The following is a 72,089-nucleotide window of genomic DNA, read 5'->3' on the forward strand; positions in this document are numbered from 1 at the left end:
GTATCAGTCTGGCATTTTATAGTAAAAGGATTTCAGTTGAAAAATGAATATGATCGAGGAAATAATAAAATTAGTTTTCCATTTATACAATATATTATGATTATAACGGAGGGATTGTAGTTGGATATTAAACAAAAGACGTATTTATATAACAGTATGTATCATCAAACACATTAAAATTAACTACTGGATAAATGTCATCGTTGTACGAATAATACTATTCAATTCAATTAATGTTATGATTTACTTATTTCAAAAGACTGCATAACGCGACAATGTTTATAATATTTTCAACATGGCGACTACATTTAAATCGGATTATTGACAAGTCTAAACTTGATTATGACACAGACAAGTTAACGAACGCTTTCAGTGATTTAGCAATTATATTACGAATACTTTAAAAAAAAAAGTCACACCATTAATATTAAGATTTATTATTCTAATAAGTGTCAATAATATAACGATTTAATGATTTTAAAAGACAACAAGAAATTTTGTACACTAATTCAATATGGCGGATTTGATTATTGCAAAAAAACATGAAACCCTGACGGGTTCAAATGCAAACAGAGTACAATGTATACACAAGTGACAAGAAACATAACTATACATGATAAATGTTTTTAAAAAGTGAAGTTGATATTAATAACATATATCTATATATAGATGTATATAATAATTGACCAATGTGGACCTTATTTTCGCAATTCCATAGATTGCTTTATATAGTCTACAACACTAGACAAAATATCTTTATTGGGATCTAGAATAGTTTTAAGTTTAGAGTTTGAGTCAAGCTGGTTAAAATTAGGATAATGGGTTTTAATTGCATTTATAAGGGAATGTCTTACATTACTGTTAATTTGGCAATGAAGGAAAAAGTGTTCCTCATCATCTAAAATTTTACAAACTTTGCACAGTCTGTGTTCTCTTTGAATTTTTTTGTAACGTCCTAATTCAATTTCCAAATTATGATCACTTACACGTAATTTTGTTAAAAGCTGACGACTATTAAAATTGTTTAGATTGTGCAGGTAGTCCTCAAATTTAATTTCATTTTTAAGTTTACTATAAAGGTAAAGTTTTGAACTGTTATCAATATTTGAAAGTTTTTGAAGAGTGATGTTATTATACTTTTCCTTCACTATACATTTAAAAGTTTTTTTGAGTGAATTTTTTATAAGTTTAAAAGGTTTATCAGAATCAACATATTGTTCTTCATCAATATTAAATTCTTTAAAAATATGCTTGGCAAAAGTGTACCAAGTATATATTCCATCTTCAGACATAGACTTATTTACTGCAAAAGCTTCTTTAACAAGAGGGTTTATTTCATGGCAGTTTATTCGACAAAAATATAATAAAACTTGAGTTTTAATAAAAGAGTCAAGTGGAAATCGTCCTAACTCAGACTTTGCAGCTATATTACATGAGGTTTTTTTAATTCCAAGAACAGTTTTACAAAACTTATGATGCACTTTCTCAAAGCTGAATCTATCTGTCAATGATAAAATATCACAGTTAGTTCCATGCAAAGTGGCTCTATTTATGGCGCTATAAATTGAGTAATAATCTTCCATAAACCAGATCTCGCTATTATATAAAATTATGGGTTTAATAAGTGAATCAAATAATTTACATGATAAATCAACAGGGACATGATGAAAATTAGACATATATTTTTTTAGTGAAAATAACGCTTTAAGCGCTTTTTTGGATAGTTCATGTGTAGATCTCTTAAATTTTCCTTTATTATCAATAATGTTCCCAAGAAAATTATACTCTTTAACTTCAGTTAACTGATTTTGTTTATAAAAAAATTTTGACTCAAAAGAATTTCTAGAATGAAAAATCATAACTTTTGTTTTATTTGTATTTACAGTCAGCTGCCATTTGTAGCAATATTTTTCCAGTTTATTCAAAGCAGATTTATTGACACGTATCAAAATGTTACAGGTCACTACGTACAATACTGGACAAGTTTAAACACGCATTCAATATTGATTTAATAATCAGAGATAAATAGCCGTAGGTGAATAAATAATACTAAGAGTCATATAATACAATAATGATCTGTAAATACACACTTAGATGGGTTTTTCCTGTGTATCTATTTATAGGTTGGGAATTTTCATCAACTATAAAGAAAATATATATATATAATTATTCAATAACGCCAATTAATTAGCCGTAATTAATTACACTTAATAATGACCTTATCCAAAGTAATTAATTTAATTAATTAGTGTCATAAAACTTAAATTGACGTCATAAAAATTAGCCTCACATCGGGAGGCTACCTCTTAGGAGGCTACCTTTTCCCCATAGGGTTAACATTAGACAAAAGTCGCCAGAACCCCCACTTCCCCCACTACTACACTACTTTGGAAGATTGAATTAAAAAAAAACTTACCAGAGTTAAGTAAAAATTATTCGGATACTCTAGTAGTATTTTGTGTTAAAAAAATATTGGTTCCTGTATATAAAAAAAAAAGATGTGGTATGATTACCAATTTTAACAAAAAACAATTAGTGTTTATCTTTTATGACAAAAAAGTTATATCTGTCTTATGAAAAAGAAATTATGGCCACAAATCTGAATTTTGAGCAAATATGTAAAATTTCTACCTCATTTTACTCAAAAAGTAGCACATGAAGGTATATTTTTTATTACATATTTGGTTTAATCAGGTAAAAAATAGCCTACATGCAAATTTTCATCAACTTGTAAATACAGGTTCAAAACTGTATCGTATGCCCTTAAAGACCGTACTTTGACCAATTTTGATTTACTTTTACAAAGTGTGACTTGGAGGGAGCGTTGTTTCATTGGCACCCATACCACATCTTCTTATATCTAGCCGAATGATGTTATATAATTGTGAGTGGATCGCACAAATAGAAAAGATGAGCACAAGAACATGTGTGAGGCAAACAAATAATATTGATAAACAAAACAAACTTTTATTTACAAAAAACAATAAAATAAAAAATACCCATATATGACAGGCGTAACTATGATTCACATTATATATATTATGCACAGATAATCCAAACAGTAATTGCATTTTAAATCACTAAACTCATATCTTTTTCCCCAGCCAGTAATAACTGTTTCCTTATTCACTATACCAGCACTAGGAGGATTCGTTATAATCCGGGTTGTAAATTCTGATGTGTCTTTATAAGGCGCGGGTGTTTCGACATTTAGTAAAGTAGTAGAAGCCGGGGTTTCAACATTTGGCAAAACTGTCATCGCTGGTGTTTCAACGTTTGGAAAAACTGTCGGCGCTGGTGTTTCAACGTTTGGCAAAACTGTCGGTGCTGGTGTGTCAATCTTTGCTAACGTAGTCGCAGTTGATGTTTGTGTCTTAGCCATAGTTGTTGGCACCGGTGTTTCAACGTTCGTTCCGGTTGTAGAAGATGTCAACATTTTAGGCATTTCTGAAACATACAATGATTTATTCAACTATGTATTCACCTTACAAAAGCTGTCTAGATAAACCGTATTAAAACGAATTTATTTTGTATTTACCTTTAGTTAATGTCAATTTCAAGGTGATGAAATATGATGTAAACACTATTGCCTTTATGGTATTCATTCTCTCTTCCAAACAATGCAGGAATCTAATGTTCAGTAGTTTGTTGACGTGGTTCATAAGTGTTTCTCGTTTTCCGTTTATACATAGGTTATAACTAGACCGTTGTTTTTCCCGTTTGAATGATTTTACACTTAGTCTAGTAATTTTTAGGCCCTTTACAGCTTGCTTTTCATTAAGACTTAGATGGGAAGTTGTATAATTGGCACTCACACTTTCTTATATCTTTATTATGCATTAATGTATTCATTTAAGAAAGTGTCGTTGTCTTCTATATTCAAGGGTAGTACATGTATTGAAGATGTTATGACGTGTCAAAACACACAATTGTCATTCAACAGAAATTTGTTTTTTTTAATGTATCAACACTTGCATATAGGTATTCATTCTTTTGGAATCTATCTATTACTATGATTACTCACTATATTCACAAATACTGGAATAGTGATAAGCAGGTCCACCACTACATGGGAAATCATACCATGTATAACCGTCATTAACACGGATCTGAGCACAATCTTCAAAAGTCCCTTTGCAAACAGGAATCCAGTTTGAGTCACTCATTGACCATGTTGCCAGTAACCCCATGTCATCTTTTCTCCTTATTAAATAAAATGATTGTTTCGTTCATATTTGATACTAGTATTATAGACATACATTGTATTTTAAAATATGTAGAATTTAATAATTCTCTTTAAAGATTTGTTTTACAAATTGTTTATTGGATGGAGAGTTGTCGCATTGGCACTCATACCGCATCTTCTTATAAAATGTATCTATATCTTTTAAAATTAGTTTAATATTTAACTGATCTGTCTTTAACCAATTATGTTTTGAGTACTAGTTAACAACAATTTAGTGTTTGGTTTACTTAATTCAAACAGAGAATATTTCTAATGATTTCTATGACCGTGTCGTCAGTAAAGGGGAATAGTTGTAATGACGCTTGATATTTACCTGTGACCCATTTCCATTCGCCTTCGTTATCTCCGTCCGTTCCGCCGACCTAGACAACCTTTTTGTCCCAACGAAGGTATTTCAAAGCATTCAATACAAACTGTGGCTTTATTAGGTCTTTGATGACAACCCAATCGCCGCCATGTTGTTGACAGTGTCGTCTTGCATCGTTCCAGGGATGTTCGTCGTGAACAATTTCAAAACACGTGTCGACTGAGGTTATGAGTTCGAACCCAGCTTGTGCTGGTGCACTCTAATTTAATCTTGATAGACTAGGATTGTTAAACTTGCTAATACCGTCACACCAAGTCAATAGCATACACCTATTGACTGGGTGTGAGGGTAATAGCAAGTTTGTTGTCCCTGAGATACCAACTATTGCTCGAGGCAAAGCCGAGGTGTTTTATTATACTAAACAAAACAGCATTTAAGTGTTTTTATATACCAAATAACTACTTTTTTAAAAGGGGAATATATCATCTGAAAGAAAAGAAAAATGTCACATAACTTTTATACATGCACATGGTGAACTATACTTTTTTTATAATTCGTTTTGTATTTATAAATATTTCAATAATTTCAATCAAGACTAAACTTTCCGTGCTTATAATAAATCCTAGCTAAATTACGACAAACGCAAATTTAATTCACTTTTAATATACGGTGAGTGAACCCATATTATAAATAAGGGACTATATTTTAGATCTTTTAAAAACATTTCATTGAAGATTTTCTTTCTCTTTTATGATTGCTTCTTGTAAGTGAAATTACAATCAACACAAACAAATTCCACCGTTTACAATATAAAGGTGAGTTTGACGTTGCAAATCATACGTAACCAAGCAGAGAGTAGTCAATGCCATCCTTATCGTCCAATGAAAAATCAGCATGAAAAAGTACTGGAAAGATAATTATGCAACTATTAACCGGGGCAAAAGTCTTTGAAACTATTGACTGGCAAATGGTTCTGTGGAATGAAATAGCACAACTATTTGTCTACTATTTATATAGAAAAACACATACTGAGGTATAATAAGTGTATAATATCACTCACAACACTTGTTAGAGTCAACAACTTGAAAGGTTGAAAGACTTGATAATCTTTCGTTTGATACACAAGAGCCGAATGTTGTTCACAATCTTTTTAACTTTGAGATATGATTGTTTACTCGAGGATAAAAGGAAGATTATGAAGTGTAAGATAGTTCAAATACAAGAGTCAACAGGTATCCAACCCTTAGTCTTTCTAACCGTTGTCTTTTTAAGTTCAGTTGAATGATGATTCTAGTTTTTGTGTCTTTTCTTTGTGGTTTCGTACAGCAAGCAGTTTACAGTGCCGGTATGTATATTTTTGTTGATATATAGGGAAATAGAAACATTGAATGATAAACTAAAACAGGAATAAAAAAAAAAACGTAATAAGTAAAACCTATATTGGAAAAATATATATCAATATGGAAACCGATAAATAAGATGAAAACAAAACACCTTCATCATTTTTGTATTGTTCAAGCCAATAGTTATCAAAGGTATCAGGATTTTAATTTAGTACGCTAGACGCGCGTTTCGTCTACATATGACTCATCAGTGACGCTCATATCAAAATATTTATAAAGCCAAACAAGTACAAAATTGAAGAGCATTGAGGATCCAAAATTCCAAAAAGTTGTGCCAAATACGGCTATTGTAATCTATGCCTTGGATAAGAGAATCCTTAGTTTTTCGAAAATTTTTGTAAACGGCAAATTTATAAAAATGACCACATTGATTTTCATTTGCAAATGGTCATCTTCTGTCAGAAACAGCTCATATATTTTACATGTTGTAGCTATTATAATATAATGCAATTTTCCAGATCTCTCACACTGTCCGTCCAGAATACGGTCTCTAAGGTATGTCCATGAATATCTCGACAGTTGTATACTTTTTGTCCGTGACAAACAATCATGGACAGATGGTCGAGCTAATTGTAGAAGACTTGGAGGAGATTTGGTAATGGTTAAGGATGCCAGTAAACAAGCTGTTCTACTGAATTACCTTCGTCTTGACCACTGGGATACTGATAATATATGGATAGGTGCCACTGATCAACAGAGAGAAGGGGACTGGCGCTGGGTTGATGGTATGTATAATTTCAATCATAGATGCATATAACGTTTGACTATTTACTGTAAAAGTATAGCTTAACGTGTATAAGTACAAACAGAAATATAGAGCTAACTATTGAGTTACAGTACGGGTATAAGACCAATTCATAGGAAGAATATTCCATGATAATATATATTGTGTCAGTATAAACATGATAAAGATTCGTTCTAGGTCTTTTATAGCTGAATGTGCGGTAAAGGTTTTACTCATTGTTAAATGCTGTACGGTGATATACTAGTATAGTTGTTAATTTCTGTATCACGTCTCTTGTGGAGAGTTGTCTCATTGACAATCATACCACATGTTCTTATATTTATATCTATAGCATATATTTTCTTGAATATAGTCATTTTGAAATTATAATACTCTCGACTATACATCCATATTCTGACCATTCTTTTAATAAATTTAATTTACCAATTATAGAGTACGAAATACTTAACAGCATAACAGGAACAATTTTACTGAACAAATTTATACACTTCGAGAATTAATATTTCATCAGTGATGATCATCATGCCAAAAGGATTTGAAAATCCCAAAAACTTATAAAACCGTTGACTAGCTGACAAACGAGTTAATCTTGAAAGTAATTTGGTATTTAAAATCTTTTTTATATTCTCCCGGTATTTCTTGAATATATATCAGGATGTGGATCGGAGAAATTTCATTTCATGGGGTTTTAAAAACAAATTTATGCCATTTTTCTTATTTTTTTTTATTTATGTTGTCCATTATTCTCTTCTTCTTTGTACTCACCCTTTTTATTTTGCTTTATTATTTAGGACTATTTTTTTTTTATCTTTTCTTCATTTTGTTGACCTTTTCTTGTAGGTTTATTTCTCTATATATTCTGAAAACTCCATTCAAAGTTTCATATATTCATTTCGCATTCCCGATCAAGTTATTTCAAATGTAAACATTATCTGTAAAAACTAGGTACATACAAACTAAACTTGCGTCTAAATATCAACAGGGAAATGAAACAAAATGGTGTTGTAATTCGTGACACATCACTCAGGAATGTCAATGGCAAGATAACTCGGACCGTGTCAACTCTTACCTCTCAAACTTGTACTGCCAACAACTCGAAAATAAAAAGTGCCTTATGTCCTGAATTATCTTTAATTTGGAGATAATATTCCATTAATTTTATTATAATGTGTATCAAAATGAGGCAGCTAATATCATTAAAGAAAATTTGAAAAAAACCCAAGTAAAAACACTTCATTTATCAGAGTTTGCAATTAATTTATCCATCTTTTTTATTTATGTAGGAAGCAAGATTTCTTACAGCCGATTCGCAGATGGACAAGGATATACCAACTCAGGATTTCTGTTTGCAAATGGTGGCAATGAGGATTGCGCACTGATACGACGTGATGATGGAGGTCAATGGCACGATTATCCATGTCAGCCAATATTTGGAACTTTTGGCTATACCTATTCGTATGCCTGTGAATTCCGTAAGATATAAATATAGTATATTCACTCTGATAAAAAAAATCCTGTGTGTGCACTCCTTTGTAATTTTTCTGTATGTATAAAGGGAGGAATGAAAGACACCAGAGGGAGAGTCAAACTTTGAGATAGAACATAAACTGAGAACGCTATTTTTAAAAATGAAATTACAAACAGACCAATAATAGTACAGAAGGCACCACATAGAAAACTAAAGAATAAGCAACACGAACCCCACCAAAAAAACTTGTGGTGATCTCAGATTCTGCCCCACATGTGGCATCCGTCGTGTTGCTTCTGTTACTACCAATCCGGTAAATAGTCTAACTCGGTAGGTAACATTTATGAAAAGGGAAAGGGTATTGTAGTTATGACATATGGAAAATATCTGATATTATCTGTGAAACGGTTATACCATAACGGTCAACCAACTCGTGGTGGCGTCCGTGAAATTACGAAGGGATGATTTCAAATTCAACATTTGGAACTCTTGGTTTAATAGATTCCTTGTGAGTAGCAATCCTCTATCAAGGAAATCATGATAAGAAATACAAGCGCGGGAATATCGTATCAATTGTTTGGGAGAGACATACTCCGTATGCAGGCGCTGCTGAAATGTTGCTATATAGAAATGGAAAGTTCATAATTTTATTAACTTGGTCAACAAATGGATGTACTTTTTAAAGAATGAAGCTGTATACCATAACGTCAAAACCCAAGAACCCCAAAACGGTATTGAAAACAGAAGAGAGCATTCCCAATTCATTGTAAGCGATGCCAGTTCACATGATCTACCTTTAATTCAAATTAGTCGTGTGTTCATTTGAAAAATAGACTGTAATACATTGATATCTAAACATTGAAATGTATTAACATTTTTTTTTTTCATAAATAAGGCCGTTAGTTTTCTTGCTTGAATTGTTATACATTATCTTATCGGGGCCTTTTATAGCTGACTATATGCGGTATGGGCTTTGCTCATTGTTGAAAGCCGTACAGGGACCTATAATTGTTAATGTTTGTGTCATTTTGGTCTTTTGTGGATAGTTGTCTCATTGGCAATCATACCACATCTTCTTTTTTTTATATATAAGCAAAGATTTGGTTCTTGAATTACTGACATCTGCATATGACAATTTTGTAGTAGTACTGATTTTTAATGAAATGCTTATCGTTGAATATTTTCTTATTAATAGTTAAGCACGCACTATCTCTGTATGTCTAGTTGGGGCATGCACAGTATGACCTTCAACATAGAGCAATACTATAGTGTTATTAACTGGCTGTTTCTGTATTGGCACTGGTATAGATTCAAGGTTTGCTGTATTGGCCTCGAGACCCGTAGGGTCGAAGGCCAATACAGCTGACCGAGAATCTATACCAGTGCCAATACAGAAACAGCCAGTTCATAACTCTTTTATTAAATGATTATAAGAGAATTAAAAACCGGAAGTGAACTTCCCGTATTAGCCCATGGGCCATTACAGCTTTTCCCGTTTTTTTTCTGTATTGGCCCTGTTTTTTCCGTTTCATAACTTTAAGACGTTACAAAACATTGCACATCATTTAACCTGTTTATTTTATGACTTTAATTTAAAAAATATTATACAAATGTTTTTATGCATAACGATACTTCCAAAGTAAAGTAATGGCGTAAGAAAATTGAAAACCGGAAGTGAACGTCCTGTATTAGCCCTAGGGCTAATACGGCTTTTCCCCCGCTTTTTTCTGTATCGGCCCTGTTTTTTCCGTATTGGACCTGTTCGAAGAGCAATATTTAATCTTGATTTATATCGACAGTGGAACGTTTTTAGTATTGCACATGCTGATTTATCCGTATTAGGGCTTTTTTGCTCATATCATTTAATAAACATATATATATATATATATATATATATATATATATATATATCAATTATGGACTTTTGACGAGGTTAATACGTTACATATGGACCTGTCAAGATTCTACTGACCGTGGACGAAGTATCCGGATATCAAATTGGTTGATCTAAAACAAATTATGCTTCAGTTGGATCTGCTTGTTTTTTTCCCGTTCTAACCAATATGTATGCGTCATAGCTTGGAAGCAAAAAAACAAACGGTTAAAAATAAATTGTTTAATTCGGATCTTTATGTTTAAGATTTTCAGTTATGGCACTTTTTATGTGTTACAGTTATTACAGTAAACATTTAAGTTGTGTAATACTTATGCCGCATACACAAGATGTAATATTAATACTTTTAGCACACATTTTTTTATATTAAAGATAGAACTGACAACATTGACACTATGTATACTAATGATTACAACCAAAGCGAGTGCTTTCAGTTGTATATTTTATAGCACACAGTATTTGTATTCTACATAGTGCTGCAGTAGTACTTTGTGATTAAGAATCGCATAACAGATATTCAAATTACTAAACATACTTAAAACAGCCTTTTTTTTGCCATGTCATATTATCACCATCTCATTGAATGTTTAAAACATTAGATTTAACAACCGAATTGTTCAATTTTTCTTTTGTAGCAAAAATTGAAATGGCTACAACACTTGCGCCTATGACCACCATGTCATCATCAACAATGAAGACGATGTCATCATTCAAAACAGTGCCAACAACTACATGGTCTAGTGTTGAAACTCCAGCGCCAACAACAATGTCAAAAGCTCAAACGCTAGTCCCTACTTTACCAAATGTTGAAACACCGACACCGCTCCCTACTTTACCATACGTCAAAACATTGGCCCCCACTTTACCAAATGTTGAAACTCCCGCGCATAATAAAGGTACAGCGGCATTGCCAATCAGGATGACTGCGAATCCTCCTGATGCTGGTATAGTAAACAAGGAAACTGTCGTCATTGGCTGAGGAAAAATATTCGAGTTTAGTGATTTTGATTACAATTACTGTTTGAGTTATATGTGCATAATATATAAAATGTTAATCATAGTTACAATGTACGCCAACTAAGCAATAGACCATTGAACCAATGAACCTATTAGCAATCTTATATATAAAGTCCTATGATACAGTTATCGTCCTTTGAGTGTTAACAGTGTACATGTATACGTTGCCATTTTTTTCATACTCTTTTCCACTATAAGAATATTTTTGAGACAGATTTTTTGCGATTTCTTAATTTGAATTTAATGAAGAATTGCAATACGAAGAAATTGTGTTCTCAGGCAATATATGAGAGCTTTGTGTTTTAATCGACCACTGAAAGATAAGACTTGTAATGCAACTATTCTACATAAATAGTACGTGACACACATGCTCGAAATGTAATTATAGCGATGAAATAAATGTCAATGTCATCTTGATAAAAGTGCATTGTTGTTCAAGTTAACTTACTAGGTACCAGATTTACATGATAAATTAGAAATATATAAAAATGAAATGAGGTGTATTAATTTATTGTTATTATAATCTGTGTGTAATATAAACGGTACTCTATCAATTGCTATTAAGTGATTAAGTAAACGCTATATTTTTTTTATTATATTTTGCAAAATATATGCGTCGACATATTTTAAAAGTATTCAATACTGTTAGGTTTCAGTTTGTTTTCCTCTAGATGAATCGTTTATTGTTTTCCATTAAATCAGTTGTAAACATGTGCAAAATGTTAAGTTCGAATATATTGTGATTGTTACTTTCCTTTTCTTAACTGTTGACCCATGTTATGCGCGTACTTGCCCGATTATACATGTTTTAAACAATGCTGTATTCATTTTTAAAGGCGAATATTTTGCCGTCAAGCCCTTCTTGTGGTGTTCTCTGTTCCACTGATACTAACGATGATCTTATTTTTAGATTGTCTTTTTCGAGATGCAGATTTTCGGAGATTGAATTTAACAAAACCTTGCTAGAGTTATATTTAAAAAAGAAGATGTGGTATGATTGCTAATGAGACAACTGTCCACAAGAGACCAAAATGACACAGACCGTGATTAACAACTATAGGCCACCGTACGGCCTTCAACAATTATAACAGCACATACCGCATAGTCAACTATAAAAGGCCCCGATAAGACAATGTAAAAAAATTCAAACGAGTAAACAAACGACCTTATTTTAAATAAAAAAATGAACGAAAAACAAATATGTACAACACAAAAACAAACAACAACCACTGTATGGCTTTTCTTAACGTAATATGTACTTTTCTCCCATGCCTATCAATGTTGGGTTTAAAACACGTGTCTCATCCTAGCGTTGAAAAGACATCTGTGTTCCGTTAGGGCTAAGGAAAATGATATATTTTGCCTTTGGTATAGTCTCTCATGATGAAAAATAACGGCCGCACATATCGACAAATCAGGTTTAGCCGTACTCGACAAGTCGTAATTCTGAATGCTATGTTACCTTCATATAAAAATAGCTGCGCCATTAAAATCGGATGATTTATTGTAACCTTATTATAATAAGCTCTACATCTTGCGTTTGTCATCTGGTATTAACGTTGGAATGTCTAAACTATTTCCTTATACATGTTATAGACAGCTGTGTCTCTATGTTGATCGACATACATGTGTTGAATACCGTACTTTGACCTATAATGGTTTACTTTTACAAAGATTGACTTGAAGGGAGCGTTGTTTCATTGGCACTCATACCACATCTTCTTTTACATGTACCGGTATCTAGGCGTAAGATGTTCTATGATTGTGAGTGGGTCGCATAAATAGAAAAGATGAGCACAAAGACATTTGTCTGAATTCGTTTAGATTAGAAAGAAAGGAGGAGACTACATCTATTACAAAGATTACATTTCTTATGTTCCTTTTCTACATATACCGTGCGAATTCACCACGTCTATTCATTCCGATTGAGTAGTATTCGCTTGTGAAGGAAAAGACTTCACCGCCAAGCCCTTTTTGTTGTGTTCTCTGTTTCAGAGACATTTAACGCTTATCTTGTCTTAGTTTATACCCCTTGTTTTTGCCCTCTTGTATGGATGAATGATAGATAATTGTCTTTGTTTGGTTTTAAATGGTCTATACTATATCTAGATAGCAGCTATACACTTTGTCGTATATTGACCCATAAATGTACATAATGTATTTGTTTTATTACTATTATTTTGTTATTGAACGGACGGTAGTATTACGTATACTTCACATCTTAGTCGGTCATATTCTTATTAATCAACCCATAGCACAGCTGTATACCTCTAGAGGACATCATGTTAAATGTCTCAAATTCAACAGAAACGAAAGGCTTAAACTAGAACGTAGTGTACAAGGCAGTTTGTGTTATATAACAGTGAGTGAGTCGTATAAAAAGAAAAGAAAAGCACAATGACATTTGTGAGGCAAACAAATAATATTGATATACAAAACAAACTTTTATTTACAAATAATAACAAAGTATAAAATACCCATATAGTACAGGCGTAACTATGATTCACATTATATATATTATGCGCAGATAATTCAAACAGTAATTGCATTTTAAATCACAAAACTCATATCCTTTTCCTCAGCCAATAATAACTGTTTCCTTATTTACTACACCAGCTCCAGGAGGATTCGTTATAATCCGGGTTGTAAATGCTGATGTGGGTTTATAAGGCGCGGGTGTTTCGACATTTGTTAAAGTAGGGGCCGGGGTTTCAACATTTGGCAAAACTGTCGGCGCTGGTGTTTCAACGTTTGGCAAAACTGTCGGCGCTGGTGTTTCAACGTTTGGCAAAACTGTCGGTGCTGGTGTTTCAATCTTTGCTAACGTAGTCGCAGTTGATGTTTGTGTCTTAGCCATAGTTGTTGGCACCGGTGTTTCAACGTTCGTTCCGGTTGTAGAAGATGTCAACATTTTAGGCATTTCTGAAACATACAATGATTTATTCAACTATGTATTCACCTTACAAAAGCTGTCTTGATGAACCGTATTAAAACGAACTTATTTTGTATTTACCTTAATGTCAATTTCAAGGTGATGAAATATGATGTAAACACTATTGCCTTTATGGTATTTATTCTCTCTTCCAAACAATGCAGGAATCTAATGTTCAGTAGTTTGTTGACGTGGTTCATAAGTGTTTCTCGTTTTCCGTTTTTACATAGACTATAACTAGACCGTTGTTTTTCCCGTTTGATTGATTTTACACTTAGTCTAGTAATTTTTAGGCCCTTTACAGCTTGCTTTTCATTGTGAGCTAAAGTTTGTGTGAAAGACCGTACTTTGACCCATAATGGTATACTTTTACAAATTGTTACTTAGATGGGAAGGTGTATAATTGGCACTCACACTTTCTTATATCTTTATTATGCATTAATGTATTCATTTAAGAAAGTGTCGTTGTCTACTATATTCAAGGGTACATGTATTGAAGATTTTATGACGTGTCAAAACACACAATTGTCATTCAACAGAGATTTGGTTTTTTTAATGTATCAACACTTGCATATAAAATGTAGGTATTCATTCTTTTGGAATCTATTCATTACTGTAATTACTCACTATATTCACAAATACTGGAATAATGATAAGCAGGTCCACCACTGCATGGGAAATCATGCCATTTATAACCGTCATTAACACGGATCTGAGCACAGTCTTCAAAAGTTCCCTTTGCAAACAGGAATCCAGTTTGAGTCACTCCTTGACCATGTTGCCAGTAACCCCAGGTCATCTTTTCTCCTTATTAAATAAAATGATTGTTTCGTTCATATTTGATATAAGAGACATATCTAAAAAACATGTACATGTAAATAGAAATTCTTTTTTTCGTATGTTATATTTTAATTTTCGAATTTAATAATTCTCTTTAAAGATTTACTTTTACCAATTGTTTCTTGGATGGAGAGTTGTCGCATTGGCACTCATACCGCATCTGCTTATATATTGTACTAGTATCTATATCTTTAAAAATTAGCTTAATATTTAACTGGTCTGTCTTTAACCAATTATGTTTTGAGTATTTTACTAGTTAACAACAATTTAGTGTTTGGTTTACTTAAATCAAAACAGAGAATATTACTAAGGATTTCTATGACCGTGTCGTCAGTAAAGGGGAATAATTGTTATGACGCTTGATATTTACCTGTGACCCATTTCCACTCGCCTTCCTTGTCTGCGTCCGTTCCGCCGATCCAGACACCTTTTTTGTCCCAACGAAGATATTTCAAAGCATTCATTACAAACTGTTGCTTTGTTAGGTCTTTTATGACTACCAAGTCGCCGCCATGTTGTTGACAGTGTCCTCTTGCATCGTTCCAGGAATGTTCGTCGTGAACGATTTCAAAACACGTGTCTATGTAGGCAAACAAGTTTGAATTCCGAGGAAGAATTGGAGGACAACGAGTTAAATCATCTGTAAAAAGTTAATATGAATAAAGTAAACATGAGGGACAAAGACCTATAATATACTAAGCCATAAATATACAACCAATTGGGGGAGAATAAGTATTGTAGCAGACTTTTTATATTTAAACAAAATAGCGGTACACATCCATAAATACAAGAACACACTTGACAACCGAATAGTTATCAAAAGTACCAGGATTATAATTTTATACGCCAGACGCGGTTTCGTCTACATAAGACTCATCAGTGACGCTCAGATCAAAATAGTTAAAAAGCCAAATAAATACAAAGTTGAAGAGCATTGAGGATCCAAAATTCCAAAAAGTTGTGCCAAATACGGCTAAGGTAACCGAAAATATGCAAACTGCTTGCAATGAATAAAACAACGTTAACTTTGTTAACCAATAAAGAAGTCTTTTCATATTGTGCTTAAGAACCATTAATTTATAGTTTTGTATGCTTGGCAACGTTTATTCCTGCAATGATAATAATAAAAAAAAGTGATCGTCACGAAGAAGCACAATATTGCTGAAAGATGTTTTAAACATCAATCAATCAATCAATTTATTATGTACACCATACAAGCTTACCTTTGTTAAAAATAACATTTGCCTCTAAAAGTACGACTAAAAAGCTTAAGAATAAAAGTACTGTTTCCATGTTTGAGTTATTATAATTTTTCACAATGAAATAAGAGGTCGCATTCACTTTATATACATTTAGGTGTATACCTTATCAACATAGACATGTAGACAAACAATGACCGAGAGAATAACGGCATTTATAGATAACACCAAAACGAACCATGTATACAATGAAATTCGGTAAGGATGACTGTGGTGTCCAAATTTTGTTAAATTGTACAATAACAACATTCGATCTCTTGATCACTCGTACGTGGTCTTATCGGTCATCGAATGTCCGAACATTGAACACAGTGAATGTAAATAAATCGTAGATAACATGATTTTTTTAGAAATATTAATAGCGGTTATTTCCACCATAAATCTTGGTAAGATCCCATTTGTGGTTTTGTCTTCCAAACGAAATGTATTTAATTTCGTGTCATTTCGTTTTGTTATATTTGTTTATTAGTTAATTTGATTTTATTTGTTTATTTGTTTTTTTGTTAATTTGATTTTATTTGTTTATTTGTTAATTTAATTTTATTTGTTTACTTTTTTGTCGTATGTCTTTCTGGAAAGTATAAAAACCTAGTCTACTACAAATTAATCAATGTTAACATTTAAACATGATACCTAACTCGGGCCGTGTTCACATTGACCTAAATTCGGTGTTGTGTTAGTGTAACTCACACGTAAACTAAACACAATTGCGTTCCCATTGATAAAACTCAATGTTTACATGTAGTTTAAATCATGTTTTACCTACATACAGTCGATAGTCTAATGTAGGCCTTGTGTAGGTTAAGTGTACACAAAACTAGGCATTTAGGACATTAGTTTTATCATATATATATTTAAGAAGGAAACTATTTTTGAGTAAAATTTATATTTTTGATAATTATTAGTTGTCTAAATTTTACAGATTTTTTTTTGTTAAAAAAATTAACGTATTTTATTAACCCCTAATCAAGACTCAAAGCAGCATCATTGCCGAACCCATAAGGCAGCAAACAATTGATTTTCGGGGGGGGGGGGGGGGGGTGCTATTACAGTTGAGTATAAAACATAAATGCAAGGGGTTGGGGGTGGTGAGCTATGGATTTTGTTTTGGAAAAATGTTTCCAATTTTGGCCCTGAAAAAAAATTTGTTTGTTTCACCCTCAGCTGCCACTATATATAATGCTAAAATTGATTTAGACTTGTCACCAAAATTTGTCCTGAAAAAAATCAATAGCTCACGCTCCCCTCCCCCTCAACCAAAAAAATGAAGTAAATAGTTGCTGCCTAATTCATTTGAAAAGGTCTTCCCGAATCACCTTGACGTACACAGAAATATTCGCCACTGGTCTTTACTAAAAAAAACGATTCACGCATAAATGCATGACTAAAAATAGTTTGAGGTAAATGATATGTTTGTCTAGTATCTCATATCCGTTTAATAACACGTAAAATAAATTTAAAAAAACGTTACCCTATTCCTTTACTAAATACTCCTTGGCGAAGAAATACCATTTGAAACGAACAGAAAAGATAAAAATGTAGTGAACCCTAATATCTCAATCATTTTTTTTCGGCTGTAAGCACGCTGTTGCAGCTAACGTTTTCTAATGCGTTATCGAGACATCTCTAGTATATTCAAACTACTGCAAATTATAAAAATGGCTTTCATAAAGTAGCAACCACTTAACTTAAAAAAAGGGGGAGGGTTATTTTTTTATCTGAGTCAGATTTTTTCGCGCGTACGTTTTTATTCCTTTTTTTTCGATGCTGGTGATCAAATACTTTTTTTCAATATTTAACATTATTATGTATGGGTAAACTCTTGATTCAGAATAATTTTTTTTATCATCTGTATGACCATTTTTTATTTTATCAAATAGGGGATCGGAATATTTTCATTCCCATCCCCCACCCCCTTTTGAAGTCAAATGGTTGTTCCCTTACCGCTAATTAAAATTTTCCAAATTCCAAATTCAGTTCTACGTAATAAACATTTAAATGAAATATAGTTTACAAGTGGGAACAAATCTTATGTACAGGTAGCTAAACAAGGTGTATAGATGTGAACAAATGTAATGTGAAACCAGTGTACACTACACTAAACTAATTGTAAACATGTTTACTCTACACGGCGTTTGGTGTGAACACGGCCTCATACTACATCTGCGTATACATGTATCTACTAAATATATAATTGATGCATGTATACATGTATCTGTGCAGGAAATAGTATATTCATGACCGTACATCTTCTAGATACTGTTTACTTATATTTTGGAATTGCTCAATGTCATGCATTGGTTAGACTCTTGATGACGAGTTTACAAAAAATCCGTTGGATGTGTACCGATAAATACTTAATTCTGAGGGACCATGACTTATTTATTATAAGTTGATATTTGCGTTGAACTAGCATTCAATAAGCGCGAATACTTCGTTCTGGGGTGCTTTGTGGGACATGTTTATTGTGTATCGGGGAAGAGCTTTGTAGTTAAGACTTTTGCAATTTATAGTTTGTCCTTGTATTGTGTTATTTATGTGCCTGTCCTAAATAAGCTAACAGCCTTTTATCAACTGATTTCTGTTGATTTTAATATCTATAATATTTGAATTTCAAGTATTGTTATAAATTAGACTTTTTACCGGGTTTGTACTAAAAATGAGCAAAATGATTGGTGCCACATGAGCAACTGAGATCACCCCTAACTTTTTTGCGGGGTTAGTGTTGCTCTAAAAATAGAAAATGTACATTATGTAATGAGGGAATAAGGGATGAGTTTTATATATTGTTTACCTTTAATAATGCTGATGTTTCTACTCTTAGATCAAAGTTTATACCAAATTACTATGTAATGAATCCAAGCAAGAACAAATTCACTGGCTTGTTGTCTATATGTAACGTACCAGCTCAAAGGAAATTATCAATTTTTGTGAAGAAAATCATAAAATAATTAATCTGATTTAAACCAATTGTCTTTTATAGTATACTATGTATCTGGTTTCGTTTGTCCTGTCTCGCTATGTATTATCTTATAAAAAAGAAGATGTGGTATTATTGCCAATGAGACAATTATAATATTTAAATGCAGTCAACTTTAGCTATATAGCGTTTGATAGTTCATTGATAACAATGAGACAGCTATCCACAAAAGACCAAAACGACACAGACATTAACAACTATAGGTCACCGTACGGCCTTCAACAATGAGCAAAGCCCATACCGCATAGTCAGCTCTACAAGGGCCCGATAAGACAATGTAAAACAATTCAAACGAGAAAAACTTAGTTTGTATATATTGTCCTCTTGTACTCAAGTATGTCTCTGAGGTTATGAATAAAATCTTGAAATCCTGTTGTTGTTTTGCTTGTCTGTTTGTATTTGTTATCCCTGCCGCGCCGTTGTCACTTTATTTTCGACTTTTGTGAGTTTTCATACCCCTGGTATCTTTCACCTTACAATACGGTATTAAATTTTCTTATTGTTATAAATGCACACATTCACGTGATTTGAACTCTAGCGAATAGTTGTAAAATAAAGTCAAATTTGTCCCTAAAACGTGTAACCGATTTTTAATGTGTCAAATAAAAACTGCAGTTTTTTTTAGTAAGAATACTATCCTCGTGACTCTCCTCTACATCTATAAATATTCGTCTTCGTATTGCTTTATAAAAAACCTCTACTGAACTTGATTGATTCCTTAATAGTATAATATAAAAATATAGAATGTATGTTAAAATCCTAGATATGAGTGATGAGAACGACATACACCAATTAAAATGTTGCTGTCTGTCAGTCTAGTTTTATATTTCAAAAGAATGCTGTCCACAGGGACATTTCAAGAAGACGCATTTTTCTTTTGACATCATTTATATTCAAACGACTATATATACTTTTTATAGATAAGTAAGGTGATGAACAACACAGGCAATAATGAGATTGTCTAATGACATATTTGTTGGTTACAGCTATAGGGTTATCCTTGGTCTTCAATACAACATTAATATGTTGTTTAAATTGAAATACTTCGAGACTTGGGAATAGAATTATGGTACTTTTAAACATTTCACAGAAGACAGTAAAAAGTAAAAGGTCAAATAGATAAAAAGAAGTCCCTGAGCAAATGGCAAAATCTCAAACAGATCAAACAATTTTTTGTCAACCTAGGGTGTCCGTTTGATTGCGGGATGTATAAATACACAGCCATGTGCGATTAGAACTCGTTCATTAACTCTTTGAGGAGCCTGATTACAAGCTAATTTTCGGTTCCTATCTTATTGAGTACCTTCATTAATTGTTTGTTTTCGGCAGTCAACAATCAACGACTATTGATCAGGACGATTTTCGTTCGTTCGTAAGATGTTGAGAAACCTCTAATAGGCCGTTACATTATACATGTAGTTTTCTGGTTTGAAATGTTATTTTCTTTTCATGGTAGAACCTTTAATGGCTGACTGTACCGTATGGGTTTAGTCATTGTTGAATACTGTACGGTGTGTTTAGTTGTAAGTAATGCATAAAATCTCAGCAGTGCCCAGTCAGAATGGGGATGCTTAATATTATGCTTGATAAAGAGAGAGATCCACGATCCATGCATGTGATGAACTACTGCAGCAACTCTTTAGGGCGTCCATAGTTGTTCTATTGCAAGGTACATTTGTAGTGAAGTATTTTCATAGCCTTCATAATTCCCGTAAACTTACTATCATATTGGTTAGGCCTTATTACAAGATCTACTAGACTTACGTATTGTATGCACTGTGAATTTGTTCCCGTTCTAAACATGCCTGAAATGTTTGCCACTGGACGTATGAAAAATATCAATCAATCTGATTGGAAGCGAAAGGAAATGATATATGGTACATTGTACGATATTGATGACCTTATTATCTCCTGCCATTTCTGACATGCTTACGTGTACTGTATGATTATAAATATGAAATGTAAATAAACAATCCGTTTATTATCAGTGATTGTACTATACATTAAGGTCACCGATTACGGTCGCGGTTTTATGTGTCAGGGTGTAATATCCCACAGGAAAGGATGAAAACACTTGAACAAGTTACAAATTGTCAGAAAGTCAGCTATGAATGCAATTGGCATTTCTAACAGCATATCATTTCGAAACAGCTAAGCCAGCTTTGTAAACAAGTAACAAGGAGTGATGGTAATGACAAAAAGGGGGTTTAATTCCTACATTAATATTATTTATCGCTATTTTGTGCATTTTTCGTTTGATCTTTTTTTGTGATAATTTTCATATCATGCTTCTCGCTTGAGATGGAATAATTATCACTAGAAACTAAGGAGGCCACGTGGCGTTGCTAACGAAATTGACATGAACATGATGAAATTGACAACGTCGTCATAGGTAAAATAGCGATAAATAGATTATCATTGGTCATCTCAACTCGATTGCTTTTCTCACTTTCGCTGTACCAGCTCAAGCGAGAAAATCAATCTCGTTGAGATGATCAACGATAATCTATAAATACTTCAATTTCTTTAATTATGTAATTTTTGCAAACGAAATATATATTTCTGTATTTTCAGAAGAATTTCTTTGCTGAATTTCAAAACAATTTTTTTTCAAACATGTTAAAAATTTGACCTTGACATTTGAACACATATCAGTGTGAAATCCGTAATCGAATTTTGTCCACAAACAAGATTACAACTACATGTAGATTATACATTTCATACACTATTTGTTTTCAAACAGAAAACATAAAAAAGGCTTTATTTTGTTCACATTTACAACCAGTTACTATACTGACCGGCTTTAGAAACGCAACACTTGATTATTTTTGTGTGATTTTTGAAAGAATGTGTCCTCGTCAAAAGCGATGACTGCATGTTACAAACGCCAAAATAATTGTCAGAAAGATCAACAAATTCTGTCTGATATGTTTTGGGTTATTTTTTGCACCTTCTGGTTTTGCATTTGTTCAACCCATTAATTGGTTTTGGCAATTATGCGGTTGGAACTTGAGGGCTTTTAAGGTTTTCCTTCAGTCGATTCTTTGTCAATTCAGTTATTTGGAAACATTTATGGCATGAATCTGTACTCAATGGCACTCGGCAATTTGATTAGCAGTTGACGTTACGGCCGTAAACCTGTCTGGCAAATGACGTTGCGTAATCAAATTCTGTTGACGTTTCATTGTTATAGATAATGCATATTTTAAGGTTTTTCTTGTCGTAGAACACACCGAGGGGTGACAGGATTGATCAAATGAAAGACCGACCGGAGGGAGGTGACAGGATTGATCAAATGAAAGACCGACCGGAGGGAGGTCTTTCTTTGAACAATCCTGTCACCCCGAGGTGTGTTCTACGACAAGAAAAACCTTAAAATATGCATTATCTGACTTATATACCGTCAAACAATATTAATCTTATAAAGATTTGTAATTAAGTATCCTTTTTCACCGACAACACTAAAGTGGGATATTCCTTTCTAATGCGTTCGGGTTAATACATCCTGCGGCTCATTTAAAATGTGAAATAAAACTCACTAAATAATTTAGATATAAACCTTTTAAAAATTGTTATCCATACACAATAAAAATATAACTGTAACTGCATGAAGTTAGACACAAATGTATTGTTACCATCCGATAACGGTGTATGACAAATACAAGACACATTGTAAGTTATTTATTATATCACTTAGCTTAGTGAAAAGGTGGAGGGGTATGTGTTTTTTTTAGTTTTGTTATGTTATTTCTATCGCGGAAAAGTTGTTATTTATTTAACCATTTTACTTGAATCGAATGAAAAATTCAGAAAGATTGTCTTTCGAACAGCAATAAATGTTATTAAAAGATAATCAGGATAAAATTATATATTACCCTCCGCACCGACCCTTTCGTGTTATTCAATAGAATATAAGATTATTTTATTAGTTGATCATTTGATAGAGTAAAAGATATACATAAATTTTTAAAAGTTACGAACTGACACGAAGACGAATATAAATACATGTAGGTCACAGTATGATTTCCTATTCAGTGTATATCGTTCTGAACATGCATGCAATATTTGCAACTGGACGTTAAGCAATCAACCTATTCAGTTTGACTCAATAAGATTTTCTAAATCTTACACACGAATTTGTTAAATCTTTATTTATTTTATGAAAGTCTACTTTAAAATTCATCTGACCTATATGATAATGTTTCTTTATTATAGCGATAAATCAACAAAACTTCACGTTATTTGTTTCTTAAATTAAATTGCGGGTCTACAATGACGGTTTCTTTTACATCTATCATCGGTTGAACTTTAGAAAATAAATATCCAAATCGGCACCAAAAAACTATTAGACGAATAAAATTTTGAAGTAAATCATAGATTGCATGTTAATCAAGGAAAATAATGTTATTTTATGCCTTGGAGCATATACCATTGAAACATGGTATCGTCCGGGTTGATTCTGAAAAAGAATGACCTGACGTTCTGAAAGAAAATAACTCCATATAGGTATATAAGAAGTCATACAGTATGGTTGCAGAACGTTTATGTTTTAATGTTTGCAGTATTCTGAAAGGGTAATTCAGTTTTTTTGTTTCTCAGTCTTGGTCAAATGGAGATGCAACATTTTTAAATTGGTTTAAGTGATGCAAAGGATTGAAAGAACTGTTTCACAAAGCAAGACAACCGAAACAATCTTTCATGGGTCCAAAATTTCGCTTTAAGAAATTCGTGCGACTTCAAAAATTCTGTATGTTCAATAACCTCAGGTTAGTCAGATTTTGATTTTTTGTACGGAGAAAGAAGTATGATAAGCATGCAAAGTAGTTGTAAGAAAATCAAACAAGATTTAGTTAAAAAAAATCAACAAAATGAGTGTTGCGTTTCTAAAGTCGTTCAGTATAGTTATATTAATGTACTATTTAAATGTAAAATGTACATTGCATGTACGATCCGATCCTACTTTTGTATGATTTCGTTCCCTTTATATATGATTGTTTTCATCTTATATCTTCTATTCAAGTCAGAAGTATATAACGCGTAGTTGTCGTTTTTTTTCTGTTTGTTATATTTATTTATCGTTTACAAGTTTGATCGTTTATATCAATATACAATGTTATTTCCATTGTTTTATGCAATGAAGGTCTACTTATAATAGTAATGCTGCAGCTGATTTAATAAGTTTATGTAAATAAATCGAAAAAAACCTTCGGTTTCTTTATAGTACAATCTGAATAAAATTTGGATCTATTATAATTTTCATTCGTATAGTTCTGGACAAAATATTCAATTTCATGATGTTTGATGTATAGGGAAAACGGTAGTATTACATTTTCCCAGCATTAGGTTGGCCTAGCTTTTGTTTACCCAAGACAGGGCGTAGGAAGTCAACTTAAGAACGCTGTGATTGGATGCATTAAAGGGTACAAGTTATTTTTGTATTTATCTATAAATAACTGTAGTGTGTATATTTACAATATAAATTTTAGAACCTATTGAACTATTTTCTAGAGAATTATTCGAAAATGTTGCATAATTAGTAAAGGTTGAATCAAGTGCATTTGTTTGCAGTAGCACTATTTTGCGGGGTGCGGGTTGCGAGCTGCGGGTTGCGGGCTGCTGTTGCGGGCTACTCATTTTTCTCTATCTTGAATTTTCTCAACAAACATACTCATTTTCAATCAGACAATGAATAAATCCATAGCTTAGTATACTAACTTTTTATAACAGTTTTGTTAATAATGATAAATTGACTTTATTCAGCTTAACGAAAACTTTAATTTTACTTTGCTGTATGTTCTATAGTTTCTCTTTCATTAAGTTTTGGTACTTTATAAAATTATTACATTTTTATTTTAAGGATGAAAGGTCTTTTTTATATATGCAAAGGGATGCTGGATTGTACATAACTTTTACATCTCCTTTACTTTTATTTAATTAGATTGGACAGAAGGACATAAATCCTTCATTTGAAACAATTACTCTAGTTATATAAAATTTTGTCTAAAGGAATCTGTCACTCAAACCAATAAATCTATCCTAAAGTTAGATAGTTCACACAATAAATTTCTGACCTTTAAAATTGGTAAATCTGGCTAATCACCTAAAATTATTCAATTAAAATCATGTGTAAAGAAAAGGAGAAAAACAAATAGGAAGTAAAATAAATATATGTATATATATTTTATATAACTATGTACAATAAAACAAATCAATGTTTTTTTGCACATAACTATAGTTTAAGGTCTGAATGCAAAATGCACATAACAAATATGAGATGATCTAGAATCATAAGAAGATAAAAATCATAGCAATCTTTGCACACTTTTTAATTACTCAGATTACCAAAAAAATCTGTTCAAATACTATCACTTTTTTAGCTCACCTGGCCCGAAGGGCCAAGTGAGCTTATGCTATCACTTGGTGTCCGTCGTCGTCCGTCGTCGTAAACTATTTCAAGAATCTTCTCCTCTGAAACTACTGGGCCAAATACTTCTAAACTTTAACTGAATGTTCCTTAGGGTATCTAGTTTATAAATTGTATCCGAGGTTTTGATCTGTCAACAAACATGGTCGCCATTGCTAAAAATAGAACATAGGGGTCAAATGCAGTTTTTGGCTTATAACTCAAAAACCAAAGCATTTAGAGCAAATCTGACATGGGGTATAATTGTTTATCAGGTCAAGATCTATCTGCCCTGAAATTTTCAGATGAATCAGACAACCTGTTGTTGGGTTGCTGCCCCTGAATTGATAATTTTAAGGAAATTTTGCTGTTTTTGGTTATTATCTTGAATATTATTATAGACAGAGATAAACTTTAAAGTGAGCAATAATGTTCAGCAAAGTAAGTTCTACAAATAAGTCTATCTGACCAAAATTGTCAATTGACCCCTAAAGGAGTTATTGCCCTATAAAGATTTTTTTCACAATTTGTTCATCATGTTGACTTACTTTAAAAAATCTTCTCCTTTGAAACTGCTGTATCAATTTCAGCCAAACTTACTAGGCTAAATGAGTTTCATAGTATCTAGTATAAATTTTATATTTTATTTCCTTGTATGTCAAGAAACATAGCTTCTATGGCTAAAATAGAACATCGGAGAAAATGATTTTTTTTGCTTTTGAAGAAAATAGGACGATCCAAAAAACATTTAAATAAATTGAAAAGCCAAAATAATCATTGATGAGAGATTTAACCAAAAGAATTAAGGTGAGCGAATCAGGCTCTTGAGAACCTCTTGTTTATTATCCTCTTAATTCAGGGAAATGTTAAGAAATCATGCAATTTTAATTTTCTTCCTGAAAATTTTCCTTTTGTACACTTGCGTTGCATGATTTTTCTAGAGCTACTAGTCTATCTGGTTAACAATCTCTTTGATTTTGATATTTTGTTTTTATTTTCTGATATAATGACCAGTAATAAATCACCGAAATATAAAAAAGAAGATGTGGTATGAATGCCAATGAGACAACTCTCAACAAGAGACCAAATGACACAGAAATTAACAACCATAGGTCACTGTACGACCTTCAACAATGAGCAAAGCCAATACCGCATAGTCAGCTAGTAAAAGGTCCCGAAATGACAAAACAATGTAAAACAATTCAAACACAAAAACTTATGTACAAAAAATGAACGAAAAACAAATATGTAATTGAAACATAAAAAAAAACGGAAAAAAAATGAATTACAGGCTCCTTACTTGGGACAGCCAAATACATACAATCTCTTATACATATACAGCCATATACATTTTTGCGCCTGTCTCAAGTCAGGAGCCTCTGGCCTTTGTTAGTCTTGTATTATTTTAATTTTTGTTTCTTGTGTACAATTTGGAAATTAGTAGGGCGTTCATTATTACTGAACTAGTATATATTTGTTTTGGGGCCAGCTGAAGGACGCCCCCGGGTGCGGTAATTTCTCGCTACATTGAAGACCTGTTGGTGACCTTCTGCTGTTGTATTTTTATTTGGTCAGGTTGTTGTCTCTTTGACACATTCCCCATTTCCATTCTCAATTTTTTACAGAATGTGGCAGGGTTTAACATATTAGCGGGATCCAAACCCTCCCCCTTACCTGAGAAAGTTTGTTTGTAATAACTTATACACATTCTCACACTATATATATAATATACTAATAATTTGGTGATTTATTTTCTTCTCTCTTTATTGTTCAACTGACTATTCATCGCAACCCACAACCCGCAGCCCGCAACCCGCAGCCCGCAACCAGCAAAATATACACACTCCTATGCAATTATTCTAAAAATAGTAAAATCACGTGAAGGCCGCGTGGAGTCTGCATGCACAAAGCGTGATAGATATTGTTCGGAACCAAATTGCGTTCTGAAATTCTCTTGACTTTTTATTACTTTAACGTATTCCCAATCATTTATTTATTTAGTATATTGATATATAATAAAGCCTGACGAAAGTTCATTCGGTTGTTTCAGAATTGTTCTTAAATGATCGGATACATCGGGATTTTTCAATCTCAAAATTCTGAAAATCAAGTAAAGGCTGCTTGGAGTTTGCATGCAGCAAAAAAAGTGAAACCTTTGGAGAAACAACGTAAAAGTAGCATGTTCTGACAGAATATTAGACTTAAGTGAAATGTTTTTGACATCTCTTTTGAAAAAGGTCAAAATGACTGCCGTTGATAGGGACACAGCAAAATTTTAAAGTGAAGCATTTACGGCCTTCAACAATGAGCGAAACCAAATGCATTATATTTAGAAGTTGCTTTAAAAATATTATGTAAAATGAAGCATTTTCGACCTTCACCAATGAGCTAATAGCAACTGTTACTTAAAGAGTGTTTCGTTGGAAGTCGCGAATTTCTGTATTCTTCCCATTATCATTTCATTGGTCTGTATTCTTTATTTTTGTTTAATTATTTTGTTTAAATTTCTTTATACTTTACCACCCTATTAGCCTCTTTTTTTTGGGGGGGGGGGGGGGGGGTATATCAGCGTAAAGTATGCATTTACAGTTTAAGATGCCACAAATAAATTAATATAACTTCTGACATTACAAATTCTGTAATAAGATATTTATTTAGGCGCTCCATATAAATAACATAAGAATCAATCAAGTTCATATGGACAGGTTACTCTAACATTTTTCTATCAATAGAGAATCAGGAAGCTGCATGGGTTCTTATTAGAGGACATTAATCACGACCAGGTCAAAAATGTTGCATAATTAGTAAAGGTTCAATCAAGTGCATTTGGTTACTATGCAATTATTCTAAAAATAGTAAAATCACGTGAAGGCCGCGTGGAGTCTGCATGCACAAAGCGTGATAGATATTGTTCGGAACCAAATTGCGTTCTGAAATTCTCTTGACTTTTTATTACTTTAACGTATTCCCAATCATTTATTTATTTAGTATATTGATATATAATTATTTTGTTAGACTAACAACTTGTTCTTGTGTTGAGGTGTTAAACCATCATCCCAGGTTAGGGGAGGATTAGTTTCTTCAAACATGTTAACCCTGCAGCATTTTTGTATGTGCTTGTCTCAAGCCAGGAGCTTGTAGTTCAGTAGTTGTCGTTGGGTCATGTCTATGATATCAATTTTTCGTAAATTGTTTTGTGATAGAAAATGCCTTTATGTTTCATGTCGGGTCTTTTATTGTCAAATTATCGTCATGTTTTTGCTGTTGTTGATATTGAACGGTTCATCCACTTTATCCGAACTTTGGTAGATAATTGGTTCATTGGCATGCAAACCAAATTTCCTTATTTTTATAAAATTTTCTATTGTAACGGAGGGGGTCGGTGACGACACCTTCCGGGACGTGTAGCGGCCAGTACTTCGCCCCTATTCGACCATTGGGATACCTGATATCAGATTATGGCTGAACAATAGACAATGAATCAAACGAAACTATATTTTATTCACAAATGTACAATAATTGCATGTAACAAAGTCGGATATAAACAGGAGTCAGAAAACTTTCTAAAATGAAGTTGAAAAATAGAGTAATTTCGAAGGTAAAATGAAAATGAATTGTTCCCAGAGCTAGTCTTAAAAGTAAAGTAAATTTGCTTCGCGTTGTGTTTAAAAGTAGTGAAATTTGCACCCTAAAGGGGTGAAGAACTCTGGCGAACTGCACCAAAATGGTGGCTAACTCTAAACTCAAGTGAACTGATACAGTCCGGCGAGTATCTGGAGGCCTGTGCAAGGCCGACTCCGACTGAATATCAAATGATATTCTGAACTTGTCATTAACCAGGGTAACTGTAACTGAAACGGTACTGAAGAAAAGTTGAATAAATAAATATTCATAAAACATTATAAAAACATTGAAAGTTAAATACTAAAACGGTTAAATTAACAATCCTTACTTTTATCTTACTGTGTCTAAATAAAATTAAACTTAAAATAACCATTTAAATACTAAATAATTAATCTGTCCAAATTAAGGGGAATTAACCTAGGCAAATCAAGGCACATCTATTACATCTATATTTTGTGTAGCCGAAACGACTGAATCAGTTGCACTGCATCACGTACGCTTAAACCCAAACATGTCAAAGCCAAAGCTGAAAAACAAACTAAAATTGGTATTCTCGATTCTATTGAATACAAGACGCGCAATAACCCCAAAAAAGGCATCTCATCTCTTGACATATATCACGACAGCACATAAACACTGATTATACTGAGCCGCATTTGCAGTTCGTTAGCATCGGTGTATTACGTATTTATTTATCTAAAATCATGCAGTAATAAACAGATGGGGCATTTCGACCGCGATAGATATTACGCTAATCTTTTTAGTTCAGATGGTTATATTTTCAATAAAAAAATAATAAAGCTAATTTAAGTACAATCCAGCTCGATCTGAGTGATGAAGCTTCTGTACAAACTTCTTATCACGGCCAATCTCGCGACAAGACGAATAATACAATTAATAATAACAATGTAAGGGCTTGTCAGCCAACAAATCATCCCTTTTCATTATCAATGTTATGTAAATAATGACTTTTATTTTGGTTATTGATATAAATATATAATTATCTCTCATCGTACGATGCTGGACCGTCTACATGTTAGTTTGGACAAGCTGATATCATAATGATTGTAAACATATAACTTAAATCTACCTTAAACTGCATAATCATTTCATTTGTTGTCAAACATGGATAGATTACTTTCTTTTATTATATTTGTCTCACTTTTGTCTTATTGTGAACCATGGTTTTTTGACGGGGTTTTAAATCACGGTAAGTAATTAAATTAAATGTGATATGTGGTCTAATGTGTGAGGTACATTTTTGTACAAGCGTTTTGACTAACAAGGTTGTCTACATACTGCTTGTCAATTGACGTCTCACGTTAAAAGTCTAATTTTTATTGTATGTGTACAAAAGTCATGTTTTTGTGTGAGATGTGACCTTATATTTTAAAGTTTTAGCTGAGAATGGCCATTACTGTCATAAACAATCAAATAATAAGTATGTAATTGACAGTGTATGCTTTACATTGAAATTTTGTATTTGCATCTAATAAAATTCTTAATTATGAAAAAAAAAACATTTGGCTGAGAAAAATACCAGAATATGATCAATCGAATTTAAAAAAATAGATAATCTGTACACACTTGATAACATTTTACATGCAACAATACTTTTACATTTGTCATTGTTTGAATTATTTACCCATTAGGAAATGTTCAGCGGTGCCCTCAGAGCATTCCAAGAGATAACTTCTTGTTTGCCCTCAATGATACATGTATTGAGCTGATACGTAACGAACACTCCTGGTATGATGCTAGACGACATTGTACACAGCATCACGGCGACTTGGTGGTGATACAAGACATGGCAAAACAACAAATTATCATGAATGCCTTAAAAACATCTGGGTGGGTTAAACATGGTATCTGGATTGGTGGCACTGATAGCGAAAGGGAAGGACACTGGAAGTGGGTCAATGGTATGTTTGCTCACTAACATGCTTTTTAACCAAATTGATACCAATGCAATATTTGTTTCCATACTCGTTATTTTACATATCTTTAAGTGAAAGTTACAAATGTATCGAGTAAATGTTAAAAAAACCACAAAAAAACCAGCGAAAGACGCCAGATATTATAATTTAATGCATGAGATCGTTGATAAGGCAGTTTTCAACTTATATCAAGGTTTTGTAATTTTCAATGTAGTTAATCTGAAAGGACGGTTTTGTAAACAAAGTTAGTTGGGACGTTTCCAATGCCTTGTAGAAAGACTTCGGCATACACATCATGAATCATCGACAAGAATATATATGTGTCAGGGTGCTTACAAATTGCAAAGTTCAACCTAAATTATCTTTCAAAATGACATAACGCCTGTCAAAATAGTAGGTTAGTGCTGAATTTAGAATTCACCAAGACATTTCGCACATAAACCTATTAAAAATGTATATACATTTGATGATAGTTTTACAAAATATACAAGAGTGTAACAAAGGGCATACATCTTTTCAAACAAAAAAAAATTATTGGTATTTTACCTAACGTGTTTTAGACACTGCTGAAACACTTCTGGTTATTTAAATCTTGCAAAAAAGTGACTACGCAAACATTATGCTGTTGAAAAGTTTAAAAATTTGTTTAATTCATACAATTCTATGATTCAAAATATAAAATATGTAAGTTTTATCTAATTAAAGCAAATAAAAAGTAAACATTTTTTACAATGTCTTGAATGAATTTTGATAAATGTATGTAAAATTTTTTAAAAATTGGTGAAAACGCCTACATCAGTTATTGGTTTATTTAAAACTATAGGACAAACAATGACCTGGGGTAACTGGAAGAGAGGTCAAGGACCAGGAAACAGAGGGTTTCTTTTCTCAAGTGGAACATTGGAAGATTGTGCTGTGATTCGCAAAGATGATGGATATAAATGGCATGACTACGCCTGCAACCTTCCACAATATCATTACGGCAGTATATGCGAATACAGTAAGCATAAGTTATTACTTAAACATACAATGAGTATATTTGTCACTACAACAGCTTAAATAGAGATTATGCCGTTTTTATATTACGAATTACGATTACGAAATAAATATTATTCTGTCTTCGGCTGACATTGTTTCTTTCTGATTCAATCTTTGGAAATGTGATTCAAACAATGAATGCAGCATGGATTTTTTTATTGAAAGAAAATATCAGAAAACGCATCTTAAACCATACAAAAAATTTGCCACTGTTTTCTTTATACAGTTGCATCTCCCGTAACCTACATTCTATTGATCATCATAACTTATTAGTGTATGCAGTAGTTATTTTTAATGAAAGACATATACAAATTTGAGGAGAATTGTTTGAGTCTAAACAGAGAAAAAACAATTTCGTTTACACAAAAACTATTTGTGCTACAAATTTTATATCAATTGAAAACACTTTGATTTATTTAACAGATTTTATACCATCAACTTATAGACCAACTACTCAAATATCGACAACACCTGCATCAACAACTCAGTCATCGACAACAACGTTGGCAACTTCACAGACATCGACAACACCTGCTCCAACTACTCGAATATCGACAACACCTTCACCAACTACTCATACATCGACAACACCTTCACCAACTACTCACACATCGACAACACCTGCACCAACTACTCATACATCGACAACACCTTCACCAACTACACACACATCGACAACACCTGTACCAACTACTCATACATCGACAACACCTTCACCAACTACTCACACATCGACAACACCTGCACCAACTACTCACACATCGACAACACCTGCACCAACTACTCACACATCGACAACACCTTCACCAACTACTCACACATCGACAACACCCCCACAAACTACTCAGAAATCATCAACAGAATTAACAACTACTTACACATCGACAAAACCTGCACCAACATCTCAAACATCGACAACACCTGCACCATCTACCAAGACATCGACAACACATGCATCAACTACTCAGACATTGAGAACACCTGTACCAACTCCTCAGACATCGAGAACAACATATACACCTACTCAGACATCGACAACACCTGCTCAAACTACTACCTCAGTAACGACCTCATCAACAACATTAAAAACTACAACCCCTGTTCAAGCAACGTATGTGCCTTCGACGTTAACTGCAAAAGTTATTTCAGCTGCACCATCAACAACTAAGTCTCATGTTACGTCAACTCTAGAAACGCCTCATTCGGCAAAACCTTTCCACACATTGCGAACAACGAAAACTAAGTCGACTTTGTTATCGACACCTATTCCAATAATGAGACAGACGAAGACTGCTGCCACAACTACTAAAGAAATGAAGAAAACGACGACTAGGCCAACTATTCAACTAACTACACAACTAGTCAACAATCAAGGCGGTCTCTTAAGACGCAGTAAGACATATTATAAATATAGAAAATAAATCAATATCAATCATTATTAAAATTTCTTTTCCTTACTCTCTTGACATTTACCATAAATATCTATGGTATAATTAATTTCTTCTATTAATAAAATCGGTTATTCCCTTTTCTTCAATTATTGTAGTTTTGTGTATTGGTTGCATTTTAAATTAGACGAAGAAGGAAAGAACCGAACAAATAACGGTATAATGATTTGAATTTAAAGTCAAGAACACTTATACAGTTTTCTGCATTAGTACCTTTTAAAACACGCAAAAGTATTTGACGGTTAGAAATTTGCAGAATGATAATAATTCAATTGTTTTACCAAATTATTGCAGGTGATACTGATCAGAAACCAACAAACAAGTCAAATAAAGGTACTTCGTTTATGATTTAAATCTAACACTCTTTTGAAATCTAAAATGAACCACTTTCTGTATATTATGAAACGGGTTTTTTTTTGCCCTGATATTAAAATGATTAATAGAGACCTTCCCGATGTTATAAATGCATAGCCTAAGCAACTTCTGATGATCAAGTTCATCTGTTGTTTTATAAAAAAAAATTGATTCCAGGAATTGCCACAATACTGTAGAGTACAACAAATCACAAACACCTGATCCCATGTACATCTCAAAACAGACAAACAAAGACTTGAAAAAACTTTTATCAAAATTGGATATATATATCATTTCCCTCAACATGCTCAATACCATCAAATAGTTCTGTAAAAAACATTTTGATAACTACGTTGTTTGATTTTCATCATGTCTTTAAACTTTTAAAAGTACACACTCAGTCTTACTTTTAGTATTACTACTAAAGTCTAAACCCATCCAAATGTGTAGCTAGTTATGTACAATCACCAACCTATGGACACTTACGACAATATGTACTGCATAAGTGCACTGCAGGAAAAGACTCCGTTTCAATCCGCCCCTCAGACGTTCAAAATTTATGAATAAAAATGTATAATTGCCACCTTTTATACTGCAGTCTAGAACTTATTACCGGAAAACAGTTACTCTCGAGCGCACTTTGATTAAGTCGAGTGCACAAGAAATCCAAACAAAAAGGGTACTGAATATTTTTTTTGTTGGTAAGTCACGATAGAATTAATCTACATGCATAAATAATTAATGATGATATATTGTAAGGTTACATCATTGGCGGAGTTTGTGTGGCAGCTGTTGTAGCAGGTATTATCGTTGCAGTGTTTGTCATCAGGAGGTATCTATTTCAATTATTTGTTAAATTTCTAAAATTGGTCTTGTTTTGTCGTCGTTATTATCATGTATTGATGATTATGGGATCAGGGTTTATTTTTCGACTAAATTATCCGGACTCGGTCTGAAACTTAGGTTGTAGTTATTTTTTTTAAACCAATTACTGATTGAATGTCAATACAATGTACATGAGCTTTTACTTGATTGAGTTAAACTTAAAATCTTCTTGATGGGAAACGCAAAAATTAATGTTTACGCAATACAAAAGTACTCACATAAATAAAGGCAACAGTAGTATATCGATGTGTTCAAAAATCATAAATCGATTAAGAAATATAAATCCTGGTTACAAACTAAAACCGAGGGAAACACATCAACTATTATAGGAAAACGAAACAACAGAACACTGAAGTGGAACAAAAAAACAAACGACAATGCAACATCCATAGAAACGAACTTCTAGAAAACAACTGCCATACAAGTTATTCATGACTAAGTGCCGGACATTATAAGAACAAATGGTGGGTTGAACCTGGTTGTATGGTTAGCCAATCCTCCGCGTTTTATGGCAGTATTAAATATACCGCTAAAATGACAACATTACGTAAAAAAGTAACATTAAAAGTATATGTGCTTATACTTTTGTTACATTTGTTTGCATTTCTGAAATTAAACAAATATTTTTTTCTTCCAGGAGAAGGCTATCCTCCAATGATGCAAACAGAAAAGTTCATGGAGCAGAAAATCCTATGTATAGTGTTATGTATGACGATACATCAGTACCACCAGTAGGTGCTGATATTCAGATTAATGATATGTATGAACCGACAAAGTATTTTACGAATGGAGAATCCATGTCTTAATCTGTATTAAACAATGTAAACTAGATCTGCATAAATAATTGAATAGTTGAATTGAATGAGTGCTAAGTTATCTAATATTTGTATGCTTGTTTCGTTTTATATGAGTATCATTTTGCGTATTTATGTATTATTGGTTCTGTAACCATCATTTCTTACATATGTTTTTATATTCTGGTTTATGTTTTGAGTGTCAATGTATATATATGTTGTATGTTGTATGTAATATAGACATACATGTATAGACTGTAAATAAACCTTTTTTTACAAAACTATATTACATTTTATATTCATACTTTAACTAATTGACAAGATGACACTATAAGTTTTGGGTAATTTGAGAACTCCTTTCTTAAAAGTCAATGCAGCTGTAATAAATTGAGATGAAATTTGAAATTTAAAAATCTAAATACTATGAAAAAAAACACAGGAATTATAATCCAACAAAAGAAGCAAAAACATACACCTTTGGATTTTTGAAGGTAGCCAAATGATTTATTTTATATTGTCTATACGTTACAAAATTGCGTACTTTTCCACTAGTAATCCTCTACGTCAATGATAAGCATGCGTCACAACTTTTCAAAATACATAATACATTTTGCTTAAAAATTTATAAGAATGCAGCATATAAAAAAGAACAAAAAGACCTACCTAGTCCTTACTATATAACTTAAGAAGTAGTGTCACGTCGGTTATCACTTTAATGTTCCTTCTGAAAATGCACCTTCTACAACATAGCAAAGATTATTTACATAAGCTAAACAACTAAGCACAAAATAGTTGTTTAGCTGATGTAAATATTGTGAAACTTTTTTTTACTTGGATTGGCACACCTTTTGTTCTTTCGCTAAAAATGGGTAGTCTGAAAATTCCTTTCCAAGTGATTCATGTCAATATGAAATAACTGGTATTATTACCTTTTATTTTATTTTTTAAGCAATCATTGTCTTATTAAAAACACGAATCATTCTATGTTTACATGTATTCAATTTATCTATGTATATTGGTTATGATAATTATATTTATCGCTATTTTGTGCGTTTTACCTTTGATCTTTTTTTGTGATAATTATCATATCATGCTTCTCGCTTGAGATGGAAAAATTATCGCTAGAAACTAAGGAGGTCACGTGGCGTTGCTAACGAAATTGACATTGAAATTGACACCGTCGTCATAGGTAAAATAGCGATAAACAGATTATCATTGGTCATCTCAACTCGATTGCTTTTCTCACTATCGCTGAACCAGCTCAAGCGAGAAAATCAATCTCGTTGAGATAATCAACGATAATCTATAAGTACTGGATAAATTGGTTACACTTAAGCACGTATAGAATCGACTTATGATATGTTTTTTTAACGCCTGGTTACTTTATCGTTCATCATTTTTTGCCAGTCGCACTGGTGTGTTGTAGGTTTGAAATTCTAGCACGACAAAGTGTAAGCAAAGACAATTATTCTATAGCTGTATGTCTTTTAATATTTGGAGAACGTAATTTTTTTTTAAAATAAATGTTATGTCCTGTATTTGATGATGTAATAGTTTTGCCACTTTGTTTTGTCAATTACTATTAACTTACTTTAAAAAAAAAGGTCGAATTATACAGGAGGTCACTACTGAAAATTGGATTGAACAAAAATATCAAGAAAAATGCCAAACTCCTAGCAAACTTCAAAAGGGAGAATCCATAATATCTGACAAAACAACCTTCATGTATCACTAAATGCATGACTACTTTCAGATACTTTCGAACAACTTGACACATTAAAACTTTCTTTCGTTTAACTTCTATGAAAGACCTTTCATATATGTTTGCCTTCATGACACATACCTTACATCTATATCGACATAACATTCGTGTCCTGATTGCAATTTTATTATTGGTATAAGGACATCATTCCTAAATATAACTCAACTTTCAGTAATCTTATATGTTCAGGTATTTCACATCGAATCTTTTATGGTAATATCTTTTACAAAGCTTAAAAATGTCAGTATTTACCTCTAAAGCTAACAAAACCTTTAAACAGACTTATTAAGAGGGGGTATAGTTACGATACTGTTGTCAGGTCATTAAAGATTGCACATTTTGGTTTTCATATTGATTCACTTATAGGGTCTTTGCATTTAGAAATAAACACATATTTTTTATGATGGTATAATACTAAACCCTAAGGTGAAGGATTGTGCTTGATATTTATATGATGAAGACATACTCTTTGAATCAGTTTAAGTTAGGTCTGGAGCTGGCATGTCATTAACTGCTTGTAGTTCTGTGTTAATTTATGTAATATTGTTAGTTTCTTTTGTTACCTATTCTGACATCGGACTCGCATAATAGAAAAACTAATATGGAATGGCTTGTTACCCAACATATCATACCTTTTCATTGTAAATATAATGATATATAGTCATTTGTTTGATTCGTAGATATAAATATGTCATCGTAGTGTGCTGGACTATCTACGTGTAAGTTTTGACTAGCTGATAGCATACTGATTGTCTACATTACTTACCGAAACTTCAAAATAAATTCATGTGTTGCCAAACATGGATGAATTATGTTCTTTTATCATATTGCTGTCATTTTTTCAAACTTGTGAACCATGGTTGTTTGACGTTGACGGAATTGCTGATCATGGTAGGTAAATTATTATTACAAGATCATCTGTAGCTTGCAACGAATCTGTCCACAAATTGATACACAAAAAGGAAAGGTTCTGGCCGGTCACGAATTTTGCAGCACTATTGACAATCAATTTCATTCGTGCTATTTATTATTCCTCATACATTTCAATCATATAATGGTGAGGAAGTCTTTTAATACGGACAACATAAGTATTTTGAATAACTTTTGACTAATTTTAAAATAACCTTCAAGACCTTCAATATCATGATTATTGTTAACAAACAAAACATATTTGCCTATATATATCTAATAACAAGCCAGAATCAATTTTTGTTCGTATCATTTAATTCACTAATGAAAGAGGAAATTCATTCTTATTATAAATTTATATGTAATTCTTATATTTGGAAACAAAAGTAAGATTTATTAAAAAAATGGAATGGCATGGCAAAAGTAGGATAACATTTTTTTTCTTTACTTACTTGCAAATTTACAATTTAAAAAGTCTCGAATTTGCACGATATTTTATCTTTCACTTGACATGGTTCTATTTATAAAATCATAAGATTCTTGCATTTCTTGAGAAAAAAAAAACAATCGGTAGAAGAGAAATAAACTTCTATTAACTGGTATGAAGACATTTTTGGCTGTAATAAAACAACAAGTGTTATAATTTATAAAAAGTTTAAAAAAAAAATGTCTTACAGGAATTAATGTTCCGTAGCCAATCCTTTAGAATACACATATACTATATTCAACAAGTAATTATTGTCTTGTCAATACACTAGCATATGCATCCATCATAAACCTAAAAAATATGTGGTTTCAGATTAATACTTCTATAACATAAGATACAGATATTAGAAAAGCTACATAACTATTGTTTATTCGTATTAAAGCAAATGAAATAGTAACATTTATTGAATTGATAACAACGTTCTTTTATTATCTTAAAATCCTTATGTCTCAATGTATTTTAAACCTTATAAAATCTGTGTGAATGACCATACTAGTATTTTGTTTTCTAACCCTAAAAGGATTATTCTCCAAATAAATATTATAGGACAAAAAATGACCTGGGGTAACTGGGGGAGAGAACAAGGACCAGCAAACAGCGGATTTCTCTTCTCAGGTGGACAGTTTAAAGATTGTGCTGTGATTCGCAAAGATGATGAATATAAATGGCATGACTACCCTTGCAACCTTCCATCTAACCATTACGGCAGTATATGTGAATACAGTAAGTATGAATTTTTATTCATTAAGTTATTACCATATATTTTTGTTGTAGCTTGGATAGACTATTTGTACATTTACAAAAAAAATCTAAGAAGCGGTTAAATGTGTCTTTCCACAATGAATTGTCATGTCCTACTGACACAAACATTTATTAATAGCTATATATGCTATAACATTATGTCATTTGATGATGTACATTTTGTTTCTTCTTTGAAAATGAAAAGATTTCCTTGCTGTCCCAATTCGCCCATAAGTGGGATCCATGATGAGTTATTATACAGTTAAAGAAAATAAAAACAAACGAGACAACGCACAATAAACATAGAATAAGATTGTTTTAAAGATTATCATCATCTTCATACTATGTCAACTTTCCGAAATTGTTTTGTACAAAAGAGGAATGCAAAATACCAAAGGGACAGTCTAACACATAATAAACTCACAACAACCAGGGCTAAAAAATAAAAAAAAACCAAACATTCAAATAATAGCACACAAGGCACAACATATAAAACCAAAGACTAAGCAAAAACGAACACTGCCAAAAACCGGGGATTATGTAAAGTGCTTTAGATGGGTAATCAGATCCTGCTCCACATGTGGTATCCGTCGTGTTGCTAAATTTGTTACAGATCCTGTAATTCAAGTAATCATAATTTCTCGAGTGAGATTTAACAGTACAGTTTCTTTTTCGAATGCCAAGAATTGCCCTTTTTTTGGTTGAATCATAGCATTAACGACAAATTTAGTTTATTCCAAAACTTTATGCATACCACTTTTCGTTAATTGAATGCTATTAGTCTTGTTCAACAGACTTTAACCAAATCACTCCTAGATCAACGACTTCAATGCCTACAACCATAACTATTTCAGTCGAAACTCGTCCTTCGACTACTGCTCCATCATCCATGTTGTCTTCTATTCATTCAAAAACATCTCCAACATATACGACAATATATACTAAACAGAAGCCAACCAATGCAGTAAAAATTTCATATGCAACAACAATCGATCCAACATCAGCTGATTCGACAACCTTGTCAACGACACAGCATGTTCCGAACACTTTGTTAACGACAACATCTGCATTGAAGACCTTGTCAATGACAACACATGGAAAAACTAATCCGACAACACCTGTAACAGCTATACAGAAATCAACAACAACATTATCAACCACTAATTCCATTAAAATACCTGCACAAACCATTGATATGGTTACTTCATCGACATCCTTTCGCGCTACACCGCCTTTTCTACCGAATTATGTATCTACGACATTATCAGCTAACGTAATTTCAACAGCATTATCAACAACTAAGTCCACTGTATCCACATCAGCAAATCAACACACAACATCTTCGACAATATCTAATTACACCAGGCGAACGACGAAAGCTGGGTTGACTTTTCTCCAACACCAATTCCTACATTACGACCACCGACAATTTCCCCGAGACCTACTCCAACAATGAGACCGACAAAGGCTACGCTGGCAACCGACATAGTGAGCAGAGAAAATAAAAATAGAATTACACTTCCAGTTCTCACTACACGTAAACACAACACTCAAAGTGGTAAGTAAACTTATTAACATGCAGACCCTTAAAACGATATGTTCATCGTTTTGCATGATGATCTAAATATTATGCAGAAAAGGTGCCTTATTTCCATATATATCATAGTTAATACCCTTTCTTTTCTCTCACTATTGTAACCTACAAAAAAAAACCTGTGTGATAATATACCTAATATTCCTTATTATTGTTTATTAAACTGATTGTTTAAATATAATAATATCATATAGAAAGTAATGATCACAACAAAAATAGTGTAATGTATATCACCAGATAAATGTATCCTTTGTGTTTTGCGATATGATTTTATCATTTTGTTTTATCTGTTATTTCATCATTATATGGTTTTAATTCATTATCATTATCATATGTCATATTTATATCATGTTCATATATATATTTCAATTGACAATTGACGACAGATGATTATTTTCGCGCGGCGTATCTATAAAAGAAAATTGCGTGTTTGATTTTAAGAACTTCTTTTTTATACCACGGCATAATTGAAGTAATTAAAATTATGCGCTAGAATGCGGTATTTAATTACAATCAAAATTGTATAATTAATGAAAGGACACCTTGATGCATGAACTCAAAGCGCGGTAATACTTCTCATCTACACAACTTATAAAGTACTTTTGGAGTAAGTCGACGGTCAATGTATACACATATATTTATCAAGAGCGGACGATGCGAGTCGCAAATACAGGTACAAGTAATTATTTTACTAGTATTCTATTGTCATGATGTATTTATACTTCGATTAAATGAAACAACTAATTAGTCTTTTATATGTAGTATTTCGGATGGAAAGCCATTTTTTGTATAACAATCAAATATCAGACCATAACTCTGTTGAGTGTTAACATTTTGATATGCATATCTGTCTTATATTGCCGGAACAAATTTTAAATTTCAATTACAGAATGAAAGTTTATTTAATGACAGAAGCTGGCTAATGCCGCCTCCCCCTAAACAAAAAATAACACCAAAAAAAAAACAAGAGATAAAAATAGTAAAATTTGCTGTCTTTAGCTATAAGTTACAGTTTTTTTTAAATTATCAAAATACATTACAGTTGTTATGGTAATAGTGTTGCAGTTGATTCTTAAAGTATGATTGTTATAAAAGAGGGACGAAAGATACCAGAGGGACAGTCAAACTCATAAATCGAAAATAAACTGACAACGCCATGCTAAAAATGAGAAAGACAAACAGACAAACAACAGTACACAAGACATTAAACATAGAAAACTAAAGTATAAGCAACACGAAGCCTACCAAAAACTAGGGATGATCGCAGGTGCTCCAGAAGGATGAGCAGATCCTGCTCCACATGTGGCACCATTCGTGTTGCTTATGTAATAACAAATCCGGTAAACAGTCTTATTCGGTAGGTCAATTTCATGAAAGGGAAAGGGATTGTAGTTACGACGTAAGGAACACATCCGATATATCCGATATCATTTGTAAAACAGTTATTCCATAACGGTCAACCAACTCGCGATGGCATCCGTACAATTCACGAAGGGATGATTTCAACTTCACCATTTGGATCTGGATAGATATATTTTTTTCTCCACCATCTAAGGAAAGTTGAAAAAAACATATTTGATTAGAATCCTTATAACTATGAAAGATATATGATTGAAATTCATAGAACTGTGTTCTCCGATATAATTCAAGGGAAACTTGTAAAGTTAATTGTCTCCTGTACTAGAATGTTAATATCAAAGCTACTAATAATCCAATTTTGTAGCTGGTTCTGTACATGTAATCTATACGCAAACAATATGTTACATGTGGAGCAGGATCTGCTGACCCTTCCGGAGCATATGAGATCACCCCTAGTTTTGGTGGGGTTCGTGTTGCTTATTCTTTAGTTCTCTATGTTGTGTCATGTAAACTGTTGTCTGTCTGTTTGTCTTTTTTATTTTCAGCCATAGCGTTGTCATTTTATTTTCGATTAATGAGTTTGAATGTCCCTCTGGTATATTTCGACCTTCTTTGACTTGCAGGAACCTAACCCGTTTTAATCCAATTTCTTGAAACTTAACCCCGTTAAAAACTAAAAATTAGGAATAAAGAGCTCCCAATTTTTTATTGAGATCTTCTTCGGTGATTAACTCTCGTTTGTAATTAATTGAAGCACTTGCTCTAGAAATAGAAGAAAAATCACTTACAGTAGAGGTATTCCGACTGCTTATTCTTCGGTAAGTCATTTATCTTATCATATTTAATTATACTATGGAGATAAACATTTAGATAGAATATTTGGAAATTTGTTTAAATAGTTTTGTATTTTAAAAGCACTTGAACATCACCGGTTGAGCGTGTGTGCTTTGCTACTATATATCTCCTTAAATTGTATAAGTTTAACTTTGCCTTTACATATTTGTAACCCAAATCTAACAGCATCCCTATATAAAATGAAGAGTGCATATATCATGTATATCATTCGAATCATACTAATACCAAAGTCCTGACCGGCTAGTCAAAAAGAACACCAGGTGATCACCAAATGTTCACTAGCAGTAGTGCAGATTATAGGAAAACAACGCATGATATTTAATTTAATACGCAAAACACGGTTATCACAAGAACTTTATTAATTTTTGTTAAAGCACAATGTTTGAAACGCCCTAATTGAATCAAAATAATGAGTCATGTTTTCTGAAAATTGATCAATAATGAATCATATGTATTCCTCGATGTTATAAGCGAAATTTTATCTCGTCAATAAGAGACGTTAAAAAGAATTTTCATGCAATTTTAAAATGGTCCGTTATTGTGTATTTTTTGCATTTGTTTCATTTCCCATGATTTTGCTTATTTCAAGTAATGACCGGGTATGTTATTGTCTACCCATTCTACTGTTTAGAATCACCATTGAGTATAAGTACCTCCAAAGGAGTAGAAAAAAAACCAAATGTGAAGCCAGGTCAAGTCAAACTTATATTTATTCATTAATCATTATATTCTTCCCTTTTTTCTGACAAGTAAAGTTTTGTGACAGTGTTTTCTAATATAACGTACGTTTCATTTAGGCCGATTCTCTTTTCAAATTGTCAGAATCGGATGGGAGGTAAACGTACCTGTTCAAAGTAGCGTTTGACGAATTAAAACTTTGATAAAAATGCAGATAGCATTTAACCTTGAACAACTCAGCATTCAGAAATTAACTATTTTTGACACAGAGAGGTTCACGCGAATATATTTAGAATACATTCTTCTCATAATAGCTGCGAATTGTTGTTTACTCTACAGGTATCATAACATATACTTTTGCTATCATTGTTTCTTTGCTTCGAGTTACCTTTATACGGTGGTGATTCTTACCGGTGATAAAATTGGATAAAATTTAAAAAGGATGATATATATTTTGCAGGTTTTTCAGATCTGAAGTACCTATATGACCGGTACATCCGATGTTCGGGAACAAGTTGTCTCGTATAGATGTATTACCACCACTGATTTCCCCTATTAGCCTGTGTTCGATTTGCACTTTCATAATTTGTTGACAAAATTCATCTTTTTTTCAAATAAAGAAAAACCTGGCATGGGGAAGGATTTATCCTGTCTTTGACTATAGACACAATTTCCCATATCATTTCATTGCATATAAGAAAATAATTATGTCTGGAAGTTAAACAATCAAATATTCATATTTTACCTGTGTACAAGGTTGAGTAACTATATTACCTCATGTTTCCAAAAATATTTTATAGAAACACATTTTAAAATATATAATGCTTTTGAAACACCAAAGATATATATTTATGACCCAGAATTTTTTTTACTGCAATAAACTGCAGGATTAATTTCATACATCTTTCAAGTTCTAGGGAATACTTTGTTTGAACCTTTCCCATATGCAAACGGATGTGACATACTATGATTTAGTTTTATAACACTTATGTGCATGTAAAAGAATGTTGATATTTTATAGGACATGAAACCAAACTGAGTGTCGCTTTATTCAATTTGAAATGAGGACAAAATAACTGTAGCATGTGTAATGAATTGGAAATTGATATAGAAAACATCGGGTTCATACAGTAGCTGGGATACTTCCTATTACAGGAATCTGCACGTGTAACCCATACATTTAGGTAAAACATTTGAGTGTTTGATGAATATTGAAGAGTTTAATACCATGCCAAAGGAGATTTTTAAAAATTTTATAAATGTTCTAGGTCCAAATATTTGTTGGATATGTGATCGTTTGGGAGAAGAGGCAAATCTATACAACCCTCTGTCTTAAAATGCTATAGAAGAAAAAACGACGTCCTTAAACAGGGTAAATGAAAAAAAAACTGTACTTAGCCATAGATTTGCTTACATGATATTTGAGAAAAAAATTGAACCGTCAGGAATAAACATGTGTCACGTTATGTCCCCAGCAGCATTATGTGAACTCTTAGCACCCGTAATTTGGCCGATACTTCGGTGTTAAACCATGCCCCTAACAGAGACTCCATGTCATCAAATCGGAAAAAGGTAGAAAAAAAAGTAATGAACAATCCACGGGATTAATATACAAAATTTGTTATATTTGCTAGAAAGAACAACAGGGTATGCCATCAATAATCCATCTTAGGGTGTCACTTTAGTTTTCAATGGAGATTGGTCACACAATGCATGAAGACGGTACTTATATGAACGTTGCAATTTTGCACATAATACATAATAACGCGTTTGGTTTTATATGTACAATTCTTTCTTTTCCCTTTGTTACAGTTTCGTGATAACTTTTGTTGCTGTTAACTTAACACGAATCTATTTCATGAGAGTGGAATCGAAAAATCTATGATTTATCATTTGAACAACATAAATTATTACTAGTTAGACCATTCGCCACATTGTTTTTGGACATTGTACAAACCACAAGGGTACCAACGGTGTATAGTGTCTATTTCTAAAAGGGTTGTTAAATTGACAGTCGGGTTCAAATAGTATTTTCCGATATCTTATTTTCTATACCCATCTTTTAAGTTCTTGTTTGCTGTCGGGGAAATAGTTAAACCACACTGGATCTGTTCATTTAGATTTGCAGCCTTTAAGACAATTTATTAACAATATAATATCTACCATCTTGACCTCTAACGTCGAACAAAAACTAACTGTTTTTATTTTCAACATTTACTTATCAATCCCCATCTCAATCCGATTATAAAGTTTCTTTTTTTCTAATTTCAGTAGTAAAATGTGTTTCAACATTCATGCTGAGAAATGTACAATTTGAAGAAGCATCAGTGGAGTGAAGATATTTGTCGACGACATCTGGATTTATGGGCTTTGGTCGACGAATGATATGTTCAACAGAAGATCTATCAATATTTTCATTTTTAATGTAACTTTGTATTAATATTTGGTAGAAATCGCGTTGAAGACATTGTTTACCACCTTATACACTGCTTAAACTGATTTCTGATGATAGTCAGATTAAATCAAATGAAGTCAAATATCTGTCTCTTATAAAACCATTATAATATGTATATGTTCTATGTTTATTTATAGCTGACTATACGGTATAGGCTTTGCTCATTGTTGAAGGCCGTACGGTGACCTACAGTTGTTAATTTCTGAATTGGTCCCTTTTAAAGAGATATCTCATTGGCTACCATACCACATTTTTTTTCTTTCTATTTAACAAGACCAATACCTTTGTTCTGATACATGGGTAAGAAAATGCATTGTTAGTTGGATAAAAGCTGACATATATGGACATTGTATGTTTGTCTGAATTATTGCTGCAAATTAACCTTTCTTTAAAAAAAATATCCAATTGGCCAAACAATTGCTAGACTGGATAACTGGTGTCCTGTATGCACTCGTCGTAAAAGGCTTGCTATTGTTACATAGTTCGTCAAGCTTATGACATGCTATGGCACAGATATTTTCCAATTTGTGGATCCCCAATCCTTTTCTCTTTTCCTCTTATATGACATCGCCGACCTTGACTGATCACCGACCTTATGTTTCAACAATATGAGTCTACATGAAAAGTAAGATTTGCTTTGATATCCTTCTTAAACATGCAATTGGAATTCCAGGTTAATAAGCATTAGTTTTTGTCACTCAATTTTTAGTTTCCTATATTTGTATGTTTGTGGTTTTATACTGTTGTCATTAGGTTGTTTTTTATTTAAAATATTTTGTATCTTCTTCCTCGCTTGTACATTTTATACACTCAACGTCTTTGCAACATGGTTTTGGCCAATTCTATTCATTCTAAACAATCACCTTCCTAGCTGTTCCGGATTATCTGCACCTAGAATATGTGGGACGCTGCAAGTGAGTGCCCTGTTGACCATTGACGGTTAAAAATAAGTGTACATAATACGTATATATCTTAGGTCAAATTGATATGCTGAAGCACCTACTCAAAGAAACAATCAATGCCTACTGCAAAGTATTGATCAAATAAACACAATTTTCTTTTGACATTATATTAGAAGAAACAATATATCGTTAACTTATACACATTATTCTATTAAAACATTTATCCGTATCTTGCATGGCATCATACACTCCAATTCCATATGAATTTTAATTACCTTCTAAGTAGCTGAATAAATTCTCCTGACGTAATACAGATAAATATGGGTTCACAACTTGACGGCGTTAAACCAATAACTCGTCACAAATTATATTACCTCGAGATGCGTTTACACGTTGACGACTATAGTAGTATTGTTTGCTGTACTTTCACCATCACATATTACACATGAGTAAATACTGATTTGTTTATTTCTTTTTTTTTCAGAGTGTCTTCATTCAACTAATTTAGACATATCAAAAATACAAAAATGACATGTACATATATGATTCATGTATGCATAATCACACTACAGTAACAACACGTCATGTTGTCTTAATCTACCAAATAAAGTAAAATGTAAAATAAAAAAAAATACGGAACTCCGAGGAAAACTCGGCAATCACATGACACAATCTAGTGTTCAAACCCATCAAACGAATGGCTAACAACTGTCATATTCCTGACTGACATTTCTTTTGTAGAAAATAGTAAATTGAAGCTGGTTTTATATCTAGCTAAACCTCTCAATTGTATGTAAACGCATCAAATTCCTCTTCGATTTTCCTTACACTCGTGAATGGACTGAAAATAAGTTTAAATTTTGTTATAACATTTTTATAGTACTAGTAACAATTGTTTCAATTTATAGCCTCAATAATAACCATATCACTTCATTGCCAGAAAAATATCTTCTTTTTGTATTCTGCACAAAACAATTATAGTCTATTGATAGTCCACTAGCAGTGGTATCATATCAGTTGTATAAAAAATGAAAACAATATGTTTTTAATTCGATGATAACGACGCGCTTTTCTTGATACCGCAACTTACGACTTACACGAGTTTCTTAGCCTAGTTCAAAATATTTAATATTTTATGTGACCTTGAATTGCATATTTGTGAAATAAATAATCTAGCAATGACGTCTTTAACTGCCATGAATGGAAGTGGAAACATTTATTTATGAGTTAACAAATGATATTTGAACATAATTAGTCTACACGGAAATCATATTTAAACATTGTATGCATTCCCTCATAGTTTATTATACAATTTCTGTTTTATGAAATCTTTTCTTGCTGTCTCTAATTATCTTGAAAAGATGTCAATATACCCGAAAATTTATTTCCTTTGCAAATAACGAGACAAATAAATCAATCGATGAACAGTTTGTAGCCAGTTGAATTTAATCACAACATAATTTTTTTATCTAGAACGGGTATTACAAGAAACATTTTTCCTAAAGGCAATTGAAATAGAATTCAGTCAGCTTCATTGGCCTTAAGGGCACAAGTTTGCTTCTTTTCATATGCAGTTTGAGAACCCTTAGAAACGAACCCGTGAATAAAAATCAAACAAAAGACTCATTAAATAATTTTTTTTTTACCTTTGAATATCATTGTACAAAAATACAGACAAAAAAACACACATATATATGAGCCAGTCCATGCGAAAAGGTACAAAAAGTCCTGTTGGTAAACTTTACAGGACACGTTATCAAAGTTTGTTATAGTATTTTTGAAAAACGATTTTATCCGAAAAAAGTTACAATAATGTAAACATTCATAAAATTGTCAATTCTATCCCAAATTTGTCAACTAAAACAGAAAAAGACGTAGAAATATCTGAATTTTTTGTATGTGAACAAGAGTAAAATCATTTGTTCCCCCGAATAATGCTTTACCGACCAGAAACTATAAAAAAAACCCTGATACTGTACAAAGACAAAAGTTAATAATTTCACTCAGTTCTACAGGTTCAAAGAAAGTAAAACAACATTAAATCATGAGGAAAAATACAAAAACTATGTCATCTTGTGTTTTAGAAATTGAAATTTAAGTTAAGTTAAGTTATTTAATATTATATAAATCAACATCAGTTGATCGGAATTCGAACCATTGCCCGGTTTGATTGCATTGATATCAGCATCCTAAGCGAGAGCCTTATCCCCACTGCTACCGGGGCTAACATTACCAATTGGCAAATCAAGCCATTTAAACCTTACTTTGAAAAAGATTGAAATTTATGAAACAATTCATTAAAAATCTTGATAAAACTAAGGGGGCGGGGGGGGGGGGGGGGTCTCAGCACTTGCAGGTGCGTGTAGACCACAGCTTGATGATATGAGGAAAAGTAATTGTGTTTTATAAATCACAAGTCTACTACCATTAATTATGCACACTTTTTAGAATTTCGTAAAATTTTCGTTTTTGTACCTTTTCGCATGGACTGGCTCATATACGATTTTTTTTTACTTCAAAAGCTCAAGTAAGATAGACTATTCTTTATATGTCTTCGTTTTGAATTTCTTCGATTTACAAAATATGTAAACGAAAGATACATTCTGGTTATCCCCGTCCAAATTAATAGTCCTGTGTTTGTTTATATAATGAATATAGTAATACAAAAACTGGTCATTGTTTTCGCCAGAGGCGTTTAGTGTACAAACCACTCATCTCTGACGCTCTAATATATTTGTTTGACAGCCAAATAAAGTACGAACATGGTGATGAGATTTGAGGACCCCAAAAAGTGTAAAAGTCGATAGAAAATAAGAATTATTTGTGTTAACATTCTTAAACATGAAATTCTAGCAGTATTGACTATAGTAAAAAAAAAAAAAAAAATTCGGCACAAATCTATAAACTGGCCTCCACCAGTTTTTAGGTCTCATACAAAAACCTTAATATTTTTCTGATATTGACCTTTTTAGATATATTATTATTGTACTTCTAGCAGTTATATATAACACTGCTTTGAGCGGAGGTGCAAATAATACGTATAACGAATAATGAGTCTACAAGGAAACTATATCCAGATAGCAATTGATTTCTGTCTTTGTTTATTTCAAAAAGTTTGTATCGTCAAGAAACATATTTACCGCTGGTAATAATTTTGAGAGATTCCAAAGTGCATTGAAACCTTTTTTCGTTCGAATATATCGAGACATATAAGTCAATCGGGGAATTGTTGGAAGCTTGATTGAAACAATTACTACATCTCAATCATCTTATGTGAATACTATGAAAACTTCTCGTGGTTACAAGATAACGTGTTATTAGTCTTAAAGATACCAATTTGAACTAAGTACATTCGCCTGTAGAAGAAATCTGTCGTCAACATTTTGAATAATTCCCAGAAAAGATCCCGAGGTAAAAGTTTTAACAAAACGATTTATCGACTGTTTGGTGAACGCCGAATATTATATTATGTAGATGCAACGGTCATTCAGTAAGAAACAATGTACTACAAATAAGGAAAGTGTCTGGTATCATTTTGTAGAGGGTATCACCAGCTCAGTAGTCAACACTTCGGTGTTGACATGAATATCAATAATGTGGTCATTTGTATAAATTTCCTGTTAAAAAACCTTGATTTTTGTCGAAAAACTAAGGAATTCCTTATCCCAGGAACAGATTACCTCAGCCGTATTTGGCACAACTTTTTGGAATTTCGGATCCTCAATGTTCTTCAACATTGTACATATTTAACTTTAAAAATATGTTCATATGAGCGTCACTGATGAGTCTTATGTAGACGAAACGCGCGTCGATTTACTATAATATAATCCTGGTACCTTTGATAACTATTTGTAACAATCAAAAGGCTTTCATTGTATCTTTTATTTTAAGTAATGTTGTAAAGTGTTTTCAAAATGACATGTCTTATATGATATAGGAAGATGTGGTGTGAGTGCCAATGCGACAACTCTGCATTAAATACTAGTACACCAGTTATTCAAAGTATAAAACCACTAATTGCCAAAACCTAACAAAATAAAACTGGAATTGTTCTTGCTATATCAAGCTTTTATCTAAAAATAAAAGATTTCAACATACTAGTTGCAACAATATAAACAAAAGAAGATGTGGTATGGTTGTCAACGAGACAACTCTCCACAAGAGACCAAACGATACAGAAATTAACAACTATGGGTCACCGTATAGCCTTCAACAATGATCGAATCCCATACCGAATAGTCAGCTAAAAAAGCCCTCGAAATGAATCTGATAAGGAATCAAATTAATCATTAGACTACATTACATTAAAGTGTGAACATGTCCTGTTATGTTAATCGAACAAAAAACAGTTACAAAAACAATCATTATCAACAAAATTATTAAAAATGTTTACGCCCGACGCGCGTTTAGTTTAAGACGGCCCATCAGTGACCCTTTCAATTGCATCATAAAATCAATAAACAGTAATAATGCACCAGGTTAAAAAGAATTGAAGATCCAAAAAAATATTTTTAGCATTTCTGATTTAATGGTACACCACTTTTCATCATGAGTTTGAGACTGGCTGGAAAGTCAATATTTTCTTTTTTCGTGTTAATATTTAGATCAATATTATTGTAGCCATATATTTAGCTGAATTTAAAAACATCATAAGGTAAATGTCAAAAATAAAAATAAAAGAGGGACGAAAGATACTAGAGGAACAATCAAATCAAAGATCGAAAATAAACTTACCACGCCATGGCTAGAAAAAAACCAAAGAGACAAATAAAGGTACAAAATACACAACATTGAAAACTAAAGACTAAGTCTTGTTAAATAAAAAAAAAGATGTGGTATGGTAGCAAATGAGACAACTCTCCACAAGCGACCAATTCAGAAATTAACAAATGTAGGTCACCTTACGGCCTTTAATAATGAGCAAAGCATATTTATTTCATCTTCTAGCCATTGTTCCACTACTAAATTGTCTGTTTTACTTACTAGTACACTTGGTACAATAAAAAACCTGATAATAAATTGTTCAAATAAGGCCTTTGAAAATAGTGGAATTAATTACTTTTGGAGTGTCAAAAACTCGTTGGAAGTACTTGATAAATTGCATGCATATATTGGTGATTTTGAATCTGTTCAAAGTTATGATTTTTCTACCCTATATACCACTTTGCCCCATATTCCTATTAAGAAAAAATTCACATCCCTAATTAACTGGGCATTTAAAAAGTCGGAATGCGAGTACATATGTGCAAACTCTATTAGATCATTTTTTAGTAGCAATAAACAAAAGAACTATGTCAATTGGACATGCTTTGATACTATTTATGCGCTTGAATTTTTACTTTATAACATTTTTGTTCGCTTTGGAGATTCCGTATATCGTCAAGTTATTGGAATTCCAATATGGACTAACTGTGCACCACTTATTGCGGACCTGTTTTTGTATTGTTATGAGTTACAATTTATGACTAAAATTAGCAAAGACCCATCAAAACAACATTTGATACAAAAATTTAACAATACTTTTAGATATTTGGATGATAAATTGGCTCTCAATAATGACGACTTCAGTATGCATACTAAAGACATTCATTCTGTAGAACTTACTTTAAATAAAGCTAATGATCACAATGAGCACTGCCCTTTCCTCGATCTTGATATCTATATCATAAACGGGAAGCAAATTTATGATAAAAGAGATGATTTTTCATTTCCTATTGTTAATTATCCATTTTTAGATGGTGACGTTCCCTTGTCACCATCTTATGGTGTTTATATATCTCAACTTGTACGATTCGCTCGTGTATGTAACACCGTATTAGATTTTAGCGAGAGAAATTTATGCATTACTGAAAAATTATTACACCAGGGTTTTCGATATCACAAACTGGTCAAAACATTTACTAAATTTTATCACCGGTATAAGGAAATAATTCGTAAATATAACTCAACATGCAGACATCTTATACGTTCAGGTATTTCACATCCAAAATTTTATGGAAATATTTTTTATAAAGCTCAAAAATGTCATTATTCTCCTCAGAAAATAACAAAACCTTTAAATAGACTTATTAAAAGGGGATATAGTTACGTTACTGTTGTCAGGTCATTAAAGATTGCATATTTTGGCTTTAACATTGATTCACTGATAGGGTCTTTGCATCGGAACTAAACACATTTATTTCTAAAAAACAGTTGTTGGCATGACACGGGTTATGTTCTTCTCATATATTTTATGATAGTATGATACTAAACCCCTAACGGGAGGGATTGTACCTGATATTCATATGATGAAGACATAATCTTTCAATCAGTTTAATTGAGGTCTGGAGCTGGCATGTCAGTTAACTGCTAGTAGTCTGTTGTTATTTATGTATTATTGTCATTTTATTTATTTTCTTTTGTTACATCTTTTGACATCGGACTCGGACTTCTCTTGAACTGAATTTTAATGTGCGTATTGTTATTCCTTTACTTTTCTACATTGGCTAGAGGTATAGGGGGAGGGTTGAGATCTCATAAATATGTTTAACCCCGCCGCAATTTTGCTTCTGTCCCAAGTCAGGAGCCTCTGGCCTTTGTTAGTCTTGTATGATTTTAAATTTTAGTTTCTTGTGTATAATTCGGAGTTTAGTATGACGTCCATTATCACTGTACTATTATGCATATTTTAGGGGCCAGCTGAAGGACACCTACGGGTGCGGGAATTCTCGCTACATTGAAGACCCATTGGTTGCCTTCGGCTGTTGTTTGCTCTATAGTCGGGTGGTTGTTGCTTTGACATATTCACCATTTCCTTTCTCAATTTTATATTAGGGATGTCAAAAGATCGGAAATTTAATGCTCGGGTACTCGGTCATGATACTCGCGAGTACTCAAGTACTCGGATAAATCTTTAACGTCCAGTGAAAAGTTTTGATTTATGTTGGGATGTGGTATTTTGTTATTACCTTTCATAAACCTAATTATAAAATGATGACATCGCTATCTTACCGTAAGACATACGTATTGTTGCATAACTCAAACTGTATGACTACAAAATATACTTGATCCTTGGTTATTTTGTGTTAATCGAACCACCGTTTTTTTAATTAAATCACTTTTCATAATAGATAAAGAACTAAATTAAAAACATGCCAATAAAATCACCAATATGTTCATAAAGTCTGACTTGATAGATAATCTGTATCTTCTGTTCATGTGGAGTTTGGATATATGTTTTATATCACGACTTGTCTCATTTATTTATCATTAAGTAATTGGTGTGTTACCAATTGTATGAATGTGAACTTAGATAAAACTAAAGTTGTCCATTTTAGGAACCCTTCGGTTCAACAAACATCTAAATCTTTTTTGTTAAATAATAATACAGTACAAATAGTATCTTGTTACCAATACCTTGGTCTACTGCTGACAGAATATCTCGATTATAATGAAATGGATAAAGCTGTAGCCAGGTCTGCAAGTCGAGCTCTAAGTTTATTAATTGTAAAATGTAAAGCACATGGTGTTTTCCAGCACAGTACCTTTACAACGTTATTTGATACTCTGGTCTGATCAGTCATAAGCTACGGTGCATCCATTTGGGGTACTCGTTCTTGTTCTTGTACCAACGCTGTCCAGAACAGAGCTATCAGGTTTTTTATGGTTGTGGGCAATATATTTATTAAATAAAACATTTTCAATTTCTCGAACAATATTCTTATGCAGCACACAATCAATACTAGTGTTATATTAAAATTTTGTCTTTGGCAATTCATAATTGAAAAATTATGAATTGCCAAAGACAAAATTTTAATATAACACTAGTATTGATTGTGTGCTGCATAAGAATATTGTTCGAGAAATTGAAAATGTTTTATTTAATAAATATATTGTAGAATGGCAAACAAAAATTTTGTCACAGAGTAATGGTAACAAGCTTCGTACTTATAAGCTATATAAATCTCAATATTGTACAGAGTTATATTTAAAACAAAATATGTCTATTAAATTTAGAAGTGATTATGCAAAATTTAGATGTGGTGTTGCGACACTTAAAATAGAAACAGGACGTTATGGGAATAAACCAATAAATGAAAGATGTTGTTTTATGTGTAAAAATGAAATTGAAGACGAAAAACATGTATTTACTTTCTGCCCTTTATATGCAGACCTTCGAAATATATTGTATAGTGAAGCAGTAAAACATAACGATCAATTTTATAACTTGTCTATTGACGAAAAGTTTATATTTTTATTCAGAAATGAAGAACAATGTCAGGTAGTTGCTAAAACCTGCTATAATATTTAATGTAGAAGAACACATTTTTTATTTGTATATAGCTGATGATATATTTTAAATCTTAGATATGTGTAGTTTTAAAATTGTATAAATTTTGTATATAATTAATCCTTTAATATTAGTCTCTCATAATTCTTAATAGAATGGCACTTGTATATGTTTTAGTATTTTTAAGTTTTTTAGTTTTAATATACAATATGTTTTATAAATGTTATCCAATATTTCATGTTATGAGCAATGTTTTATATGTTTATTGGAATGTATAATGTTATACAAGTGGTGAGACTTTAATAAAATATTGAACCTGTCTCATAAATTGTCAACAAAATATTGCACCTCAAATCACTTATATAAACGAAATTGTATTAAAGATTAAACAATAATAAAATTTCAAATTAACATTTATTACATAAAAAGTAATGTAGATCTCATACCAATCACGTTTACAAAGAAATCTTAATTAAGAAACAAAAGTAAGTTTTCGGCTTGTGAGTTATTGATTAATGATTCAAAGTGTTAATCCGTGTACAAACACAGTCACACATGTCTCTTATCAGTTGCGTAGTGTTGACCACAGGTTACTTTTTTTTAATAATTCAGAAATTTGATCTGACCAACAACTGCGGATGAAAGTCTGTTTCTAAATTTTGTGTTACAAGTCCTGCTCGCAAAAAAATCCTCTTGGAAGGAACGGACTTTGCTATTACTGCTAAAACACGTTTTACTATTATAGATACAACTGAGTCAGTGACTGAGTTATAACACATAGAAGTCTCAGGATAAACGTATGATAGATACTATTTTTGTTAGTATTACGAAGGATATTTCAAAGGGAACTAAAGTGTGGGGAAATGTAAGGAGAAAATCTTCAGATTTTTAAGGGCAACTGAACGAGTATCCGAGTACTAAAATTGAACTTGAGTACTCGGCATTCCGAGCGAGTACCCGAGTACTCGAGTAATCGTTGCCATCCCTATTTTATATATATAAATTTTTCGCACGAAGCTGTTAAAATCCTCATTTCCTACAAACCATATGATATTTTCCGACATTGACCTGATAGTGTAAATTTATCACTTAATTAAGCAGTAATATCACCGGCTGTCAGAAGCAGAAGAGCCCGCAGAAAATTAATTAATCAACCGACGAATATTAAGAATAGTATATAAAATAGCGAGTCAACACGGAAATCATTAACTGACATTGAATGCCTTCCATCTTTGTTTACTGGATAATAATGTACTTTGTATTAGAAAACGTATATTTTGTTCTTTTGTTAATTCGAGCACAAAATGGTCTTCGATTATCTGTGTGTAGCTTGATTAGAATAATCAAAACAGGTCAATTGTTGAAGGAAAATAACACTCAAACTATTATTTTAACGATGATGGTAATATACTTTTCTTATGGTTGTGGCCTGTTATCCATTTCTTGCACGGATATATATTTCTCATTCCACACTGCACTGAGTGTGATACGAAAAGAGCTAGACGAAAAACTGCATTAATTTGATTGACTTATCCAGCATCACAAAACCACGACATTGACAATGGTTATTCCTAAGGTTATAGATGATTTTTAAAGTTTAAGATTATGTAAAATGTGTCCATGGCAAGGGACCTCTGTGATTTCTTCATTAATATACAAAACACTCACACATTTCACCTAAACAACTATTATTACATTCCGAACCGTCAAAATATCTGATGTTAAAGTTTGACACCGGAAAAGGACATATGACGTCATATTGGAATGGGCAAAACACTTAATCAACATGTTTCGGATTTTTGATTTAACACTTGAAGAGTGTGGACCATAAAAGAAATAGGTTTAACAACTTTTGAAAATTTTATATCGCTTTATTTTTATTCTAGTAATTTGATTCAAATAGTAATGATAAACTCGTTGAAGGCTCGTTTATTATCATATTGAAATTAAATAACCCAAGGTGATATTAAACTTGATCACATTCTCACTCGAAACCTATTAACGTCGCATTATGTCTCCAAGATAACAATGATATCAGGTTTCAACAAACAACGTGCACTTTTTATATGTCATTGTGCGGGGAAATAACAGACAATGAAAATAATAATGAGCTACTCAATTTATCAGCAGTGCAAGTTTTTAGTTGTAAAACACGAAACATTTCCTTCGACATATTGAAACGTACTTCTAGTCAAGTATGTTTTCATTTTTTGTTAAAATTTACAATCTGAACCGAATTAAAACTCTTTGTATGAGCTGTATGTCATGTGTGCAGTAGAAACTTTGAGCTTATTTTTGGAATTGATTCATCGCATATATTTAACCTACATCATCTATACTCAGCACGTAATTTAAAAAAAATGCAATTCTAGCAATATCGACTGCACTTACAAAAGTATACTTTTTTGACACGAATCTTAACAGCCCATGGTTTGTTTATCTAATTAACATTGTACAACGAAAACACCTTATTGATACCAGACTTAAAACTGTTTTCACCAAAGATGTTTAGTCTACAAAACACTAATCTGTGACGCTCGAAAATAATCGTTTAAAAGACAAATAAAGTATGACCATGGTGAAGAGAATTGATGACCATAAAAAGTGTCATCTTGTTAAATTCGATGGGAAATAAGAATTATTGTTTGTGAATATTTTTAAATATCTTTTCTAGCTACATTGACTGCTGCAAACGAATCTTCTAAAGAACTCGGTAAGCTAGCCTTCTCCAGTTTCTAGATCTCATATAGAAAACTTGATATTTTTTCAGACATTGACCTAATAAAATGTATTTATGGAAATCATACCTAGATATTGGATCCTTTCCTCTTTGTTAACCAGACATCATATGAAGTATCAAAAACGTGTTTTTCACTCCTTATAATGTTCAAAAGATAGCACTGTGTTTCATGTTTTATTTGTTTGAATATCGAGTCTCTATCTAAACAATGTGTAGCTTGATTAAAATAATAAAAACAATTTTATTATCTGAGGTGAATGCCATGAAGAATATTTCTCACGGCGAAAAAAGACAAATATTTATGATTGTGTATAGTATACATATTCATAGAGTTTCATTAGTTTAAACATATGGGTTTATAGTGGTATGGGAAACAAGTTATTGCAACTTATATTAAACGCTTTCCACTTTGCGGGTGCAAGTGCTGCTTGGTATGGCAATAGCCTGCTCTTTTTAGAAATATACAAGGCTGTCTTTTACGTGCCAGAGTTACGGCTCTCTTTTAACACGGATGAACCATTTATCGTCCCCCCTCCGACGGACTATCATCGTTTTTCAAGACCATACCAAATGATGTCATGGGAGAGCCTAAAATTCAGTCCCTAAAATTTTCTCCCCGGAGCGGTGATCGAACCAGGAACCTTTTTGTTAGAAGTCCGCTGCACTAACCACTACACCACGACTCTCTTGAGTTTCATTGTCTATGATGATACAACAAATCTCGTTAAAAAACTTATAAATATATGCATATTGATTTTACTTTAAGTCGACGAATTTGAATGCTTTGGTTTCGTACTGTTCATTCAAAAGGTTTCATTGTTTGGCACTTAGTAGTCTTTTATTTTGACTTTTTTTCACTAGCGTTTTAAGTAAAAATATCTTGTTTGTATATATATCCCCTCTAAAGTTCTTCTGACCCACTGTACCAAATGAGCTTTTTTTCACCATTTGGCGTCCGTCGTCCATCGTCGTCCGTTAACTTTTACAAAAATCTTCTCCTCTGAAACAACCGGCCAAATTAAAATAAACTTGGCCATAATGATCATTGGGATATCTAGTTTAAAAAAAATGTGCCCGGTCTTCCGGCAAACAAACCTTGGCTATAAATAGAACATAGGGGTAAATGTTAGCTTCTACCTCTGAAACCAAAGTATTTAGATCAAATCTGACAGGGGTAAAATTGTTAATTAAGTCAGAAGCTATCTGCCCTTTCATTTTCAGAGACATATCGGACAACCCGTTTTTCTGTTGCTGTCCCAGAATTGGTGATTTAAATGAAATTTTGCGGTTTTTACACTGAAACTACTAGGACAATTTTTAACAATGATAATTAGGGTATCTTGATTAAAAAATGTGTCCATTGACTCCACATGCGATCCGACATTGCAGACATAGCTTATATATGTAACAATAGAACAGAGAAAAATGCAGTTTTGGGCTTATATTTCTGAAACTATAGCATTTAGAGCAAATTTGACAATTGTAAAAATGTTCATCAGGTAAAGATCTATCTGTCTGAAAATTCTCAGCTGCCCCTTAATCAGTATTTTAACGAAAATTTTACAGTTTTTAGCTGTTATCTCGAATATTATTACAGATATAGGTAAACTATAACAGTAACAATGTTCAGCAAAGTAAGATCGACAAATAATTTACTAGAGCTTTCTTACAAATTGACGAACGGTACGTATGCTTGACGAATCATACGTAAGACTCGTTGTAGGGATCCTTTTATTGACATATTTAAATAATAGTCGTGGACAATTATCGTGAATGCAACGACACTTATTAAATTGGATTTTTCTTGAGATATACAAGTATTTAGAATTTCGGGACGTACGATAGAATATGATTATTGATACCACCAGGTCGGAGGAGTTAACACTACATGTTCTAAATATAGAGTAGTCAGTCGAAAAAAAAATGCCCATAGAAGACTAAAAACGGTCTCCTCCCACTCTTAAATATTACAATGTTGCACGTTAAACATAAGAAATTGTCAGAGCAAATGCATTGTCTTCTTCCCTAACAGAAACACAAATATTTCCTTCATTCAAATATTGCAAAGCTCAAAAAATTAAATAAAATTGAAGGAAAAAAAGATGATCTTCATACTATGCCATATACTGGTGCTCGTTTCATAACTTTTGAATCATCGCCTCTCCTCTGGTTATATTCATTGCCCCCCTCTAAATGTGTATAACATGATAAACCGGGGCAATGGGACGGTTAATTTAGCGTATAACTGCGTTTTGCCTATAGTCCTGAACATTCATGAACTTTAGCCACTGGACGATAAGTGACAACTTTGCGTCTATCTTCCAAACATGTATACTGTTAAATCGTCATTATAAAATCCACAATATATATGGTGCAAAACTGTAGATTCATTTTCTTGATATACAAATGAAATTGAGAAAGGAAATAGGGAATGTGTCAGTATTTTTTTTTCTAGATTTATTCAAGATTACTTTTTAAAAACATTGTATCATAATTTTTTAGAAAATCTCGGAATTCCACTTTGACAATTTGCTGAAAGTATACTGTAACAAATAGAAATAAATGAGAATCTTGTCGTTAAATTTAGGCTAACGTTCTTCAATAATGCCATTGAAATGTTAATCGTGAAACTCGTGCTTACGAAATTCCCGCGGAAATGCGTGTACTCGGGGTTTACGTAAGTAACTTATCGGACGTAAATGTATTTGACACTACTTTTATCTGTTTCATTATATTAAAATCGTGTATTAATTGCGATATTATTCTTTTTTTTTTTTAAATAAACTTGATTTAGAAAAGAATGTTGTTTTACTGGATAAAACAAAGACTCTTTTAACTGTTGTTGTAGAAATGAAATACGTGCTCCCTTTACGTTCGTTCGTACCTTTCGTCAATTTGTAAGAAAGCTCTTATATGACCAACATGGCCAATCGATCCCATTATATAAATAACACATAGCTGAGAGGGTGATAGAGCAGATTGGTACCCCGAGAAAACATTGTCAACCGCGGCGAAGCCAAGGTTGACAATGTCTTTTCGAGGGGTTCCAATCTGCTCTATCACCCTCTCAGCTATGTGTTATTTAATTTATTATACTGAATGTTCTGTTATTAATGTCGATTTTTAAAAATTCAAAGTAATAAACTGTGACATCTTGTACATAACCATCCGTATTTAATAAAGCGCACACTTGATCAAACGTCTCCGTGAAGGGTAATAGAGTATTTGCCATAGGATAGTGTCGTATTTAATAAAGCGCACACTTGATCAAGCGTCTCTGTGAAGGGTGATAGAGTATTTGTCATGGGATAGAGTCTTATTTAATATAGTGCACACTTGATCAAGCGTCTCCATGAAGGGTTATAGAGTAAATTGACACCCTCGTATTAGCCAATCAAAATCTGGCATTTTTACATGAAGTATAATAAAAGTAGTTGTTAAAGTCAAATAAATCGTAAATTTTTGTAAACTTTTACAAAATTCTTCTCCTGAATCAGCTGAGACAATTTAACCAAACTATGTCAAACTCAGCATTAGGGTATCTAGTTTACAAAATGTGTCTGATTACTTTACCGGCCATCCAACATGGCAGACATGGCTAAAAAAAAACAAAGGGGGAACATGCAGTTTTTGACGGTTAAATTATTGCATGCATCAATTGTAAATAAAAATATCAAGTAAGGGACACAGGCTCCTTGAAGCCTGTAGTTTTAGTTTATTGTCTGTATAATGTCTCTGGTGTAAGCGGCCAAGTAAACAAACAAATAATCTTGCAAATACACAAATATTGTAATGCAATATTTTAGAACATGTATTATTACTTGTGCTAAAATATTTTGATAGAACCCATATCTATGTTTTAATTAGTTTAAATAAAACAAATTCCTTTTGAAATAATCATTTAAATGGTTCGTGAATTTATTTGCAACAAGCTATGTAACATGTGTAATGACCTGGCTAATTATTGGGGGAAAACCAAGCCGTAATTAAAAAACGGTATGAAATGTGATAATTGGTAAAGACAAAAACATTAACTTGGTTAATGATTGTTAAAAAAAACCAAGCCGTAATTATAAAACGGTATGAAATGTGACAATTGGTAAATACAAAAACATTAACTTGGTTGTGTTTTTGTCATTCACTTTTAAGAAAATAAATCGTTTATAAGTCTAATCAACTGTCGTGTATTGCCTATTACAAATATTTAAAATCAAGTAAAAAGTCAAGTTCAAATTGGTTCAAGAATCTAAGAGAGGTTAGATCTAAGACACAATGGGATCAGTTTGATTGATAGCACATTATTCTCATTCGTAAACGACAACGACTCACTGTCACATAGACTGGAATATAATTAAACGTTGGATAACAATAGGGTTCCATTTCCCGTCGCGATGACAGAATATATAAGTTAAATAACTTCAAAGATATTAACCTGATTTGTTTCTTGGATAATTTTTCTTGATTGCGTACGACTACTTAGAAATATCGTTGTTTCTTGAATAATATCATGTTGGCGTTTCTTTGATATATTTAGTTATAACACGATAGCTTAATTTCACGTTTATTATTTTTCTGTGTAGGCATATAGCTCTAGGAAGGAAAAGATTTAGCGTAATAACTATCTATATATTATTCATAAACCTATAAATATCAGAGGTATAAAGTAAAAATATCAAAATTAAAATGGATGAGAACACGGGATTGTATAACATTAACACAAGGGTTATTTTTCTGATTGTTGGATCATTGTTATATGTGATTGGTGTTGGAGGGAATTCACTTATTATTTGGACTTTGTTTCGAATAAAGCGTTTGAGAATCGTCCAGAATGTGTTTGTAGTTATGCTTGCGGGTGTCGATCTTCTTATCATCGGATACCTTCTACCTCAAGCCATGTTATCATTAATTTCAAACCAGGAACCATTTTCAAAGGGATTTTGTATCTTCAATGCAATTTTTGGTCACTTGCTATTCACTTCCTGTTTACAACTGATCATGTGTATTGCCATCTGCAGATATGTAAGAATATGTCATTCATCCATGTTTGACCGAATTTATACACATCGGAACGCTTTAGCAATATGTGGAGTTTGCTTTGGATATTGGCTTCTGTCAGTTTTTCCTACTTTCGCGTTGACGAATCCGTTTATTTTTGAAGAACACATGCATTTGTGTATATTTAATCGTTTTGAAAATAAAATATATACGTATATGTATATCGTATTTTGTTTACTTTTACCGGTTTCTGTTGCATCGTTCTGTTATACAAACATCTACATGTATGTACGTACAGCAAAGCTAAAACTATATAGAAAATGGAATAATGGTCTTGCAAGACAACGAGTGATGCATGAATTAACGGTAACAAGAACTCAGTTTGCAATCTTTGTTGCATATTTGATATTTTATGTCCCTTTTGGAATATCAACTGTTATAGACTCTAGATCAAACAACTATTCATGGATTAACACCATGGGAATATATATGGGATTTGCAAATAGCTGTATCAACAGTCTGCTATACGGTGTTATGAATAGTAATATAAGGAAAGCATATTTCGAGGCGATACCTTGTATCCATCGTCGTAAAAAGATTCAAGTATGTGCAACGCCATCAAATTTGTCTATAAATGGTCACATTTCCAGTTTGCAAACATCGTATGTATAAACTTGACTTTTGTGTGTTTATGTGCCTTGATTGCTTTGTATTATATTAATAAATATTAAAATTTACCATTCCTTATCTGTATAGTGTCAGTATTTTAATTTCTGCTGATAAACCCATCATAATCTTGTGTAGTGCTATTACCAATGTTATTTCAACTGATCGGGCGGAGTTATGTTTTAATTTGCATACGGACAGTCTATTTGAAGATGTGTGTGATAAGGATGATTGCCGTTATAATTATTACTGATTTCTAATCACCTACCAGTGTCATCAAAGGAATTTACAAAATAAATACTGTACACTTCCTTGATGAGTTTATCCTAATACCCCTATCTATAGATGGACTGGTTTATTATGAGCGAACCGGTCAAACTCCGCCCAGTCAAGTGAAATAAATCGAGTAATAATATGTTTGATTGGAATCTGAAGGAACAATATTTTATTTTACTTTCACTACTCCGATGAAAGAGTGCCATACTTCAATTAGTAAACATATTCAGGTCACAGGACTTTCCTTCGCGTAATTGAGGCAGTAAACATAAATTTGTAGTCGAAACTTATCTTAAACTGATACAATTGTTAAAAAAAACCATATACAACAAAATTACAGAAATATAAAGCACATTGTATAGTCAAGCAGAAAGAGTGACGAACGATACGAGAGGGGCAATCAAACTCATAGTTCGAAAATATACAAAACCATGACTTAAAAAAACCCCGACAAATAGACAAATAATAGTACACAGGAATCAACATAGAAAACTATAGGATAAGCAAAACGAACCCCAACAAAAACTGTGGTGCTCTGGAAGGGTAAGCAGATCCTGTCCCACATGTTGCAACTGTCGTATTGCTCATGTTATTCAAATCTCAAAAAATCTAAAATTACGAAACGAACTCTTGGTTTTATAGCTTTCTGGTTAACAGCAAACAAGTTTTCTGTTGTTTTAATAAAATAAGAGTACCGAACTTCAATGGTTATACTCATAAAGACACTAAATAATATGTTTTCTTGATACAAGCTAGTTCATATTATGATTATTGTTTACAAACTTAAAACAATGTTCAATCCCAGTATGTTATAAATTTGTAAATGTTATGAAAAACTTTGAAATCAGGTCCAAAAGTACGTTTCAACCCAAATTTTGATTCCATATCAAAACTGGTAATTCAGAAAAAAATCTTTTAATTACGAAGACACATTTCCACAGACTGTACTTTGGAAATATTGCATTACAGTTTGTTTTAGAATAGTAATGACATATGGAACAAATTTCACTGCACCAGATGTCCATATCAACAAGTCATGTCTCTTCAGTGGTTACCGAGGCCAAAATAATAAAAATTTGAAAAAAACATATCGTTGAAAAGTTGATAAAACCGAAAAAGACTTGGTTTTGATTTGGGCTAGGAATTGGAGTTTACGATCTATCGCTTTATTTAAACCATGTCTGCTTTATAAAAGGTTGATTGAATCTGTCTTCGTAATGCTTTATTGGCTTCTCAGTAGTAGTATGTGACTATTTTAAGTTAATTTTTTTAACACAGCACACAAACTGCATGCACTTACAAAACTATTTGTGTTCGTACCGGTCGAAACATTATGTGATATGTACGATATGGGGTGATATATAGTAAATTATATACGGCACTTGATGTACACGAAATTGTTTAATCTGTTACATACAAAGTCTTGCACTCCACATGTACAGATATTGAAAATAGTAAATTATCATCTCAGGCCACACCAATTTAATTTCTTGTTCTACGGATTTTTGGACTCCAAAAATTGGGACGAGCGAGCGATTTGAAAATTTTAATAAAAAAATATTTAATTTGCAAATTTTTGAGGCGAAGCTTAAAAAGTAAAGGCGAGCATTTTTTTTATAAACTTAGAATAGTAGTTTTTGACTATATTAAAACTTGATTTATCACTTGTACCTTGACATTTCTTTAATTTATGAAGTATTTTTTTCCTGTTCGACAAGAAATAATTAAATAACTAAATCTGGTCTTTGTATGTGTGACTGACAATGAGACAATTCTCCATCCAAGTCATACTCAGGTTCAGAACAACGCTTTAATGTTATGAATATCCCTTTTATGAGGGGTCAATATAAGTAATATCATATTTTTTTTTGAAAAAACACTTTGAGTACAAAAGGGGTAATATTTTCCCAAAGAACTATAATATCTATATGGTCAAAACATGTCCAAGAATTTTGTAATATTCCTGGACTTTGACCATGTTAACACATTTACTTTTAACAGTTTAATACTATTCAAAATAAGTGGACCTTTCTTTTAGAAAAGTTGTTTAAAATATAATGTATTTTTGCTTTTTTTGAGTAAAAAATTCTAAGTTTTCAAATGTTTTGTATAGCAGCACTATACAAATCTTTAGTATTTCTATTTTCTTTTCTACTACAGTAAACATGGTTAAATGACACCTTCAATGCCCTTGTCGGAGGGGGGGGGGGGGGGGTTGTTGTTCCCAACCTAATAATAAACACAGGTCAAAATACGGCCTTTTACACATAGCTTTGATCCAGACCAAATAGCAAGCTATAAGGGACCACAACTTAGTATTGTATACAATACGAACAGGAAAACCAATGATCTAATTTATATAAATTTTCCAAACGGGAAAATACCAATGAACCACATCAACAAACGATAACTGCTAAATGACAGGTCCCTGCATCAATCAGCAGAGGTGCACAAACCTGCAGCGGGTATGACCGTCAGCATACATTATAATTTAATTGCAGTTGAAAGCAAATCCTTCAGAATTTCTGTGTACTTTATCTTAACAACGAACATTTGTTGATAGGGAATATAAGTCGGGGGGAAAGACACCAATGTTTTGTTCTGTAAGGTATTTCCGCTGTTATATATCTATATATCGGAGCACTCCCACTTGGAATAAATTGGTTTCATGCTGAAACAAATATTCTCATAGATATGTGTTGTGGGTTGCTTATAGGTTTTAAATCGTTATATACAGGTTAGACTGTGATTTTAAAAACATATATTGAGATCCTTTAATAATATTCACAAAAAGCGGTGGGGGAAATGGACATGATTACGTTTCCGGATGCGGGAAGCGGAAATAAAATAAAAAAAAAAAATGTTTTGAAAAAAAATGGTGCGAGCGGGTCCGTCGAACAAGGAATTAAATTGGTGTGGCCTCAGCTTTAAATTTCCTCTTTAACTTAATTTTAAAAGTCCCTACTATATAAGCCATCTAACCTTTACATCAATACAACCTGTTAAATCACTTTGATTGTTAATTGAATGCTTTGTTAACTAGAGGCTCTAAAGAGCCTGTGTCGCTCACCTTGGTCTATGTGCATATTAAACAAAGGACACAAATGGATTCATGACAAAATTGTATTTTGGTGATGGTGATGTGTTTGAAGTTCTTACTTTACTGAACGATTTTTCTTCTTACAATTATATCTATCATGAACTTTGCCCATTAGTAACAGAGAACTATATTTGGTAAAAATTTACATAAATTTACCAAATTAATGAAAATTGTTAAAAATTGACTATAAAGGGCAATAACTCCTTAAGGGGTCAATTGACCATTTAGGTCATGTTGACTTATTTGTAGATCTTACTTTGCTGAACATTATTGCTGTTTACAGTTTATCGCTATCTATAATAGTATTCAAGATAACCAAAAACGGCAAAATTTCTTTAAAAATTACCAATTGGAGGGCAGCAACCCAACAACCAGTTGTCCAATTCATCTGAAAAATTCAGGTCAGATAGATATTGACTTGATTAACAATTTAACTTCTTGTCAGATTTGCTCTAGATGCTTTGGTTTCATAGTTACAAGCAAAAAACTGCATTTTACCCCTATGTTCTATTTTTAGTGGTGGCGGCCATCTTGGTTGAATGGCCAGGTCATCGGACACATTTTTCAAACTAGATACCCCAAAGATGATTGTGGCCTAGTAGTTTCAGTGGAGATTTTGTAAAAGATTACTTAGATTTATGAAAAATGGTTAAAGATTGACTGTAAAGGGCAATAACTCCTAAAGGGGTCAACTGACCATTTTGGTCATGTTGACTTATTTGTAGATCTTACTTTGCTGAACATTATTGCTGTTTACAATTTATCTCTATCTATAATAATATTCAAGATAATAACCAAAAACAGCAAAATTTCCTCAAAATTACCAATTCAGGGGCAGCAACCCAACAACCGATTGACTGATTCATCTGAAAATTTCAGGACAGATAGTTCTTGACCTGATAAACATTTTTATCCCATGTCAGATTCCTTAAAATGCTTTGGTTTTTGAGTTATAAGCCAAAAACTACATTTTACCCCTATGTTCTATTTTAAGTGGTGGCGGCCATCTTGGTTGGTTGACCAGGTCACGCCACACATTTTTTAAACTAGATACCCCAAAGATGATTGTGGCCAAGTTTGGATTAATTTGGCCAAGTAGTTTCAGAGGAGAAGATTTTTGTAAAAGATTACTTTAATTAACGAAAAATGGTTAAAAATTGACTATAAAGGGCAATAACTCCTAAACGGGTCAACTGACCATTTTGGTCATGTTGACTTATTTGTAGATCTTACTTTGCTGAACATTATTGCTGTTTACAGTTTATCTCTAACTATAATAATATTCAAGATAATAACCAAAAACAGCAAAATTTCTTCAAAATTACCAATTCAGGGGCAGCAACCCAACAACCGATTGACCGATTCATCTGAAAATTTCAGGGCAGATAGATCTTGACCTGATAAACATTTTTACCCCATGTCAGATTTGCTCTAAATGCTTTGGTTTTTGAGTTATAAGCCAAAAACTGCATTTTACCCCTATGTTCTATTTTTAGCCGTGGCGGCCATCTTGGTTGGTTGACCGGGTCACGCCACACATTTTTTAAACTAGATACCCCAATGATGATTGTGGCCAAGTTTGGTTTGATTTGGCCCAGTAGTTTCAGAGGAGAAGATTTTTGTAAAAGTTAACGACGACGGACGACGACGGACGACGGACGCCAAGTGATGAGAAAAGCTCACTTGGCCCTTCGGGCCAGGTGAGCTAAAAAGCATCAGATAATAATGAATTTTAAATTTATTTCATCTTAACTTATTTTCTCACTTATTTGCAAGAACACAACCCTGCACAAGATAAAAATATCTAACATATTGATTCTTATCTAGACATCTACTTAGTTAAATGTCAGGATAATCTCATTTAAGGACAAGTTTCTTTAGTCTGTATAATATAAGCGACAGGAAGTAAATCTATCTCGGAAAGACGAATCTTATTATATTTTGGGAACCTAACATTATATATTTAATCAGACTACATAGATATTTGACCATCAAAAAGAGTTTTATGAATAAATGCATTGTTAACGTGGGTATTCATAAAGAAATAGCTGTCATTGAGTTCAAACAATGTACCAGAAGAAACTGTGCTTCGGCCATGATCAGTTAAAATTCAAACAAAAAAAATTTCAGCAGTTTCTTTTAAAAAACAATAAGAAGAAAGGTTTATTATTTTTTTCATTCAAGCGTCACTGATGAGTCTTTTGCAGACGAAACGCGCATCTGGCGCAAATGTAAAATTCAAATCCTGGTTTCTCTGATGAGTTTATTATTCCCTGAGGGTATTACCAGCCCAGTCGTCAGCACCCTATGGTTTTTCTACCTCAGGAAAAGATAATCTAAGCTGTATGTGGCAAAACTTTTTAACATTTTTTCATTCACAAATGATGCTTTTGCGGATGAAACGTACGTATGGCGCAAATAAAAAGTTTCAATCCAAGTATCTATGGTGAGTTTATTTACATTCAATACATCGTTCATCGTCGCTTACATGTAATCATTAATTTGCGTCATGCATCATTTTTCAATAGTATGATGTATATTCACTACTGCACCAACTGCAAACTATTTACCTTGTACACCATACACATGCGTGTGATGAAGTGTACATATTTTAAGGACTGTTTTTGTATCGTATCAACGGCTGTAATGTATTTTAATTAGTTATCAAAGTATTAAGCCTTCTAACTTGATACGCCAGAAGCGAATTTTTCTACACAAGACTCATTAGTGACGCTCAGATCAAAATAGTTACAGACCAAAAAGTATAAAGTTGAAGAGTTAAAGAGTGAAAGAAGAATGTTCCAATATGTTTGGTATATCGTTCTAATTTAAACTTAAAGGTAAAATCTCAAAAATACAGAAATCCGTGAAAAATTCAAAACAGAAAATTCCTAATCAAAAACAAAGTCTAAGCTCAATCATTTCAAACATAAACAACAACTTTCATGTTCAATAAATGAGTTCATGGCTTGGTACAGGCATTTTCTTAATTAGAAAATTGTGAATTAAACCTGGTTTTAAAGCTAATTTAACCTCTCACTTGTCTGACAGTCGCATAAAATTACTATATATTGACGATGTGTGAACCAAACAAAACAGACATACAATGAAATTGGTACAATGTCAAATATAAGGGAACATCAGTCAACAGTGTGTTATTACATGTATTATTCTAACCACTATAAAACAGACAAATGTGATAACAAATATTTACCATGGCACAATAACACATTGACATGATGTATACAGCCACGGCAATTGCAACAAAGAAATACAAAAAGCATATAGACGAAGTATATTAGTTTAAATAAAAGATATGAATACCAAAAATATCATAAAATAATAAACACAAACACGGGAATAGAAGTGCAGAGCCACGTCATATATAACATATGTATAACCAAGGTAAACGATAGACATATACTGAGTGGCTTTAGAAACGCAACACTAGATTTTTTTGTGTTATTTTTGAATGAATGTGTCAACGTCAAAAGCGATGAATGTCTGTTACTAACGCCAAAATGATTGTCAGAAAGGTCAACAAATTCTGTCTGACATTTTTTGGGTTCTGTTTTACACCTTCTGATTTTGCATTTGTTCAACCCATTAATTGGTTTTGGCAATTATGCGGTTGGATCTTAAGCGCTTTACAGGTTTTCCTTCAGTCAATTCTTTGGCAATGCAGTTCATGTGAATCATTTATGGCATGAATCTGTACTCAATGGCACTGGGCAATTTGGTTATCAGTTGACGTTGCGGCCGTAAACATGATTGGCAAATGACGTTGCATAATCAAATTCTGTTGTTGTTTCATTGTCACTACACGTTGATCTGTTCATTGATGGCCAGCAACAAATCTTGTCTACTTGTATCGTTGTCGGAAGGACAGTAGAACGAGTTTCTGAAGTCATACGGTATGGTTGCAGCACATTTACGTTTTCGTGTTTGCAGTATTCTTAAGGGCTAATTCAGTTCTTTGTTTGTTTTATTTCTCAACTTTGGCAAAATGGAGATGCAACATTTAAAAAAAAAGTAAGTCAGGCAAAGGATTAAAAGAACTGTTTCACAAAGCAAAAAAACTGAAACAATCTTTCATGGGACCAAAATTTCGCTTTAAGAAATTCGTGCGACTTTAAAAATTCGGTATGTTCAATAACCTCAGGTAAGAAAGATTTTGATTTTTTGTAAGGAGAAAGAAGCATAATAAGCATGACAAGTAGTTTTAAGAGAATCAAAAAAGATTTGGTAGAAAAAATCAAAAAAATGAGTGTTGCGTTTCTAAAGCCGTTCAGTATACTACTGTCAAAATACTTGATTGTTATTCAAAAGAGGGACGAACTATACCAGATGAACAAAACAAAAAGATTGAAAATAAATTGAAAACGCCATGACTAAAAAAATAAAACCAGACAAATAGTAGTAAAAGAAACAAAACATAAAAAAACTAAAGGTTAAGAAACACCAAGCCCATCAAACACTGGGGGTTGCAGGTGGTCCGGAAATACAGATCCTGCTCCACATGTTGCACCCGTGGGGTTGCTCTTATCAAGTCGCATTAATGTATGCGTATTTAAGATACGGGACATTTTGTGTGAGTTTCAATTAATGAAGCTGACATCACTTTAAAAACTTAACGGTCAACATCACATTGATCATTACAGATTACCCGATTTATGTTCCTTTTGTCAATTAAAGAGGGGCGAAAAATACCAGAGGGACAGTCAAAC

The 72,089-nt window shown here is 32.5% G+C and overlaps 4 protein-coding genes across 4 annotated transcripts; 2 read left to right on the top strand and 2 right to left on the bottom strand.

The window, feature by feature from the left end:
- Window positions 1-3,025: 3,025 nt before the first annotated feature.
- On the bottom strand, window positions 3,026-4,190 carry LOC134692431 (probable serine/threonine-protein kinase irlD). Its single transcript, XM_063552883.1, has 2 exons — window positions 4,025-4,190; window positions 3,026-3,447 (listed from the first exon to the last, which is right to left on the bottom strand). The coding sequence occupies exons 1-2, from the start codon at window positions 4,188-4,190 to the stop codon at window positions 3,026-3,028; spliced, it is 588 nt and encodes a 195-aa protein (XP_063408953.1).
- Window positions 4,191-6,419: 2,229 nt separating this feature from the next.
- Window positions 6,420-11,616, top strand: LOC134693642 (gamete and mating-type specific protein A-like). The gene is made up of 3 exons (XM_063554482.1): window positions 6,420-6,681; window positions 7,985-8,173; window positions 10,699-11,616. The coding sequence occupies exons 1-3, from the start codon at window positions 6,555-6,557 to the stop codon at window positions 11,040-11,042; spliced, it is 660 nt and encodes a 219-aa protein (XP_063410552.1). The 5' UTR covers window positions 6,420-6,554; the 3' UTR covers window positions 11,043-11,616.
- A 1,895-nt stretch (window positions 11,617-13,511) lies between these two features.
- Window positions 13,512-16,223, bottom strand: LOC134693321 (lithostathine-1-alpha-like). The gene is made up of 4 exons (XM_063554075.1): window positions 16,076-16,223; window positions 15,223-15,492; window positions 14,640-14,819; window positions 13,512-14,002 (listed from the first exon to the last, which is right to left on the bottom strand). Exons 1-4 carry the CDS (start codon window positions 16,143-16,145, stop codon window positions 13,659-13,661), a joined length of 864 nt encoding a protein of 287 aa, XP_063410145.1. The 5' UTR covers window positions 16,146-16,223; the 3' UTR covers window positions 13,512-13,658.
- A 14,302-nt stretch (window positions 16,224-30,525) lies between these two features.
- On the top strand, window positions 30,526-35,768 carry LOC134692432 (mucin-2-like). The gene is made up of 7 exons (XM_063552884.1): window positions 30,526-30,559; window positions 30,771-31,040; window positions 31,879-32,055; window positions 32,517-33,485; window positions 33,836-33,874; window positions 34,655-34,727; window positions 35,418-35,768. The coding sequence occupies exons 1-7, from the start codon at window positions 30,526-30,528 to the stop codon at window positions 35,584-35,586; spliced, it is 1,731 nt and encodes a 576-aa protein (XP_063408954.1). The 3' UTR covers window positions 35,587-35,768.
- The last annotated feature ends 36,321 nt before the right edge of the window (window positions 35,769-72,089 follow it).

This window comes from Mytilus trossulus, chromosome 12 (genome assembly GCF_036588685.1).
Source record: "Mytilus trossulus isolate FHL-02 chromosome 12, PNRI_Mtr1.1.1.hap1, whole genome shotgun sequence".
Classification (NCBI taxonomy): domain Eukaryota; kingdom Metazoa; phylum Mollusca; class Bivalvia; order Mytilida; family Mytilidae; genus Mytilus; species Mytilus trossulus.

Coding starts and splice junctions, on each gene's coding strand:
- LOC134692431 (XM_063552883.1), bottom strand. CDS start 4,190: ATGGGGTTACTGGCAACATGGTCAATGAGTGACTCAAACTGGATTCCT. Junction 3,448..4,024: donor TTCCAGTATTTGTGAATATA/GTGAGTAATCAT, acceptor TGTATGTTTCAG/AAATGCCTAAAATGTTGACA.
- LOC134693642 (XM_063554482.1), top strand. CDS start 6,555: ATGGTTAAGGATGCCAGTAAACAAGCTGTTCTACTGAATTACCTTCGT. Junction 6,682..7,984: donor GGACTGGCGCTGGGTTGATG/GTATGTATAATT, acceptor TTATTTATGTAG/GAAGCAAGATTTCTTACAGC. Junction 8,174..10,698: donor TTCGTATGCCTGTGAATTCC/GTAAGATATAAA, acceptor TTTCTTTTGTAG/CAAAAATTGAAATGGCTACA.
- LOC134693321 (XM_063554075.1), bottom strand. CDS start 16,145: ATGGAAACAGTACTTTTATTCTTAAGCTTTTTAGTCGTACTTTTAGAG. Junction 15,493..16,075: donor AAATGTTATTTTTAACAAAG/GTAAGCTTGTAT, acceptor AACTTTTTACAG/ATGATTTAACTCGTTGTCCT. Junction 14,003..14,639: donor TTCCAGTATTTGTGAATATA/GTGAGTAATTAC, acceptor TGTATGTTTCAG/AAATGCCTAAAATGTTGACA.
- LOC134692432 (XM_063552884.1), top strand. CDS start 30,526: ATGGCCATTACTGTCATAAACAATCAAATAATAA. Junction 31,041..31,878: donor ACACTGGAAGTGGGTCAATG/GTATGTTTGCTC, acceptor TTAAAACTATAG/GACAAACAATGACCTGGGGT. Junction 33,486..33,835: donor AGGCGGTCTCTTAAGACGCA/GTAAGACATATT, acceptor AAATTATTGCAG/GTGATACTGATCAGAAACCA.